The 60948-nt window shown below is 42.0% G+C and overlaps 2 protein-coding genes across 4 annotated transcripts in view; one reads left to right on the plus strand and one right to left on the minus strand.

Moving 5' to 3' along the window:
* LOC127204798 (GREB1-like protein) overlaps window positions 1-10763 on the plus strand; it is a 294756-nt gene extending 283993 nt beyond the window's left edge. The window contains 6 exon segments of the mRNA XM_051164015.1: window positions 738-903; window positions 1859-2086; window positions 3430-3571; window positions 5534-5734; window positions 7921-8059; window positions 10527-10763. Of these exon segments, the coding sequence (XP_051019972.1) occupies window positions 738-903; window positions 1859-2086; window positions 3430-3571; window positions 5534-5734; window positions 7921-8059; window positions 10527-10690 (1040 nt within the window). The 3' untranslated portion in view covers window positions 10691-10763.
* Window positions 10764-16009: 5246 nt separating this feature from the next.
* Esco1 (establishment of sister chromatid cohesion N-acetyltransferase 1) lies at window positions 16010-60043 on the minus strand. 3 transcript variants are annotated; one of them, XM_051164022.1, is made up of 11 exons: window positions 59923-60043; window positions 54776-54878; window positions 52201-54335; window positions 47817-47928; window positions 44131-44194; window positions 41541-41655; window positions 39727-39858; window positions 27318-27407; window positions 25024-25167; window positions 22393-22580; window positions 16010-16647 (listed from the first exon to the last, which is right to left on the minus strand). In XM_051164022.1, exons 3-11 carry the CDS (start codon window positions 53734-53736, stop codon window positions 16500-16502), a joined length of 2529 nt encoding a protein of 842 aa, XP_051019979.1. In that variant the 5' UTR covers window positions 53737-54335; window positions 54776-54878; window positions 59923-60043; the 3' UTR covers window positions 16010-16499. The 3 variants fall into 3 exon arrangements, 2 of the variants coding, with proteins under 2 accessions (XP_051019979.1, XP_051019978.1); XM_051164021.1 differs by lacking the exon at window positions 59923-60043 and adding an exon at window positions 59756-59901; XR_007832503.1 differs by lacking the exons at window positions 16010-16647; window positions 22393-22580; window positions 59923-60043 and adding exons at window positions 27936-28055; window positions 59756-59901 and having other exon boundaries at window positions 25115-25167.
* Between the last annotated feature and the right edge of the window lie 905 nt (window positions 60044-60948).

The raw sequence follows: 60948 nt of genomic DNA on the forward strand, positions 1-60948 counted from the left end.
GGCCACCATATAATTCCGCCATCACTTCTTAGAGGTAAGGAAACCAAAGCTCAATGGAATGGACCCATTCAGTCACAAGCCTGGAAAGTAGCAGGACTGACTCAGGCAGCCTGTCTCTGGGCTGTTCTCTGGCTCTGTATGTGTCTACTATACTATCCTGTCTTTTGCAAAATGCAGACCTAGGTAGGACGGGTGCCTGATTCCAGAATCTTCACAGGTGCTTTTGCCATTCTCCACAGCCCTGCTGTGGACGCGAGTGGCTGCCACTCAGAGCAAGCTCCTTGTCCTGTTCTAAAGCACTACTCTCCATTTCACCTGCTGCATGAAGTGGCCTCTGTAATATCATGGAAATAGAGTTCTTGACGTATATTCCTCTGAGTGCAGTTCAGGCACCAGATTTGTTTCTGGCCCCTCAGTACTCAAGTAAATCTCTAGTAATGGGTTCCAAGATTCAGCATTTCCCAGGAATCTTCTTTTTGGAAATTAAAAAAAATATATGTGTCTGTGCACAAGTGCACGTGCCCATGAAGGCTAAAAGCATCAGATCCCACTAGAGCTGCCTGACATAGGTTCTAGGAACCAAGCCAGGGTCCTCTGTATCTTCTCTCCCCCATCCCCCATCCCTGTGACTATCTGCTCCCATGGGCACACAGGGTCCCCATGTGCACAGGATTCCAGGGGAGGTAACGTGCCTGGGCTGGGTGAAGATGTAAAGCTGCGTGTGTACTGCCTTCCAGGTGCTGCTCGGTTTCTCATTAAGGAGCTGTCATATCACAACCTAGAACTGGAACGGAATCGCCTGGAGGAGCTGGGAGTCAAGCGGCAGTGTGTCTGGCCTTTCATCGTTGTGATGGACGACTCCTGTGTCCTGTGGAACATTCACAGTGTTCAGGAGCAAACCAGGTAGTGATATGTCCTAGAAGTCAGGGGCGGGCCCAGGATGACACAGTGATCTAGACAAGATGGTTTTAGCAGCAGTTACACTTAGAAGTAAGGAAGAGATGGTTTCCCTGAACAGAGTGGATTATGAGACCACCCTCACTAGCTCACTGGGTACTTGGGGATTTGGGGGATTTTTTTTTTTTTTTTTTTTTTTTTTTTTTTTTTTTTTAAGGACAAATGGGTCATTTCCACATCCTGGTGTTGGTTATCTGCAAAAATCTGTTCTGGGCCAGGTATAGTGGTAGACATTTTTTAGTCCCAGCATTTAGGAGGCAAAGGCAGAATTTGAGACCAGCTTGGTCTACACAGCAACTTCTAGAGCAGCCAGCATACATAGTAAGACCCCAAAAGACAACAACAAAACTGTTCTGATACTGTGACTCCTTTATACGGACACGTGAATGAGACCAAGCTCTCTCAACTACTGAGGTGAAGAGAGAGACCTCTGTCACCTCTAAGCCCATCTCCAAAACCAGTGCTTGCCCTGGAGCAGAGCCCACTCCTAGGGGCCGTACACGTGCTAGGAGGTGGTAGTCAGGGGACATACTAAGTAGTCAAAGTTTGTGAAGCTCCCCCTATAATTCAGCAGCACTCCCAATGAAACACTGCTTTCCCATTATTTCTTCTGTGGACTCGAAATCAGTGACGAGCACATATTATTCTTTACTGTGTGTAATTACCAGAACAGTCTGGTCTCATGTTCACTATTCACACTGGATAAAACGTGAGATGAATTATTTTCTTTTTTGCCTTAAAGGTGATAAGATCCATCACCAAGGCCAGCTTCCGAGTCAGTTGTGCCAGGCAGCGTGACTGGGCTTATTAGAAACCATCTTATGTATATGACCTACATATGGTAGTGTTGGTTTTTCAGTAACCGTGATTGACGTCTCATTACTAACTTTACATTTTATAGCCAGCCCGTGGATGCAGGAATTTCCAGTAAGAATGTGTCCTTGAAGAGTGTCTTGCAGCATATTGAAGCCACACCAAAAATTGTCCACTACGCAATCCTGGGCATCCAGAAATGGAGCAGCAAGCTGACTTCGCAGAGCCTAAAGGCCCCGTTCTCAAGATGCCACGTGCATGATTTCATTCTCCTCAATATAGACCTGACTCAGAATGTGCAGTATGACTTCAACAGGTAGGGCAGGCCTCACAGACGTGGGTCACCTGGCATCTCCTGGAGAATGTGGGCCACTTCAGCCTCTCCAGTGTTTACATTCTGCCTCGGAACGTAAGCCCCTTCCACCCTGAACTCATGTGGCCCAGGCTGGCTTTCCACTTGTGATCCTCCTGGGATTGCAGGTGTGTGCCACCACAGCTAGCGCAACCTAGACTCTTGATACTGTGATGTAAAATGATCAGAAAACACAGGTTAGCCATCTGATTATTTAATTCGAATAGAAACAAAAACTGTTATATCAATACTGGCCAGCCGGGCATGGTGGCGCACACCTTTAATCCCAGCACTTGGGAGGCAGAAGCAGGCAAATCGCTGCGAGTTCGAGGCCAGCCTGGTCTACAAAGTGAGTCCAGGACAGCCAATGCATAACAGAGAGACCCTGTCTTGAAAAACCAAAATAACAACAACAACAATAATAATAATAATAATAAATAGAAGAAGAAGAAGAAATCAATACTGGCTAACATGTGGGCCTGTGAATGACCAATATTAACTCCATAAATTACTCCCTCCAGTGTTATAAGACCCACAGCTCTTCCTATAATAGGAAGAAGGCAGCAGCCAGGCCCTTTTAATTAGTCATACCCACATTCCTGAGAAACCTGAAATGGCCAAGTAACAGTATTAGAGACCATAAAGTCACCTTTAATGTCCACCCCAAACCTGTACCTATTAGAATACCCACTGCTGTATCAACCAAGGACAGTGCATGCAGTAAACCTAGACCCCCTACTTGGATCTAGCCAATGGACAGTTCATTCTCCATGCTTGTGTGGAGAGCCTGGACTGACTCTGACATGAACTCTAGTGCCCCCTGTTTGACCAGTTCCCTTGGTGGGGAGGCCTGGTGGCACTCAGAGGAAGGGTAAGCAGGTTATCTGGATAAGATCTGATAGGCTATGATCATATGGTGGGGGAGGAGGTCCCCTTCTGTCACAGGTCTAGGGGAGGGGACTAGGGTGAAAGAGAAGGGAGGGGGTAATAGGAAGATTCAAGTGAGGGGATAACAATTGGGATATAATCTGAATAAATTATTAAAAAAAAAAAAGAAGAAGAAGAACATCCACTGCTTCTGTGCTTTACCCAGTATGTGACTGGAATTCTAAAACCACAAGACCTCTAGCGTCCTGCTGTCTCTGACAGGAGTAACATAAAACCCCGTGGCATAACAGACAAAACCTTCCCTCCTTCCTTTAAAGCTCAAGTCAGTAGCGTGTGGGCCACTCCGAGGCCGAGTCCATGTTCTGGGCCCTCCCCTCACGCCTGTCGCACACTTCTCTATCGCTGTGGTTGTGATTTAGGTATTTCTGCGAGGATGTTGACTTTAACCTGAGAACAAACAGCAGTGGCCTGCTCATCTGCCGCTTTAATAACTTCAGCCTCATGAAGAAACACGTCCAGGTTGGAGGGCAAAGGGACTTCATCATTAAACCCAAGATCATGGTAAGTTTTGTGAAGTTTGAGTCTCTTGTTGAAAACAAGCTTTCTTATAAACAGCCTTGTCACTGATGTGCTGGGACATGTAAGTACTTTTCTGCTTGATTAGAAAGAGACGTACCCTAGGGATCCTTAGTGGCAGCTCTGCACCTTCATGTCTGTCGGGAGCCCAGCCAGAAAACAAGCTTCACTTATGACAACTCAACAAGATCATTCCAGAGTTAAGCCTATTGATTCCACCAAAGCTTGCCTGCTTATTTATTTATTTATTTATTTAGGGAGGTTTTTGTTTGCTTGGTTCTGTCTTTTGTTTTGTTTTGTTTTGTTTAGACAGGGCCTACAGTGTAGCCTTGCTGTCCTGGAACTCATTATGTAGCCCAGGCTGGCCTCCAACTCAGAGATCTGCCTGCTTCTGCCTCCTGAGTGCTGGGATTAAAGGCGTGCATCCAGCTGCAAAGCTTTACTTTCAAGACCGCAATCTTTATATTGCAATAAGCCTTTATATAACACAGGAGATAATACAAATAAAAGTGCTTAGTGGTCCTTAGTGAATGTTTTTAAAAGAGAACATTACAGCTCAAAGCTCATAAAAAGTACTCCTTATATCCTGCTAGCTGAGGACTAGCTTGTCAACTCCTTCTCACGAGAACTGAGAAATTTCTGCCTTTTTGTTGTTAAATAGAATAGGATCCAGCCCATATACCCAGAATCACTGTAAATGACTTCCCTTTGGCTGGAGAGATGGCTCAGAGGTTAGGGGCACTATCTGCTCTTCCAGAGCTCCTGAGTTCAATTCCCAGCAACCACATGGGGGCTCACAACCATCTGTAATGACATCTGACGCCCTCATCTGGCCTGCAGGTGTACATGCAGGCAGAACATTCTATACATACATACATACATAAATCTTTAAATAAAAAAAAAAAGACGACGACGACTTCCCTTTGGACCTAACAATGTACTGATTAAATACAGTAATATCCCCCTATGTCTCCCTGCAGCTTGCATAACCCTGACTACTCTTGACGTGGGAGAAGCGGGAAATGCAGAACAAAGAGACATTTGGCCTGTCAGGCAGCTGCTGCTAACACAGAGCCCTGTGTAGTTGTGGGTTTTATAAGATGCATTTTTTTGTTCTGTATGTACAAACCTACTGCCTACGTGTGCATCGTGTGTGTGCGTGTGTGTGTGTGTGCGTGCGTGCGTGCGTGCGCGTGTGTGTGTGTGTGTGTGTGCGTGTGTGTGTGTGTGTGTGTGCGTGTGTGTGTGTGTGTGTGCGTGCGTGTGTGTGTGTGTGTGTGTGTGCGTGCGTGTGTGTGTGTGTGTGCGTGTGCGTGTGTGTGTGTGTGTGTGTGTGCGTGTGTGTGCGTGCGTGCGTGCGTGTGTGTGTGTGTGTGTGCGTGTGTGTGTGTGTGTGTGTGTGTGCGTGTGTGTGCATCGTGTGTGTGTGTGTGTGTGTGTGCGTGTGTGTGTGTGTGTGTGTGTGTGTGTGTGTGTGTGTGTGTGCGTGTGTGTGCATCGTGTGTGTGTGTGTGTGTGTGTGTGTGTGTGTGTGTGTGTGCGCGCGCGCGTGCGCCTGGTGCCTGTGGAGGCCTAAAGAGGGTGCTGGATGCCCTGGATCTGGGGTTATGATGTTTATGCTTTCTGGGAGCCTAACCTTGAGGTGCAAGAGGCTAACGCTTTCTCCCCAGCCCATGGCAGTCCTCCTCCATCTGGAGTTTATCATCATCAGTAAGGCCTGGCAGTACCATGCCTCAGCTCCCGAGAGACCACACTCCCTCTTTTGTGCCTACTTTAGAGATTACAGTGTGTTTGTGTGTGTAAACATGCATGCAGGGTTCAGTGCTGTGTAATTTCAGGATTCCTTTGGGAGTGCTGTAATGGAAGTTATTAGGGTGCAATCAATCCATGTAATCTTAGACGGTTCATCCACTGACGGGCACATTTCTCACGATCATATGGTTTCAGGTTTCGGAGAACTTAGCCGCCATCTCGCCCCTTCAGTACGTCTGTGCTCCTGACAGCGAGCATACGCTACTGGCCGCCCCCGCACAGTTCCTCCTGGAGAAGTTCCTTCAACACGCCTCATATAAACTCTTCCCCAAAGCCATCCATAACTTCAAGAGTCCTGTGCTGGCCATTGACTGCTATCTTAACATTGGACAGGAGGTAAAGGCGGGACCACTAGTCCTGTGGGCCACATCCTTTTCTTCCCCATTTCAGGTCTACTGAAAACTTAGGTAATAACGAGAGCCAATGACAATAGGATTCAAAGGGACCCATGGGAATAGAACCAGCCATTTCTCATGGTGGCCTCAGATGTCGGCAGCTCTGAAGAGCCTGCCTTGATGACCTGGACAGAAGCAGCTGCTTGCTCTACTTGCTGACATTGATCAGAACACGTGTGATTATGTGAATTTTCTCCTTAAGATTCCGCTCTTAGCCGGGCATGGTGGCGCACGCCTTTAATCTCAGCACTTGGGAGGCAGAGGCAGGAGAACTGCTGTGAGTTCAAGGCCAGCCTGAGAAACCCTGTCTTGAAAAAACTAAAAATAAAAATAAATAAAAATAGATTCGGTTCTTAGCTGGGCGTGGTGGCGCACACCTGTAATTCCAGCACTCAGGAGGCAGAGGCAGGGAGATCTCTGTGAGTTCGAGGCCAGCCTGGCCTACAAAAGCTAGTCCAGGACAGCCAGGGCTACACAACAAACAAACAAACAAAGGAGCTCCAGACCTCCAGAATTCGTTCGGTCCTTGACACAATATTTAACCCAGGTTAAACAATAATTACTGAACAAATAAGCACCAAGCTAATGTGAGGCCTTTATAGCTGTCATCTTTCTTTTTCCATTCTTCGAGTTCTTTACCAGGCCTAGGCTAATATTTTAACCACCACTTGCACCTCCCTGTTTCTGCCATTAAGCTTTTCCTTGGGATTATCATGAGAGTCTATTTTATTATCTTCAATAATGTAGTAGATCCTTATAATGAATTCCTTTTAAAATGAAAAATATATATTAGACTTGGCAAGATGGATGGATGGCTCAGTGGGTAGAGGAACTTGCTGCCAATCCTGACACCTAAATTCACTTCCTGGAACCCAAATGGTAGAGCGAGCTCCTGTAAGTTGTCCTCTGAGTTTCACACGTGCACCATGGCATATGCATGACCAAAATTAAGGGGAAAAACTAAAAAACAAACTAACCTACCCCAGTCTTGAGCAAGACATTTCCTCTCCTTGATGGTCTTTACAGCCTTTTTCTTGGGACATACTGACAAACACGCATTTATCTGTACAGAAACTCTAAGTCCTACTGCATTCAATTTTGGAAACTAGATTTAATGTAATGTTAATAATCATGCTGTGGGTTATGGCATTCATTGCATAAGTAAAAATGTTAAAAGGATATGATGGCTGAGCAGAAGTACATGTGTGTAATCCCAGCATTCTAGACGCTGGCTTGGGCTAGAGTGACTGTCCATGTATGAATACAATCTGAACAACGACTAAGAATTCTGAATACTGAGTAATTCAAGGCTGCCTCATCCCACAGACTTTTGACTATGCAGCCAGGAGCAGTGCCCTGGAACTACTAGCTGAAGAGACCAGTGTTTGAATTCCAGCCAAGTTCAGCAGCTCCACTATCCTATAGCCCACCGCCTTCCTGTAATCTTTGTGGTTATACAAAAGCCATGTGGACCCAAAAAACTAGCCTGTGCTGCTCTAAGCTTCTTTCGAAGTGAACCATGCACTCTTTGTTAAGCATGCCTTTTCTTATCTGCATGGGCCCATGGAGGTCAGAAAAGGACATCAGACTGAAATCACAGATGATTGTGAGCTGCCAAGTGGATTCTGGGAATCAAACCTGGGGCCTCTGAAAAACAGCCAGTGCTCAAAACCACTGAGCAAACTCGCTAACCTCAGGATTTAAAAAAATTTTTACACAAAATTTTTTGGGGGGTGGGGCAGTTTGGAGACACGGTTTCTGTGTGCAGCCTTGGCTATCCAAGAATCGCTTTGTAGACCAGGCTGGCCTCGAACTCAGCGATCCGCCTGCCTCTGCCTCCCGAGTGCTGGGATTAAAGGCATATGCCACCACGCCCGGCACAAATTTGTTTCTTAATCAAAATAATCATTTACTATAATAAATTAATGAGACATTTAAAGCTATGGAAACTTGGATACTAAACAGTAAGCACAAACCTTGACTAACCAACTCACTTAATATTGAGAAAGACTCGGCTCCTCCACCTTGCATCCCAAACTGAAGAGGAAGGCACTGACAGCATTCCTTGGCAGAAGTGCGGCCCCTTATGTGCTTTAAATGCCTGTTTTTTCTGCTTACTACTTTCAGGTAGCCATATGCTATGTCAGCTCCAGACCCCACTCCAGCAACGCCAATTGTGAAGGGGTGTTTTTCAGTGGACTTCTCTTGTACCTCTGTGACTCTTTTGTAGGTGCTGATCTTCTCAAGAAATTCAAGTTTCTAAAAGGTAAGTCAAATTTCGTACCTTGAATGTGAATGCTGTTCTCAAATAATCAAGAGTTGAATGGTAAGCTGGGCATGGTGGCACACACCTGTAGTCCCAGCACTCAGGGAGGCAGAGGCAAGTGGATCTCTGTGAGTTCAAAGCCAGCCTAGTTCTCAGAGTGGACAGCCAAACTACAAGGAGAAACCCTGTCTCAAAAAAAAGCAACCCGCCCCCCAAAAAAAGAGTTGAATGGCACAGAAGCAAGCAGAGCTTTGGCCATCGTCTGGATACTTTGACTCTAAACCAGGGCTACTAATATTACTGGGGAAGATCATGCTGTGTTATCTTAAGACTAAATTAAGTACAGCTGAATAGTAAGATCTACGACTTAAAAAGACTTTTTAAAAATATGTGTGTATGTGTGCCAAGTCCTTGCAGAGGCCACAGAATATCAGATACCCTGGAACTGAAGGTGTGAACCATCTGGGTGCTAGGAACTGAACTTGATTTCTCTGCAAGAAGCAGTAAGGCTCTTAACCACTGACCCATCTCTCCAGACCCTGTGACTTCTTTGTTTTGTTTTTCGAGACAGGGTTTCTCTGTGTAGCCTGGACTGTCCTGGACTTGCTTTGTAGACCAAACTGGCCTTGGACTCACAGTGATCTGCCTGCCTCTGCCTCCCAAGTGCTAAGATTAAATGAATTCATCACCACACCTATCTCCCTGTGACTTCTTTAATTTTATTTACTTAGTAACACCTGCACACCAGAAGAGGGAACCAAATCTCCTTATAGATGGTTATGAGCTATCGTGTGGTTGCTGGGAATTGAACTCAGGACCTTTGCAAGAGCAGCCAATGCTCCTCACCACTGAGCCATCTCTCCAGGCCTCCCTGTGACTTTTTAGACCAGGCTGGCCCTGAACTCAGAGATCCGCCTGCCTCTGCCTCCCGAGTGCTGGGATTAAAGGCATGCTCTACCACCGCCCGGCTCTTGTGACTTTTTTAAAAAGATATTTTTCATATAGGCAGATTTATATTGCTGCATGCCAGAAATGGCCACCAGATCTCATTATAGATGCTTGTGAGCCACCATGTAGTTGCTGGGAATTGAACTCAGAGACCTTCGGAAGAACAGACGGTGCTCTTAACCTCTGAGCCATCTCTCCAGCCCCACCTTGTGACTTCTTAGACAACCTTTTACCTTTATTTATTCTAAAAATATATGCTTCTGATACCAAGTTAAGACAGAAACTAGGTTGGTTCTATGTATGCATATTTATAACCAGTATATACACTCTAAATTTGATTGGATCAGAAACCAACTGCAGAAAAAATGCATAATTGCACCCAAAGACATACTCTGAGTTATGACTGTGGTACAGAAACTAGTTGTCTTAATAGGTATGTATCATAAGAAGGTTCAGCTTAACTAATAACCTAAAAATCAGGTATCATAAATAATCCTGACAAGATGAACTGAGGCCAGTGATAAAAATGACACTCAGAACACTGTATGTATCATGAAAACAGGGAGAACTGTGTGTGTATCTGTAGCACAGTGACTATCAAGGAGAAGGGGATGTGCCTCAAGAGTTTTGGTTGTCACAGTATGTGTATGGGGGGGAGGGTGTTATCTAGCAAACAATGGGCAGCAAGCTAGGGATACCGCTAAATGTTACATAAGGCACAAAATAGCACCCAACACATAACAAAGTGCTAAGGTTGAGAAACCCTGTTCTAAAGAAATACACAAGAAAACACTTGTTTCAACAGTCGTTACAGGAGGAGAGGGCTGTAGTTGAAAGAAACCTCCACCATTTTTTTTTCATGCCCCTTGAGTCTTTTACAAAACTACCTAGGATAAAATGAATTATCTATAGGCTGGAGAGATGGCTCTTCCAGAGTTCCTGAATTCAATTCCCAGCACCCACATGGCAGTTCACAACCATCTCTAATAGGATCTGATGTCTTCTTCTGGCATGAGACCATATATAAAATACATAAATAAACTGAAAAATTAATTATCTACTTGTATGTTGTTTTTCTTTAAATCTCTTTAAAAACCCTCCCTTTAAAAAAAAAAAAAAAGTTGAGCCAGGTAGTGGTAGCCCATGCCTTTAATCCCAGCACTCAGGAGGCAGAGGCAGGCAGATCTCTTTGAGTTCGAGGCCAGCCTGGTCTACAAAGGGAGTCTAGGACAGCCAAGACTACAACAGAGAAAATCTGTCTTGAAAAGCCAAAAAAAGAAAAAAGTAAAGTATTATGTACGAGTGCTCTATCTGCACATACACTTTCACACCAGAAGAGGGCACTAGTACGGCATAGTATAGATGGTTGTGAGCCAGCATGTGGTTGCTGGGAATTGAACTCGGAACTTCTGGAAGAGCAGATAGTGCTCTTGACCATTGAGCCATCTCTCCAGACCCTGTATGTTGTTTTTCAGAGGTGGTAATGTTCTTATCAATTTAATCCACTTTCTTCCTGAAGGTGCTACCCTGTGCGTCATCTGCCAAGACAGAAGCTCCTTGCGCCAAACAATTGTTCGCTTAGAGTTAGAGGATGAGTGGCAGTTCCGCCTCCGGGATGAGTTTCAAACTGCTAACAGCAGTGAAGACAAGCCTCTCTACTTTCTTACTGGACGCCATGTATGAGTTTTTGAAGAAACCAAAAACAACAAAACAGACCCCTAGATGGGGTGGACAATTACTGGCTTTTTTTTTTTTTTCCTTTAAAGTACAATCACTGTGGAGCAAAGTGCAACATATTTATCTCTTCTCCAAAGAACTCCCCAAATGTGACCAAGGTGTTTGGGGGCACGGTCCTCCTTCATTTCCGCTGACAGGACCCAGGTTCAGCTGCCTATGGGGACCTGAGGGTATGTTCTGGAAGCACATATGGAGTCTGCATTGCGTTTTCTACTACAGCATGTGGGTGGCAGGGACCAGCTGTCAGCATTAGCCAGCTTGAATGTGTTACGGGAGAACCCACACTGCTGGTGTGGAGTCAATTGAAGATTAACACTTGAGGCTTGAACCCTCAGTTTCTCTTCAGATCTGTACTTTGGTACAGTATTACTCAGGGGTCTGAAATGATAGAATGTAGAAGATATTTGTATTTAAAAAGAAGTAGCTTTGTCTTTCTCTGTGCAGTGTTAGTTTAAGATTTATAATCTTATATGTATCGAAACCTTTGGCAAAATTTCCACAGGAGTTAAAAGTTTACTATTTAAACTGAACAAAGAGGGGAAAAAGTAAATGCAGAGCAGGCACTGTGCGTTTATGAAGGTTCCTGTGCTTTTCCCACTTCCAGTCTCTAAGCACACCAAGCCCATGAGAGGCTGACATACGCAGGCTGGGATTCTATTGTGGAGTCTACCTAGTTGGTTTCAGTGGCTCAGGCTTAACATCCCTTAGACAGCTTAACAGGTAACAGCTGTCTTGCACAGGCACATAGACATAGGCGGGCTGGGAAACAGAAGCACCGCCATTTTCTGAGGAGTAAGGAAGACTCCATGAATTGTGGACTTATTGAAACTAGCATGTAGTATGATTACACAAACAGCAAGCAGGAGGCAGAAGGGTCTTATGTATTTCTCACCAAATACTTTAATTAGGAACATTTTGAGAAAATACTCTAATCTATAGGAAGTTTACACTTAAAATTACTGTAGTTCATGGTATCTTTTCAGATTTTCCTCAGCCCATGTGTGTAATTTTTATCTCCAGGCAAAATGGTCATTTTTACTTGAACCTGTCTTAGGACCTGAGACTACTGAGAGCCGTAGTGAGCCTGCATTACTGTGTTAACAGATGGGCTTGGTTGTCCAGGACAATGAGTTTACAGCTTGTGAGAAGATGGAGTGTACTAGACGGAAGTGGTTGGCGTATCCCTTGGTTTTAATATCGCTACTTATGGTGTTTTAAATGTATTTTAATGGATAATTCTTTTTAACCCCATTTTTAATTGTCCTTCGAAGAGGACCTTGCCTTATTATTTCCTTACTCCTTAGCTTTAGTACAGTAGATTTTCATCAAGAGGTGCGTTCTAGGGCAGTCTGACTTAGGTACGAATGTATCTAATTTGTTCCTGTTTTGCTGAAAGGGTCCAAAGCAGGTAATATCAAGAAAGCCACTGTTTGTGCAATATTCCAATAACACTATGTAGGGTAAGTAAAATACTTGAAATAATTCCATAACGACTGTGTGAGGGGCAGAGGCCTCTTATGAGTTCTTATTGTCTTTTTCTTTTGGGACTAAGTTACTTTACAACAGATACTCCAAGTTAGTTAGGGCTACACTCTGGAAATTCAAGTGATCATGAACTGTAAATACTACTCAACTCTTGTTCAAGAGAAGTGCCAGAATAAAACCAAAAGGCCAACACTCCAATAATTGAGAAAGCTCAATTTACCTGCCTAACTTAATTAAGGATTGGATCTTCTGAAATTACCCAAATCGGTATAATTCTTTAGTGAATGCTAGGTCCTCTTTAAGGATGAAATTGCACAAGCCCAGGCCACCATGATGTTAGCTCATGTCTTGGTGTGTTTGATTTTACCCTCTTCCATCCCTGAGGACACTGAGGTAGGGCCAACAGACTCACTGTCACACGGTAACTTACCTGCAGGCCTGCTGGACCTTGGCCCATGGAGACCCACTGAACGCTGGCACGGTCCACACAGGTTAATACTGATGTAAACTGAAAACTTGGAGAAGCTGCGGTCAGATTTCGCCTATAGCTCGTGCAACTGCTGCTTGTGGTTTTTAGAAAGGTGGCACCTGTGTTACTTTTTTTACTATAAAATTTTCTTAACCAAAATTTGGTGAATTTCACTCACTAGTCAGTCTACCTCACATTGTTTATGGCTTAAAGTTGTATCTACAGTATGTTCTTGTCCTTTCATTTGGTGAATGTATTAAAGTTCCCTCCCACTCCTCAGCCACTAAAGTGTTTGCTTTCTTTAAACCAATTGTCTATATGTCAAAAGGGGAAATGAGCTCCGTGATTCTGTCAATGTCCAGCAAAGTCTGGGAAGTCTGGTCTCGTACCCTGGATGGCTCAAGATTCTTTTATTTTGGCACAACAATCCAAGAAAATACTAATAGCTGAATGAAAGCTATAATTCATCGAAAGCAGCTATAGACACCAAAACCTCTACTGGAAAAATTGCAGAGCACTACATTAATTACAGATGACAGACCTATATAAAAGGCGACTATATTCACTTTGGTATCTTCAAACAATTCCGAGTTTCATTATTAATTTTGGATGTATTTCTAAATTCCACCTAATTTTACTAACTCTTGGGGGGGGGAAGCCTTCTAATTCTAATGTAATAAAGAGCATGTATAATAATGGAATTTAAAACAAAGCCACTCATTTAGGCCAGCGGCAACCAGAGCAATAAATACTTTCAGGCATAGTAACAGACAGGGAAGCAGGCTCCACTACCTGTGCCAAAGTCCCTGCCCTGGGAAGTCTAACAGCATGCCGCCTGTTAGCCGTGGAAGCCCTGAGGAGGATGAACGTGTGTATAACTACTGTGGGAGTTGACTCAACAATCTTTACTTTCGGTACATGAAGCTGTTTCCACGTAACTAGGCAGCCAGGCCAACAAGAACCCCTAATATCACAGTAGGTCTGAGCCTTTGTGTTCACGCACACATACCATCAAGGATGATTATCAATACTACCTTCTTCAGTTACTGCTTTTAGTCCTCTCAGATGGCGTTCCTCACCAATGTCTAGTTTTCCTTTCACTACCCTGTGATAGTCTCATCAAAACCTTAAGTCCAAACCTCTCTCAAAATCTCGATCCATGTGTACAACTGGAAAGGTGCTGATTTCACGTGAGGTTCTGTAACTACCTTAAACTTGGATCAAGATTGAACCTGCTCTTCCCATCAAATCTTCCCATTTCCTGGTTTTCACTCTTAGCTTTCAACCTGTCTACTGAAAGCTAGACCAGAATTCCTTGCCCCAGGTTCTTTGCCATGGCTCACCTCTGGTGGTTAGGAATGCCTGTCAATGTTTTAACTCTCTCCTCCATGCGCATCCAGCTCTTTGCCTCATCCCTATATTAGAGTTTAGTTCAGTGTTTCAACATCTTTTACAGGTTGCCTGTATAGTCCCTTTTAAACTCCAAAACCTTTTCTTATAAACTCTATTTGGGGCTGGAGAGATGTCTCAGTGGTTAAGAGGACAGGCTGCTCTTCCAGAGGACCCGGATTCAATTCCCAACACCCATATGGCGGCTCACAACTGTCTGTTGCTCCAGTTCCAGAGGATCTGGCACCATAACACAGATGTACATGCATGTAAAAACATTCATGCACATAAAAAAAAAATAAGTAAATCTTTAAATAAAAATAAACAAAAAAGAAATAAGCCTGATTTTATAGAACGCAACATTCAACACAGGGTCTGAGACACTCAAATGGTAGGTACTATTTTCAGATTACTATTCTTAGAGAAATATCTAGATTATAAAATTTGAGAGGCTGAGTTTTTATTATTATTAACATGTAAAGTACCTGTTATTTTCCCTCCCAGTAATGACAACATTTAAAGCAACCAATCAATACTTACCCTGCTCTCCCTTTAGGTCTTCATCAAGCATGGCCTGATAACACAAGTAGTAAGTCAAGGCTCCCGGCACTCAGGGGGCAGAAACAGGCAGATCTCCGAGTCCACAGCCAGCCAAGGCTACCTACTGAGACCCTGTCTCCAAACAAAGACAAAACACCGGCAGTAGTAGTGCAAGCCTTTAATACCATCACTCTGGAGGCAGAGGCAGGTGGATCTCTATGAGTTTTTCGAGACAGTTCTTTACGTGTCTCTGGCTGTCCTGGACTTGCTTTGTAGACACCTCAAACTCACAGAGATCCACCTGTCTTTGCCTCCCAAGTGCTGGGATTAAAGGCATGCGCCACCAAGCCCACCTCTAAATTTTAGTAGGTTTTCAGTGGAGATATGATCATTTCAGTTCATAAAGATAATCTAACTGGGCCGGTGGTGGTGGCACACACCTTTAATCCCAGTACTCAGGAGGTAGAGGCAGGTGATCTGTGAGTTTGAGGCCAGCCAAGACAGTCAAGGCTACACAGAGAAACCCTATCTTTAAAAAAAAAAAAAAAAAAAAAAAAAAAAAAAAGATAATCTAACTGAAATCACACTGTGATTTCTTTTTAAAAAAAAAAAAAAAAAAAAAAAGATAATCTAACTGAAATCACAGTGTGATTCCTGGACTATGGTTTCGGTTGGGTTTTTGTTGTTGTTTTGTTTTTTTGAGACAGGGTTTCTCTATGTTACTTTGGCTGTCCTGGACTCCCTTTGTAGACCAGGCTGGCCTCAAGCTCACCTGCCTCTGCCTCTGAGTGCTGGGATTACATGCGTGCGCCACTGTGCCTGGCTCTGGTCGTGGTTATTTCTTTGGAAGTTAATTAAGTACCATGTTATAAAATATTCAGGAAGAATTGACAAGCTGGGGAAAACTACCTTTCAGAAGTCTGTATGTTAATCCTATTTCAGTGTCAAACCTAAGAAACACCCTGAAAGGGTGTAAACATTCAACACAACATTGTCTCAGCACATTTATCACTTAGAAAAAGCTATCAAGTATTTTATTATTTTATTCTACATTATATACAGGTCATAAAAGGCCACAGCAGTTTTTCAACATATAAACCCTTTAAAAGTAGAGGGCACTATGAAGGACAGACAAGTATCAAGATGAAGCCCAGTAATGAGGGTGTATACTCAGTGCAGTACTTCTGAGGGATAACAACGCAGATGCCAAGCCACCCACACTTAGTTTGTAACTACTCTCTAGTTCTGAGCCTCTAGTCATCTGTGGCTCCACATCAGAGAGAGGTTCCTACGCACCACCAGTGACAGAGACACTCGCTATTGCACGTTCCTTCACTTGGAGCTCTCCTCTCCTCTTCTGTGGGGTTACCTTACGGCTTCAGTGGCTTCAGGCTCTCAAGTATGTGATACTCCTTGAATACTAACTCAAAAACGCTGTCTTCCACTCTGAAAATACAATCTTTAAACTATAACTGGCATCAGCAGATCAATATAAAAAAATACAGTACCAAGCTACACTGGTATATTTCCATATTAAGAACTTCAAAATATACTTATCACTGAGACCATAGTCCTTGCATTAATTTTCAGTCCACTATGAACAATTATCTGCTGCATGTAAACATGTCTAAATAACTATAGATAAAATACAATCATAAATTTCTGTAAAAGATAATAAAATATCTTCTTTAAAAAACAAAACAATAATAAGCTATTACTGCATTGTTTCCAATTTTATGAAAATGGAACAACCATATGGTTGTTACCAGTCCTGAGTTCACTGTAGTAAAAATGGCCCTAGTTCCTGGTTAAAGTCAGCAACCAATGCTTTCTCTTCAAAGACGTCTTCTGGTACAGTAGGCAAGATTGGTGTTAGGTGGTGTTCTGTCCATTAATGAAGTTGTAGACCAGAAACTGACCGGTGCCACAGTACTGTGTCGCAAACAGCTTTCCATCAGGAGTGGGATCTGAGAAAGCTATTTCTTCTTTACTCAAATATGAGCCATAAATAAAGTTACTCCTATTTAAAAAAAAAAAAAAAAAAAAAAAAAAAGGAAGGATGGGGAAAATAGGAAAGATTGGAAAATTAATCTTTGTTAACTGAAACTGAACAACCTATACATCCATTTAAACATGAAAGACAAGTAATACTGTGTTATTCTAAAAATTAAAATACCTGTTTATCTAAAATATTAAAGTTTGAAGTAGGGAGATGTTTTGAAAAACAAGAATTATAAAAACATTTGCCCAACACCTTGTTATAAAGTACTCAACAACTAAGAGTTGAAGAATTTCTCAGTCAATCAAGGCCCCACAGTGAAAGGCTGAGCTGCTTCTCAGAGATGATGAAAAAGGTTAAGTCTGTTCTCACTACTCAGTAACGTCATTGACACTTCTAACCACTGGAGCGGATGAAGAAGCACTCTCTCTTTGATAGATGATGTGATCTACTATGTAGGAAATTCTGTGAGCTTTACCAAAAGCAAAGCAGACTGCTCTTCAGGGATCAAGTGCATTAGCCATACACTGGAAATGACCAGTCCAAACAGGAACCTAGAGAACCACCAGCCTACAGCACTAAGATGAGCACACGCTTAGGAAAAGAACTACCAAACCACTATAAGCTAAAAACTGTAACATTTTGTTTAAACTAGCTGGGCAAGGTGACACACTCCTTTAATCCCAGCACTTGGGAAGCAGAGGCAGGTGGATGTCTATGACTTCGAGGCCAGCCTGGTCTACAAAGTAAGTCTAGCTGTTACACAGAGAAACCCTGTCTCCAACCCCCCTCCCCCCCCCCTGCCCAAATTGTTTAAATATAAACCTAATAAAGACAGACACCTGGTGATTAAAAATCAGAAAACTAGCCAGTGGACAGGACATTCTCCACAGTTGAGTGGACAGCGGGGACATGAACTCTGGTGCCCCATATTTGACCACTTCCCCTTGGTGGGGAGGCCTGGTGGCACTCAGAGAAAGAATAAGCAGGCTACCAAGATGAGACTTGATAGGCTATGACCATATAGTGGAGGAGGACGTCCTCTGAGGTCACAGACCTAGGGGAGGGGAATAGGGTGAAAGCAGGAGGGAGGGAGGAATGGGAGGATACAATTTAGTTGTAATCTGAATAAATTAATTAAATTATAAAAATAAACAAACAAAAATCAGAACACTCAACATTATGAAAATGTTAAAAATTGTTAAAATGTTATTACTGTGCACATAGCTGTCTTACTTGGAGGAACTGGCAAGCTGATCTTAAAATTCACAAGGAAATAAAAAATACAGAAGAGGGGCTGGAGAGATGGCTCAGAGGTTAAGAGCACTGTCTGCTCTTCCAGAGGTCCTGAGTTCAATTCCCAGCAACCACATAGTGGCTCACAACCATCTATAATGTGATCTGATGCCCTCCTCTGCCTGCAGATGTATATGCACTCGATACATGATAATAAATAAATCCTAAAAAAAAAAATACAGAAGAGTCAAAACAATTTTTTAAAGAAAAAAAAAGGAGAAGAAGAGGAGGAGGAGGAGCAGCAGCAAAGCTGAAGGACTTATACATCCTTACTTCCAAGTATGTCACACAAAGTGACAATATTCCAGATGTGTGATACTGACATAAGCATAGACACAAAATAATGAAACAAACACAAGTCCAGACAGAAACCTCTGCAAGCATGCCAAGGCCAACAACTATTCAGAGGGAAGAACAGTCCTTGTAACAAATGATGGGACAAAAGTGTATCTGTATGTAGTTATTTCTCAGACATTAATAAAACCCAATAGCACCAAAACCCAAGTGTAAAAACTAAACTATGAACTCTTAGAAAGATAAGCATGAATCTTTGGGTACATGTATTAGACAATGGCTTTTACAATATGACAGCAAGCCAGCTGAGCAAGGTGGCACACGCCTGTAATCCCAGCAGAGGCAGGAGTATCTCTGTGAGTTCAAGGCCAACCTCATCTACAAATCAAGTCTAGGACTGCCAAGACTATACAGAGAAACCCTGTCTTGGGAGAGAAAAAAAAAAAAAACCAAACCTAAAATATGACAACATGAGAGACAAAAAAGAAAAAAACAAAAAACAAAAAACAACAACAAAAACCATGAAGTTGATTTTATCAAAATAAAAAGTATATGTCGTCAAAGGATAGCCCAGGCATGGTGTATAATCCTATCATCTGCAAAGTGTGGCAAAGGATCAAAACTTTAAGACTGTAGCTGAGATCAAAGGCTTACTTAGTTAGGGCCTTCCTAGCATGTGGAAGGCAAACGGATCTCTGAGTTCAAAGGTAGCCTGATTACACAGCAAGTTCCAGGCCAGGCAGGGCTATATAGTAAGATACTGTCCCAATGAAAAAAAAGAAAGAGGCTGAGCTTGGTGGTACACGCCTTTAATCCCAGCACTCAGGAGGGAGAGGCAGGCAGACTGCTGTGAGTTCAAGGCCAGCCTGGTCTACAAAGCGAGTCCAAGACAGCCAGGGCTACACAGAGAAACCCTGTCTTGAAAAACAAGACAAACAAAAAACAGAAAGCCTAGACTTTATTGTGGCCCTTTATCAAGAAAATGAAAAGACAAACACAAAATAGCAGAAAATATCTATAATCACACATATGAAGAGACTTGTATTCACAATACAAAAATGATTGTACTTTGACAAAAATGTAAATAAGCCAATTTAAAAGCTGACACAGGTTTCTTTATGTTTGTCTGCCAGAGAGAAAAAGACACACAGAGAGACGTAGGCACAAGCCAATGTGTGTGGGGGGGAAGGCTATCAGTTAGCATAAGATGCCATTTTCCATTTTTGTTGTTGTTTCCAGATAGGGACTCTAACTCTGGCTGTCCTGGAACTCACAGAGATCCGCCGGCCTCTGCCTCGCAAGCGCTGGGAATAAAGGTGTGTGCCTCCATGCTCAGCTTTCCATCTTATTTTGAGCTACGGTCTCTCACTGAGCCTGGAGCCTGCTGTTTTGCCTAGAATGGCTTGCTAAGAGCTCCTGGGATCAGTGTGTCTCTAGCCCCTAATACTGGAATTATAGGTACATGCCACCATATCCAGCTTTTACACCGGGGCTGGGAAGTTGAACTTAGACAAAAAGAACTCTACTGAGACATCTTCCCGGCCTCAGTATGTTTTGTCCTAAAGATAATGAAGTGAAGGACGTGGAGCCTTCATATAGTATGTAAGATTGTAGAGAAGAGTTTGGCAGTTCCTCAAGACATTAAACTTATCAGTACTGCAACGTCCCCAAAATTGTACAGAAACACTTGTGTCATAGAAATGCTCAACTAATGAAAGGACAAGCAATTGTTCTCTACTATTTGGCAATCATTAAAAACAAATTTTTAAAAAATATTTTAAAATTATGGTTAGGAAGACAGCTTAGTTGGTTATGCGCAAGCACAGGGACCTCCTGAGCTCAATGACCTGAATGCACATTTTTAGAAGCCAGGTGTGGTGGTCCATGTACCTGTGGCCCCGGTGTCACATGGTGGGGACAGTAGAGCCCTAAAGCTCACTGGTTATCCAGCCTTGCCTTCCTGAGCTCTAGGCCAGTGAGAGATCATGTCTCAAACACCAAGACAGACAGCACCGAATCAACACCACCTGAGATTGTCCTCTGGTCTCCACATACATGTGCACACACAAAAATACATATACATATACACACAAACACACACAAAAGCAGACTGTTAAGTGCTACCACTTTGACGATGCTTGAAAGTATTACACTATACAAAAGAAACCACTGACAAAGGTCAAATACTATAATTCTGTTTATATGAAATGTTCAGAATAGAGAAACACACTGGTACAGAGAGCAGGCTGGTGGCTGCCAGCAGCTAGAGGTGACAGCACGAATTGCTGCATGAGTTGGTTCTGGGGTGGAGAGGGTGGGGGTAGAAATGCTCTAAGATTAGAGCACGTGATAACTATGTGTGTTCTGAGTATGTTCAAACCCGCAGAGTGGCAAAGGGACGGAGTTAGAGTGCTGGCAGCATTTCCACCCTGTAATCTGCAGAGTGCTGTGCACCGGCAGTGAGAAGATCTGGTGAGAGGATGCTAAGTGGAAAGGCAGGGGGCTCTTAGCAGGGAGCTCGTCCACTATCATAGGGTAATTATCTCTATGTTTTATCTCTAGTTTTTATCAACGAGAGCCACAGTAAGACTTAAGGGGGGAAGTAAATACTCTCAGTCCCTTAGGACTATTTTTATTTCATTAGCTTAATCAATTCAATCAGTTCCCAGGCTTAGCACTCAGAGAACTAGAGCAGGGTTCTGGTCATGAAGAGCATGTGAGCTGTTATCCACCAACACAGACAGCAGGGAGCCGAGGCCTTGAATCCTTAGGCTTTCACCCGAATTAACAAAAAACAAAATAAACTAACCTAAAACAATGTTTTAAGCACTATAGATTGAACCTGGGGCTTGGTACTTGGGGGGCAAGTGTTCTACCATCTACCTACCCACTCTGGCCCAATGCTCTTATGGATAATTGATTTTAACCTTCTTCACGTTATGTTTTATCTAAGGGACTTTATTGGATGAAACAAGTGTGATTCTTTTCTCTGTTTTTTGATAAACCCTATGATAACAGAAAAACATGATATTGAGAAGAACATAATAGTACTTAAACACTTTTTAAAATGTATTATGAGTGTGTGTATGTGTTTGTGTGTGTGAATGTTCATGCTACAGTGTATGCATGGAGGTCATACAACTCTGGGGCTTGGTTCTCTCCTTCTACCTTTATGTGCTTTGGGGGTTGAACTCAGGTCACCAGGCTTCTTCAATCAGCACCTTTACCTGCAGAGCCATGTCATCAGCCCCCAAAATAAGTTGGGTTTTTTGTTTTGTTTTGTTTTGTTTTGTTTTTGAAATGGGATTTTTTTTTCTTGGAATCTTGGTTATCTTGGAATTCACTCTGTAGATCAGGCTGGCCTTGAAATCAAAGAGCCGCCTGACTTGAACTCAGAAATCCACCTGCCTCTGCCTCCCGAGTACTGGGATTAAAGGTGTGTGTCACCACTACCCAGGCAAAAATAATATTCTTAAGACAAAATTCTCCAAAAGGTGACTTCCCAAAACACTGTCCACATTTCTGTGGTTTTGTTTAAAATTTTTCAATAGGCCGGGCTTGGTGGCGCATGCCTTTAATCCCAGCACTCAGGAGGCAGAGGCAGGTGGATTGCTATGAGTTTGAGGACAGCCTGGTCTACAAAGTGAGTCCAGGACAGCCAAGGCTACACAGAGAGATCCTGTCTTGAAAACAACAACAACAACAACATCTTCAATAGTAGCCAGGTGGTGGCAGCACATACCTTTCATCCACAGGCAGAGGCAGGTGGATCTCTGAGTTCAAGGCCAGCCTGGTCCACAGAGTGAGACAGAAAAACAACTCTGTCTCGAAAAATGAAAGAAAAAAAGAAAGAAAAAAAGAGCAAAGAAAGGAAGGAAGGAAGGAAGGAAGGAAGAAGAAGGAAGAAGAAAGGAAAGAAATCACCAACAGTGAACACAGGTTGAAATGTTATATTGGCCTAATGTCACAGTTATAAATAACTAAAATTGAAGAGGTTTAATATTGTTTCTCTATTGTGAAACTTTTTTCCTCTTCAGATAAATAAACAAAATAACCTCACAGACCTAGTGTATTTATAGAAAACTTAGAATTAATACGAATAAAAGTTAGGCAGTTACCAATCTTTATACTGAACTCTAAACTACTGCAAGTGACCTGAAGAATTAGATGAGTTACCTCAGACATTCAATCATGCGAGAAGCTATCTTCTTCCGCCGCATCATGCTGAACACCCATATTCGACTGATCCCACATATCGCAGGCTCTGGTGAGGTTGAGCAGCACCAGGCCTTTTGCCTTTCAAACCGGACTTTTTCTTCTTCTGACCTGATAACTGGAAGCTTCTCTTCTATAACTCGATAGCCCTATAAATGTCAAAAATGGGCAGAGATAAAGGTGGTAGTTGTCTAGTATAAATCTTGCTGAGGAGTCAAGTATATTAGTCTGGTTGCTTAACAAACCTACCAAACCACTTACTAATCTGTGACTGCTTCCTTTCTGACTTTACTAATTATGTGTCCATACACACACACACACACACACACACACACACACACACACAATTATATGTATCATCAAGCATATGTATCATTAATAATTTTGAGAGATTGAACAGCGAACGTACATGTTCAGAGCTCAGCAGTCAGCGACTATTCTCACAGTGCACAACCCATGAGCTCACCACCACACAAGAACTAAGAATAGGGAGAGAAATTAAGAAAGCCTTTTCCTCGGGAGGCAGAGGCAGGCGGATCGCTGTGAGTTCGAGGCCAGCCTGGTCTACAAAGCGAGTCTAGGACAGCCAAGACTACAAAGAGAAACCCTGCCTGGAAAAACAAAAAAAAGAAAGCCTTTCCCACCATTCTTTGATGTCAATAAACAACGTAAACTAAGTACACATTCTTGTACCAACATAGTCGAAAAGAACATGACTAGTCAGTCTCCTAGTCATAGACAAAGCACAAAACTTAAAATAAATGAGAAAACCAAAATTAAGAGTGATACATGCTAGGGGGCTGGAGAGATGGCTTAGTGGTTAAGAGTTCAATTCCCAGGACCACATGGTAGCTCACAACCATTTATAATGTGATCTAATGTCCTCTTCTGGAGGGTGTACATGCAGATATACAGAATAAATAAATCTTTTTTTAAAAAATTAACATTCTCCACAGTTGAGTGGAGAGTGTGATATGACTTTCTCACTTTCTCACGTGCCTCACATTTGACCATGTCCCCTGGAGGGGGAGACCTGGTGGCACTCAGAGGAAGGACAGCAGGTTACCAAGAAGAGACTTGATACCCTATGAGCATATACAGGGGAGGTAATCCCCCTCAGGAACAGTCATAGGGGAGGAGAATAAGGGGAAAATGGGAGGGAGGGAAGAATGGGAGGATACAAGGGATGGGATAACCATTGAAATGTAACAAGAATAAATTAATAAAAAAAAAATAAGTAGAAAAAAAAAGTTCTAAAAAAAGAGCACTGCTGCTCTTCCACAGGAGCCAGGTCCCATTACCAGCACCACTTGGCAGCTTACAACCATCTGTAATGCCCTCTTCTGGCTTGCACAAGCACCAGGCACACACACTGACACACAAACATACATGGAGGAAAACATTCATACACATAAATTTCTAATAAAGAGTATACATTTATTTGTACACTTATTAATGTGGTAAAATCTACACATCAGTAGTTAGTTATTCACAAAGTCCAGCTGAAGGCATGAGCAAGAACTTGGCTGAACTAAGACAGATTTCAGTGAGACTAATTAAGAGTCCAGAACCTTCTCTTCTCTGAGGCTGGCCTTCAGCACTATGTAAAACTCACTATGTGGCTGGACATGGTGGTGCACGCCTTTAATCCCAGCACTTGGGAGGCAGAGGCAGGTGGATCTCTGTGAGTTTGAGGCCAGCCTGGTCTAAAGAGCAAGTTCCAGGACAGCCAGAGCTGTTATACAGAGAAACCCTGTCTCGAAAAACCAAAACAAAAACCTCACCAGGTGAACACATCACTGACTCCAGTTTGCTTTTTATATAGTTTGCCACCTAAACACAAATCAACTGCTCACTTAGAGCTTAACTGAAAACTGGATCTATTCCGGGAAGACAAACCTCCTGCAAAGGCACAGAAGCAACTATTTCAGGCACCTCAACAACCACTCTTTCAGCCTTTTTAGTATGAAAGCAGCTGTATAAAAATATGAGAACAAATGAGTGTGGTGGGATTACAATAAAATTTTATTTACAAAAACAGCCAGGCATGGTAGCACATGCTTTTGACCTCAACACCAGGGAGACAGAGGTAGGAGGTTCTCTATGAGACCAACCTGGTCTACATAGTGAATTCCAGAATAGCCATGGCTACAGAGTGAGACCCTGTCTCAAAAACAGTAAGTACTATTAATTACATAGCTTTATCTTACTAATCTGAAAAACTAATTCCTGCCCAGTATGGGAGTGCATGCCTTTAATCCCAGTACTCGGGAAACAGAGAAAGGAGAACCTCTAAATTCAAGCCAACCAGGGTTACATACTGAGATCAAGGGAGGAAGGGAGGGAGGGATGGAAGGAAGGAGGATGGGCGGGCAGGTGGGCAGGCTAATTCTGGCCAGGGGTGGTGATGCACACCTACAACCTAGCACTCGGGAGGGCTCCAAGTTTGAGGACTGTAGTGCAGCACTAATATAATAATTCTTGCATTTATACCCTGATCTAGAATGCAGACAGACTTACGAGGACACTGCTTAGGATCACACAGTAACACGCGAACCCTGAGATCCACGAGCACTCCTCAGAGTCACTTACCCACTGGATATGCTCTGCTATCAGGCAGCCGACTACTTTTTTGTCATTAGAAATGAAGAGAAGTGTTTTAGTTCTGGAGTAGCACATTAATGGCGCCTGCTGGAAACCCAGATCGTTGTCAACCATCTCTCTAATCTCATCAACCTGCCAAGTAAAGAGCAATACCTTTTTAAAACAAAGAAAAGTATATGGGTAAAAACCATTCAATAAGCTGGAAAAAAATATATATATATATTCTCTATAGAGCTTTATGTTTGGGGTATTACTTTTTGATTTTGAGACAGAATCTTGCTATTTTACTACGTACCTCTGGCTGGCCCAGGCTGACCTTGAACTAGTGGCAATTTTTCTGCCTTCTGAGTGCTAAAATCCACAGGGTGTACCACCACACCTGGCTTGAAGAGCTCTTTTAGCTATCTGTATTAGAAAGGCTTTTAAGCACTAGTAGCAGCTTGGCAGAAAGGTGGGTGGGGGTGCTGCCAACCCAGCAGTCTAGGTAGTGAGAAGAGTGACAGGGCAGCACTAAGCACATAGGAACAGGAAGATTCCCTTGGTGGGAGCACCAGGGTCTGAAATGCTTCGAACATACTGGTATCTTAGTCAGCAAGACACTTTCTTCCCAAGCCTTAGTCATTAGACCTCTCAACAGTAAAATTACTGAGACAGAGGAAAGAAATTCATATTTACTTTCTAGCAAGCATCCAAAAGTGAGACAAATCAAGAACTCCCTATACACATTTCAACCCAAAATCCCTTGGAATATTAATAGTTCTTCATTTTTTTTTTTTAATGTGGAAAAAAAACTCAAATGTGACAATTTTCTGTTAAACATTAACATTTAGAAAATCAGAGCAGAGGTTTGAGCCTCAATATTAACATGGCACCAAACTGCTTCTTCCAAGCCAAAAAAAAAAAAAAAAAAAAAAATCACAGCTCTATAGGGACCAGCACACTAATTCTCTCCACAGTTAAAATAACATAAATTGCCAGAGTGGGGGCACATCCCTTTAGTCCCAGCACTGATAAGACAAGAGACAGGCAGATTTCTGCTGTCTGAGGCAGTTTGCTCTAAACAGCAAGTTCCAGGCCAACCAGGCTGCACAGTGAGACCTGGTCTTATGGGGGTGTACGGAACAGGGACGCACAAGTTACAAACGTCTCATCTAATGCCCATTCATGTCACTAAAACCACGGTGCAAATAACCTCAAGTGTGCTTCCACACTCTTGCCTCTGTAATACGCATCACAAAGTGCGTCTCATAGTCAGTGATGAAAGTTAACCCTCTCATAATTTGATTGGACCCTAGAACTAGGTTGCTCACAATTCCTTTTAATTTTAATATTATTACGGGTTACTAACTAGTAATATAATCAATTGTAGGCTTTCCTGAGAAGTTTACTAGAAGAAATCAGCAGCTATTGAGACAATTCTTAGTAAGCAAAGTCAGGTACTGTTGTAAAGTTCCTACTGTGCACCCAAGTGGAAGTTGGAGATGTTCCATACTTGGATTTCCATTACTCACTTAGTGACTCCGTAAGCTTTGTCTTTACTCAAAGCTCAGTGTTTTCAACATAAGGCAAGCCGCACCTGCTCCATGGCATTCTGTGTCACTAGGGCCAATGTGGTGTCTGCAGTTGCCTCACCCGTGAAGTGACCTAAGGCATAAGGCGCCGCAGAACATGTCTCATCAGGGAAGATGTGAGCTGTGTCTTCAGCTAATAAGTGCTTTGTTAGCTTCCTTTCAAGGGACATAGTCCTACACTGAAGATGTGCAATTGTAAGCCTAAAGAAAATACAGCAATAAATGTTTCCCTTGTGGCTGTGGACACTTTGGACACACACTAGAGTATAACCAGGCTGTTAGATAAGTGACAACCCTTCATGGAAGAGAAAGTAATCTGGAAGGCAAGAAATGCATACTACGTGTACATACTAAGTGTAAATGTGATTAATGCTGTTGTCCTTTTTCATCGGGTGTAGGCCAGGGTCCCTTTCAAAACCCTCTGGATAACACCACAGCGCCATGCTTCGCTAACTCATTTTTCAGTGACGTGAATGTTAGGAGCCACTCAACGCAGATTACACTTCCCATGTGATGCACTGGTGATATTCAGTCCGCTTCATTTATTTTGTATGTAGTAAGGTTTAGCATAATTTCTCACATGAGCTGTATTAATTTTTTTCTTTGGGTGGGTTCCATTCTTTAAATGTTTGTTTTCAGAACTGCTATTTAATGCTCAAAGCCTGCAATGTAAGACCAAGTTTTCTGTATGAAATTTCACTGAAAGGTTACCTTTTTCAGTGCATACTTTGGGTCTTCAGGAAGAACCATTATTATCCTACCATCAGGATATTCAGCCAGAATCCTTTCTTTTTTCCAGCCCTAGACATAAAAGAATGGATTTAACAAGACAAAAAGTACATCCACTTATCTAAAAGTTGCAAACATAAAAAATGCCGCTTATTAATACTTAACTATAAGAAGGTGTGATAAATCGTCTGTTTTGTTAAGTTTACAACAGATTGAACAAGGTAATTTCTAGTTCTCATTCACAGATATGTTATACCACAGAAGTTCTAATTTATTATTTCCCATCTTAACAAAATTTGGAAAAATCACACACCAAAAACAGTAATTAAAAAAAAAAAAAAGTCAAGCCCCTTAAAGTCAGTGATCCCAGAATTGAAAGAGTAACTCTGCAGATTCTGTATAAAAGAATTCAGCTCAGGTTCCTTTGAAACACGGTAACCTCCACAGTACTCATATTTATGTCTGGCATGCCAAAGCCCTCCAGGAGGTTTCGGGGGAACTGATTCGCATGCAGTAGCCCAGTATGAAAGGAACAGCTTTTACTCTTATTGTTCACAACTATCAAAGCCACAAGAAGGAGACTATAAAAAATATAACTACCTTCTAAGAATCTAATAGGGAAGGAGGCTACGTTGTGTGTATCTGAAGTTAGACATACTCAAAAAAAGAGGTAATAAACTCTTCTTCAGATCCACACTCGTGGTGATTAATGAGCAGAACCTGCATGAAAAAAACAAAACAAAACAAAAGCCACTTAAATCTAGTAAGATGGGACTGAACCAGAGGTTAAAACTAGGAACTTTGAAGTTCAAAATAATTACAGAAGGATGAGCTTTAACTAGTTGTTCCATTTATCTTACCCAACCAATGTTATGTTAAAAGGCCTTTTTAAAAAACAATTTGTATTTCTATTTAGAGAAAAATTCTTTTCTACCATCACTTTAAAAATTTTTAAAGCTCAATAAAGAAAAAAAGCAGCTAATTTTTTGATATATTACGACAAGTCTGGAAGGATGTCTGGTTTTCTAAGTTATCTTTTTGTTTTGTTTTTGTTTTTTTGATGAAATGGGAGCAGGATCTTAGTTGAAGACAAAAATGTCCAGGAACAAAGATCAGCAAACATAACGAAATATTTAAAATTGAAAATCTGCCTTAAAAAGTAAATATTCAAGGATAAGTAAAATTCAAATAACTAAAATGAACTAGAGATGGGAAAACTATCTCAGGATTAAAAAATCAGGCTTGAGAAGTGGCTCAGCAGTTACGAGCACTTGTTCTTATAAAAGACCCAGGTTCGATTCCCAGCCCCCACATGGTGGCTCACAACCATCTGTAACCTCAGTTCCAGGAGCTCCAGCAGGCAGGCACACACTGCACATGCATACATACAAGCAACACATTCATACACATAAAGTAAGATAAATAAATCTAAATTGTTTAGAGATTAAGAAATCAGAATAAAAAGCTCCATCAGAATCACATACAAATTTAAATATAGATAAACAGTTTTTAAAGGCACAAAAGGTAACACCTGTCTAAAAAAAAATTTTACATTAACATCATTAATACTTGGAAAGCCACTGAAACCAGCCCATTTTCTACAAAATGAAAGGGAAGTTACTGGCTTGTCTTTTAAAAAATCAAACCACAGAGTAAAGGAGGAGGAAATCAAACTACAAATTCAATAAAGAACTGTAGATTTAAGTAACTTCAAACTATACATACTTCTAAACTGAATTATCGAAAGATAGAGGATTCTTATTAATTGCCTTAAAAAATAACAAAACTGGTACAATTATTTTTTTTTTCAAAACTGGTACAATTAAATCACACACCACAGAAATTAAATTATTGTTTTACTAACACTTTAGTATAAAATGTTCTTGTAAAATAACTTGAAATGTGCATGTTTGTATATGAAAACCATCATAATTAGACTGTTTTTCGGGACCTTGGCTGTCTTGGACTCACTTTGTAAACCAGGCTGGCCTCGAGCTCACATCAATCCTCCTGCCTCTGTCTCCCGAGTGCTGAGATTAAAGGCATGCGCCACCACACCCGGCAATTTATTTTAAATATTATTGTTTTGACATGTACCAAAATAGCCTTTGCATATAAGAAGAGAACTGTGAAAGACAATATTACTATTATTTAAATTTCATTGATCTTCATGAGGGCGTAACTCAGTGGAATCTTTCTAAGGGTTCTGTAGTAAAAGCTTACTTTTTTAATATTTTTGTTTATTTTATGTGTTTAAGTGTTTTGCTCACACAGCTTGAGTGCCTGGTGCCCACAGAGGTCAGAAGAGGGTGTTAGATCCTCTGAAACTACAGTTATGGATGACTGTGAGCTACCACATGGGCTCTGGAACCAAGGCTGGTTACTCTGAAAGAGCAACAGCCCTTAACCATTAAGCCATCTCTCCAACTCCAAGTTTGGGTTCTTGGAACTAACAGATACAGTATTTTGTTAGCTTTGAACAAATTACTACGACTCTGGAACTGTTTCCTAATCTTAAAAAAATCTATAAAATGGCTGTCACCAGAGGGCTACATTAAAGACAAATGGTAGCACAGAGTGGCCACTCAGGTGCTTCCATTCTCTCTTATTGATACATACAAATAAAACGAATCAACAAAATTTCCCCAAAGTACAATAATAAGTATGTCATGGACAAAGACAAAAATAACCACATTAACTAAGGTATTAAAAATATTTATGTGACTCAAGTGCAGTCACTTTGCCAGCATTACTGATAACTTGATTTTTGTTTTGTTTTGTTTTGTTTTTGTTTTGGAGACAGAGTTTCTCTGTGTATCCTTGGCTATCCTAGAACACACTCTGTAGACCAGGCTGGCCTTGAACTCAGAGATCCACCTGCCTCTACCTCCCAAGCACTGGGATTAAAGGCATGCACCATCGCTGCCTGGCTGATAACTTGCTTTTTGTAAAGAAGTTTTAAGAGCTGAAATTTGCAGAGGGAGGGGCATCACTGTGAGTTCGAGGCCAGCCTAGTCTACAGTCAAGGCTATACATAGAAACCCTGTTTCAAAAAACAAAAACAAAACAAAACAAAAAAGAAAGAAAGAAAAAGAAGAGTCGAAATTTGTCTACTAGTTGAAAATAAGTAGAGGGAAAGGATGTACAATTTTAAGAAATCTACCCAATAGCCACACCATTTTTGCACTAAGTCTATTCCAGTTTAGTGCATTTATACTTCCCACTTTTAATTCTAAGCACATGATATATAACCCTCTGTGAAGAAATGTTTTCCAAACCCTAAATTTCCTTCATCTAGCCATCTGGATGCTATAAAACATTTATATGCGGCTTCACCCCTAGTATACTAGTTTGAATTCTTTTTTGTTTTCTTTTGATTTTGAGACAGGGTTATTTTCTCTGTGTAGCCCTGGCTGCCCTAGAACTCACTCTGTAGACCAGGCTGGCCTTGAACTCAAGAGATCCCTCTGCCTCCCAAGAGCTGATATTATAAAGGTGTGTGCCACCGCCTGGCTTGGTTAGGATTTCCAATAACAACTAATCATCAATTTGTCTTTGTTTTCGTTGCTTAAATATTCTACTCTAAAGAGTAGAAATGAGGGTGGTTTTTTTTTTCATGTGATAAAAAACAGTGGGTGATAGTTCAAAACAACTATGAAAATTTATCGATGCCAGGCATGGTGGTGCACACCTTTAATCCCAGCACTCAGAAGGAAGAGCCAGGAAGACTTAGTGAGTTTGAAGTCATCCTGGTCTACAGAGTGAGCCCAGGACAGGTAGGGCTACGGAGAGATCCTGTCTCAATAAATGAACAAGTAAATTCACCCAGAAACATGATGTACACAAGTAATTATATGTATAAACTGTACTTCAATTTAAAAGTTTATACTAAACATGTATAATAAATGTCACTTTACAAAAAAAAGTTGAACTCTTGTCACATGTTTGAAAAAAACACATAGAAAATAAGTGACAACTACCTCAAATGAAACTCATCAACAAATATTGCAATGGAGAGGAAAAAAAAAACAGAAATAAGAAAACCGTCAGATTAAGAGAAACTTACATACATATCCATCAATGCAATAAATGAACCTTAAATAAAATAAAGTAGATTATTTGTGAAGCACTAAACCAAGAAAGAACACTTGAAATTAAGGGACTTCAACCATGCCTTTGCTTTATAAAGGCACAGTTGCATTCATTAAACCATTTCTGTTTAAAAAGAATAATATTTGGTGCCAGGCACAGTGGGGCACACCTATAAACCCAGCACTCAGGCAGATCTCTGTGAGTTCTCAGACAGCCTGGTCTACAAAGCGAGTCCAGGACAGGCAAGGCTACAGAGAAACCCAGTCTCAGGGGGAAAAATACAAATCAAACTTAGCCCCCCCCCCCCAAAAAAGGCAACATCATACACTTGTAATTCCAGCACTTAGGAAATTGACTATGGAAGGTTTTTTGTTGTTGTTGTTGTTTGAGACAAGGTTTCTCTGTGTAGCCTTGGCCATCCTGGACTCACTTTGTAGACCAGGCTGGCCTCGAACTCACAGCGATCCGCCTGCCTCTGCCTCCCGAGTGCTGGGATTAAAGGCATGTGCCACCACGCCCGGCCTTGACTATGGAAGTTTAAACCACATACCAAGACCCTATCTCACTCAGGAAACAGAGGAAGGGAGATTCCAGGATCAAGAGGCACAAACAGGATCCATGAGGCATGCTAGCCAGCCAGTCTAGCCAATCAGCAAGCTTCAAGTACAGTGAGAAAAAAATAATTAAAAGTGGAATACTATGGAGGAGGCAGCCTGACATCAACCTCTAGTCTCCACAAGCATTTGCACACATATGCATGTACACATGTGCAGCATGTAGATACACACACACATATATATATGTGGATTTATTTAAATATCATTTATTTAGAAAAGGAAGTAGGGGCCAGAGACATGGCTCAGCAGTTAAGAGCTCTTGCAGAGGACCCAGGTACAATTCTCAGAACCCATGTGCTGCTCCACAGATGCTCCAGATCCATAAGACCCAATGCATATGGTGGTGCACAGATACACGCAGGGAAAACACTCCTAAACATAAAGCAAAAACAAAACTGACTTAGTCAAGACAGTGATTAGGAGACCTAAAGTAGAGTCCAGAAAAAGGGATGCACACCTTTAATCCCAGCACTTGTGAGGCAGAGGCAGGAGGATCACTTTTGAGTTCGAGGCCAGGCCAGCCTGGTCTACAGAGTGAGTCCAGGACAGCTAGGACTACACAGGGAAACCCTATCTCAAAAAAAAAAAAAAAAAAAAAAAAAAAAAAATTAAGCCGGGGGTGGTGGCACACGCCTTTAATCCCACCACTTGGGAGGCAGAGGCAGGTGGACCACTGTGAGTTCGAGGCCAGCCTGGTCTACAAAGTGAGTCCAGGACAGCCAAGGCTAAAACAGAGAAACCCTGTCTCGAAAGCCCCCCGCCCCAAAAATTAATTTTTATGTGTATGGGTGTTTTGCCTACAAGCATGTATGGGTTCCTGTGTGCCTGGTGACTGTAGTCAGATCCTCTAAAACTGGAGTTACAGACAGCTGTCAGCCCTCATATTTGTTCTGGGACCTGAGACTATAGTCTAAGAACAAGTGCTCTTAACTACTGAGCCATCTCTCCAAACTGTCAACTTGACTCACATTTTTTAAAACAATGACTTATTTATTTTACAGTATTCTGCCAACAGGCCAGAAGAGGGCGCCAGATTTCATTATAGATGGTTGTGAGTCAGCATGTGGTTGGTCGGAATTGAACTCAGGACTTTGGAACAGCCAATGCTCTTAACTTCTGAACCATCTTTCCAGCTCCTTGATTGATCACCATTTTTAAAAGGCCACGGAGAACAGCCATAGGAAAATAACCACAACAACAAAATGAAAGCAGTGAGGTGGGTTAGAAGAAAACTGCAAAAGAAACCACAGCAGCACTGGGCGTGGTGGCGCACGCCTTTAATCTCAGCACTTGGGAGGCAGAGGCAGGCGGATCGCTGTGAGTTCAAGGCCAGCCTGGTCTACAAAGTGAGTCCAGGATGACCAAGGCTACACAGAGAAACCCTGTCTCGAAAAACCAAAAAAAAAGAAAAGAAAAGAAAAGAAAAGAAACCACAGCAGCTTGCTGTGATGGTAGAGTTGGAGTTAATGCAAACAGAAGCACCTGGGATCTATTTAGAAGGTGATGTTTCCTAAGAGGTGACCTAAAGGAATGCAATAAAAATAAATAAAGCCTTTCTGCCACTGCCATGCCATCCAGACTGAGGAAGACCTGGAAACTCCAGGGCTGGTAAGCCACAGCCTCACCAGGAAGCACCCTGGAGAAAGCAGGAAATCTGGAGGCATCACCACAGGATAAACTTCAACAAGGATCATTCAGGTTACTTTGGGGAAGCAGTACAAGGAGGAGCCAGAGCTTCTGCCCAGCGTCAACCTAGATAAGTTGTGGGCACTGGTCAGTGAGCAGCCATAGTCAGTGCTGCAAAACCAAGACTGAACACGCTCCTGTCACTGATGCTGTGCCATCCGGCTACTGCCAAGTTCTGGGGAAGGACAAGTTCCCTAAGCAGCCAGTCATTGTGAGGCCGAATTCTTCAGAAGAGTGGAAGGCAAGACTAAGGGTGTTAGAAGTGCCTGTGCCCTGGTGGCTTAAAGCTACCCAAGGAGGGGCTGGAGAGATGGCTCAGAGGTTAAGGGCACTGACTGCTCTTCCGGGGGTCCTGAGTTCAATTCCCAGCAACCACATGGTGGCTCACAACCATCTGTGATGTGATCTGATGCCCTCTTCTGGCCTGCAGGTGTACATGCAGACAGAGCACTAAATACACAATAATAAATCCTAAAAAAAAACAAAAACAAAAGCAACCCAAGGGGGTTAAATTAAATGCTAACATTTATAATTAACTAACTAATTAGTTAAAGTAAAATTTAAATGGGGCTAGAGAAGACTCAACAATTAAGAGCCCTTGTTCTTGCAGAGGACCTGGGTGTGGTTCCCTGCACCTACATGGTGGCTCACAACTGTATGTAACTGAAGCTCGAGGGGAACCAATGCTTTCTTCTGACACCCATGAGCTTCACAGCACGGGTATTGTTCACATCCATTCATGTAGGCAAAACATTCAGACATGTAAAATAAATAAAAATTTAAATTTAAAATAACAGAATATAAAAATATATTTATTAAGAAATAAAACTTGGGGCTGGAGAGATGGTTCAGAGGTTAAGAGCATTCATTGGCTGTTCTTCCAAAGGTCCTGAGTTCAACTTCCAGCAACCACATGGTGTCTTACAACCATCTATACTGGGATCTGATGCCCTCTTCTGGCCTCAGGAGTAAATGTAGATAAAATACTCTATATTAAATAAACAAATCTTAAAAAAAAAAAAGAAAGAAAGAAAGGAAAAGAAATAAAACTCAGAAGGGGAGGCTGCAAGGGTGGAAAACAGATACAAAGATGTAAGGAGAAGAGTGGGATTGGGGTACATAATGTGAAATTCACAAAGAATCAATAAAAAAAACCAAAACGCACAAATATTTCACAATATTAAAAAAAATGATGTTTTTTAGCTTAGGAAAATAAACAGAGTGGTATCATTTCTACTATAGAGGAAACATGGCAAGAACATGTTGGAGAATCTTATTTGGCATTAAATTAGCTCAATTTGCTACTACATAAAATCTGTCTGGTATGATGGTTAATTCATCCCTGAGGGACAAAGGACAGCTGCAGGGTCAAAGACAGGCCTAGGCTATTCAGTGAGATCCTGTCTCACACAAGCAATAATATATAAATTTGCTGCACATAATATTCACACTGAACATACACTGTTCTTTGCCATATTGCCCCTATTCTGAAACAAAACTTCTTTATAATATTTAGCAGTGTTAATCACATCCCATAGTCATATACACAATGTTCTAAAGCTGCTGGGTGTGGTGGCGCACGCCTTTAATCCCAGCACTCGGGAGGCAGAGGCAGGCGGATCGCTGTGAGTTCGAGGCCAGCCTGATCTACAAAGTGAGTCCAGGACAGCCAAGGCTACACAGAAAGACCCTGTCTCAAAAAACCAAAAAAAATGTTCTAAAGCTACAAGTACAATGAAATAAAGCTAGAAACAAGAAGCGGCAAAGGACATATAAGCCTGAGATATATAAATTTTGGTAATCTTTATTCAAAATCTAAAGTTATTATGCTGGATAGCTTTATTTCAACTTGGCACTGCTAGAGTTATCTGAAAGGAAGAAACCTCAATTAATAAAAATGCTTCCAGCCAGAAGGCAGTGACATGCACCTTCAATCCCAGTACTCAAGAGGCAGAGGCAGGTGTATCTTTGTGAGTTCAAGGCCAGCCTGGTCTACAGAGTGAGTTCTAGGACAGCCAGAACTACACAGAGAAACCCTGTTTTAAACACCCTCCATGTTCTCTACGGCGCAGATGCACACGCATACAAAAGATTCCATAACATTTGACTATATGGCTGGGGAGGGCTCAGCCTATTGTGGCGGGATGCGCAGGCTACGGGGAGAGATCCACTACGCAGCACCCTTCTATGGCCTCTGCACCAGATCCTGCCTCCAGGTTCCTGCCCTGTGTGAGTTTCGGCGCTCACTGCTTTGGATGAACTGGTTGTTATCGGAACTGTAAGGGAAATAAACCCTTTCCTCCCCAAGCTGCTTTGGTCGTGGTGTTTCATCACTGCAATAGTAACTCTAAGACAGTTACTTTGCTTCAGATTCCTTTTTCATTCCCCCAAACCATTAGATTTGTTTTTCTGGGCTGCAGATGGCTCAGTGAGTCCTGAGCTTGCTACTGCAGAGGACCAGAGTTCAGTTCCCAGTACTCACAATGGGTGGCTCACTACCACCTGTAACTCCAGGTCCAGGAGATCCAGTCCCTCTGTCTGCACACACATGTGTATGCACACCAACACATACACATAATTACAAATAATAAAAGTAAATTTTGAAAATAACTCCTGACTTCTGCTCTATTCAGTTCTCTTTTGCCTAACATCCATTCATCTTTTTCCTAGTCATCTTTTAGAACAGTGAACACAAAGTACAAACAAGTCAGATTTCATATATATTCAAGTTCCAAGTTAAAATTAAGTCTAACTAGATCATGATTTCCCTGCGCTATACATTTAGTCATCTGTAACTACTCAACTTTCAGTGATAGTGCTCTCTAAAATAATTTTTGTGATGATAGAAACAGTCTGCATGCCAAGCATGGCAGCTTCTAGCAATGTGTGCCTACTAAACCCTGGCAACTGTGATTGAGGTCAGCATTTTCAGTTCCACATGGCTTACTGGCTACCATGCTGGACAGCATAATACTATAGTCATTTGGAAATCTGTCAAATTTTTTAAAATATATTTTTATTTAATTTTAATTTATGTGCATTGGTGTGAGGGTGTCAGATCTTGGAGCTACAGACAGCCGTGAGCTGCCATATGGATGCTGGGAATTGAACCCGGGTTCTTTGGAAGAGCAGTCAGTGCTCTTAACCACTGAGCCAACTCTCCAGCCCCAGGAAATCTGTCAAATTTTGTTCAGTTTCTCCACTCCTATATCCATTGATGCCATCTTAATTCAGCACAACGCACATCTTCTACCTATCTATTTCTGCCCTCACCTCACAATGAAATATTTTTTTCCCTATGTATCAACATTGTTTTTTGATATGGGGTTTCTTTGTGTAACAGAGGCCTGGCTCTGTCCTGGACTCTCTTTGTAGACCAGGCTGACCTCAAATTCACTGCGATCCACCTGCCTCTGCCTCCCAAGTGCCAGATTAAAGGCGTGTGCCACCACTGCCCAGCATATCTCCAAATTTTTATTATAAGATTATATCACTTATGGAACTCAAAATTATTCAGCATCTGAAAGAATGGAAAGAATTCTAAATAGTATTCAAAATCAAAATATCACAATCTCACCTCTGTTGGGGGTTAGCCTGGTGCCGTGTATTCTGATGCTAATCTCTGGCCCCCAAGATCTGGTTGCCACCCAGAGAGCATTTTCTCCTGCACACCTGTGCTTGTTGTGTAAACCTTGCCCTACCTACTCACAGTTGATTGGTTAGTAACAAATACTGAAGCTTGGGATTTGGCAGGAGAGAGATGAAGTTTGAGGTTTGGAGGCCTGGGAACGGGGTGGGGGGTGGGGGGAACCACAAAGCAGAATGAGAAAGAAAAGGCAGGTACAGGAGGAAGAAGAGGAGGTCATGATGGGTTAGCACATGGCCAGGTCGCCATGGATGGAGGGACGCACCCAGATAAGAATGGTTTTGACTGAATTTGGACTATCACTACAGTTCAAATTTATTGCTTTCTACAACCAAGAGTTATAATCATATGGATTTGAGATGAAATATTTGAACAGAGCAGTGGTGGCACACGCCCTTAATCCCAACACAAAGGAGACAGAAACAGGCTGATCTCTGTAAATTCTAGACCAGCATGGTCTACACAATAAGTCAGGGCAGAGACCCCTGCTGAAAAGGCCACTAACAACAGCAGTCTAGGATTCAAAACGACAGAAGTTTCTTTAAAGTTACTATGATAATTTTTTCTTAATAATAGATAATAATATCCTTTCTGATCTAGAGGATGGATACACATCAATCTTGGGTTTATGTAAGGAGAGAACAGTGTTACACTGTCCTAAAAAAGCCAGCCAGTTTCCTTAGAAAGTGGAGTTCCCATGGGAAAATGGCTGCCAATAAATACTTTGGCCTAAAAGGGATATCCTGTTAATCAATATAAGAAGCCAAAATTAGGCCGGGAGATGAACATGCAAGCTGCACAACTCCCACAGCCAAAAGCCATTAAATACTGACTGAGTATATAGGGAAGACAGAACAAAAAGTAGATTAGTGAATCTACTCCTCAACTTGATGCCTAATTGTCACTCACAAGGTTATTTCTAACTCTCTGGTATAGAATTTGGTATAAAGATGCAAAGTAAGTTTAACTTTAGATAGAGTGGTATAGATTTCAATATTATTCTTCACACACATTACATATATTTCTACTCTAATATGAGGTATTGTGCCCATGTAACTCAATTATAATATAAGGTTTACTTCCAATAGTACCAACAAGTGCTATTACAGGCTGTTTAGGATAAATAAGATATACAAGTTAACTGTTCGCTAATCAAATCATGATTGTAAGATTCTAGGTGGCCTGAGCTCAGCCACCTTAACAACTGCATTGTAGGCTGATAGCAAGAATAAACAGAGCAAGTTAGCATTGTTAGCCAGGCAGAGGCCTCCACCTCACCTTGCCTGCTCGGAATTTACTGCCCCACCTCACCCTGCTTGGAAGCCTCCAAAAAAAGGCCACATCCACATATCTTACCTCAAACATCTGTCAGAATCAACTGCCCCCAACCCCAAAAAGGTCATCTTTGTTAGCCCATCAGTTGTTAACTAACCACTATTGACCACTGTTGCTGAGTTCTGCTTCTGTAAAGGTTATTTAAACCCTCAGCTTTTGCAGGACAGGGTCCTCAACTCTTCTGAGGTTGATGGACCCCAACGAGTCAGATCAGTAAAATTCCTTTGCTTTTGCACCGACTCTGGACTCTGACTCTCTCTCACTGGGCTTCCAGGGATAGACTCTGATGATCTGAGTCTGATCATATCAAATACTAATCTATTTTTATCAAGAATACACATCTTAGGAACAACAGATAGATATGATTGTATAGAAAGATAAGGTAAAACAATTAGGTAAGGTCTTCAAAAACCTCGGAGACACACAGAATATGGCATTTAGAAATGTTTTTATTTTAAAGATTCACTGACAATGAGACAGGTTAACTCCTGGCAACACCCAACCTACCTCACTAAACCATATTTACTTTATGGCATTTTTTCAAAAATGTGCTAAAATTCTTTTTTTAACTTCATAAAGACTAACTCTAAAAACAGCAAAGAGTCCCCAAATCACCTATTTGATAAAATATATACTATCAATCCCCAAATGTAAATTACACTAAGCCACATGGATATTTAATAGATTCACCACAATAATTACTAAAAATAAAGGAAATTTTTTAAGAACTATACACAAGCCAAATAACATAGTCAGAAAGGTACAATAACTTAAAAAAAAAAAAAACAATTACACTGAAAAACAACCTAAATTAAAAATTCCACAGTATCATCTTGTTAGGATAAATTCCCTGGTTTTTATATTTGGGTTTCTTTTACAGGGAGCCAGTATCTATGCATGCTATGTTTGCTTTGTACATATTATTCATTTCTAAAAACATAAAATTACTCAGTAATTCATTAGGAACTGGCCCAATTGCCTATCACACATGCTTTCACTCACAAGGTCTACTCACCACATACTTTACAGCACTTATGAACTGGTTGTGGAAAAGCAGGTGCTGGGTCTCATCTTCTGGATTTGAAGCCGTATAAAGCATTCCACAGATATTACAGGACACTGCTCCAAATCTTTTGTGTCCTACATCCTATTTATAAAACAACAAAAAGTTTTCTTCCTTGCCAGAGTAACTATTTCTGACATAGCCTCCCAAACTATAATGTGACCATAAAGTGAGATTTGCTTAAATTAAGATACTGAAGTCTAAATCCGGGTGACCTCCACATGAACAAAGTGGTGTGTGTGCACATTTGTGTGCTCAAACAAGTATGTATTCTCTCTCATTCTGTCTCTGTCTGTCTCTGTGTCTGTCTGTCTGTCTGTCTCTCTCTCTCTCTCTCTCTCACACACACACACACACACACACCCCACACAATAATATTAAAATTTATCTTAAAAGGCTAGTGCATGGGTACAAGTCTCAAATTCCAGCCCTGGAGTTTGCTGGCCAGACAGCCTAGTGAAACTGATGAGCTCCATGTTCAATGAAAGACCCTGTCTCAAAAAATAAGACTGAGTGTCACTAAAGACACTTTTGTTGACTCTGTCCCTCACACACAGGCACTCATAATGCAACACATAAAAATTTTCCATTTATAAATTTATTTTCTCTCTTCTGCAATTGTGCAATTAAACTAAAAGAGGTACTCAAAGTTTCAGCAGGATCTTAGCAACATCACTAGTGCGTTATATACACCCAGGGTCAAACAGTAAACAGAAATCAACTGCAAATAAAAGACTGCATAAAACTCAGGGGAAATTCATTCTAAAGGACTCAAACTATCAGCAAATATTATCTGGAATTTATTTCAGGAATTCTCCTTCTCCTTCTCCTTCTTCTTTTTGAAACGGGTTCTCACGATATATCCCTGGGCTAGCCTTGAACTCACTATATAGCCTTAGCTGGACTGGAACTGAGTAAACCAGGCAGGCCTTCAAGTCCCAGAAATCTGCCTACTTCTGTCTCCTGAGTGCTGGGATTCAAGGGTGTACCGCCATGCCTGGCATTTTTAATTAATTAATTTACTTATTTATTTATTTATTGTCTAACAAAACTCTAAGCCAAATTTAAGCAAATATACATAAAAAATGATTACCTTAAGCATATTTAAGTACACAGTTTGGTAGTATCTGTTTTTATTCACTGTTGTTCAAACAAATCTCTTAAATTTTTTTCATTGCAAAACTGAACTCTGCATTCATCAACAAAGCTCCCTACTCCCCATCCCTCCAAATCTGCAGCAGTCACCGTTCTACTTTCTTGGCCTTTTACATAAAGACATGGTCTTTGTGTTTTTGTGATTCACTTCACTCAACATACTGTTCTCAAAGCTTATCCATGCTGTACCAAGTGCAAGGACCACCTTTGTAAGGCTGGTCCTAACACTGTGATTTCACACTCATCTATCAGGGGACAGTCAACCTGCCTCCTCCCTTTGCACTGTAACAGACATGACACATAAATATTGTTATTTGTACTAACTTTCATGTCATTTTAATATTTGTATAAACTTCTGGGAAAAGGTAATCAAATGACTCATATAAGAAACAAATAGATGTAAAAAAAAAAAGTATAATAATTTGTTACGAATAAAACTAGAAACAAGGAAACTGAAGTATTATTTATTTTTGGAAGAGACTATAATAATACCAGGAATGTTTTCTATAAAGAAGACTTACAATGACCAGAAAGAATTAACTTGTATTTTAAGAATCTTATGTGAATCCTTCACTTACAACACTTTACCAATAGAGAAGTTGTACACTTACTATGACCAGCTGTTTTTCATCCACTTTCTCTGATTCTTTCAGTTTCAAGGCCTTTGGAATTGTTATCTCCAAATGAGAATTACATTTAAGCTGAGAATGATTTGGTGGTATATATCTTAGGAAAGAAAAAGAAACTATTAGATATTATACATGCATATAATGTCAAATCATTGAAGACAAGAACATATTTTCTACACAACAATTTTCAATTTCATGGAGGAAAAAGATAACCACTTAAGAATCAAAGTGAGATTTTTTTTGGACATTTAGTCAGTGACAGAATACATGCACAAGGACCTAAGGTACAGTCAATGCCTCGTATCAAATTTAAAAAGGAAATTATAGCCAGGCGGCAGTCTTTAATTGCAGTATTCAGGAGGCAGATGCCAGCTTGGTCTACAGAGCAAGTTCTAGGGGTCTAGGACAGCTAGGGCTACACAGAAAAACCTTGTCTTGAAAAACAAAAACAAAAGAAAAGGAAGTTAAATCAAAAAAAACTAGAAAAAGCATAGACTTGACTTATACCTTATCAACAGATTGTAAATATGTCATATTTGACTATTATGTGTGAGCATAGGCACACATGGCTTCTCGATGCATGGGCAGACCCTATTGGTCTGCATCAACCCCACAGAGTTCATCAGCCCTGACTTTGTGGCAGCAATGATCCCTAAGAGAAGTGGGTGGTGCTTATGTGGGCAGCAAACACACTAAATCTGTCTCAGGTACCCAAACACCAGCTGAGGGCTAGGAACATGATGAGATTTTGAGGAAGATGTACCACGCGTTGCTGGAGGTACACTGCTGGTCCCAGAGTCTGTCTTTCCCCTATCAGACATGAGATCCCCAAAATGCTGCTGGATGACAAGGAAAGCCACCAATAACCTTGCTGCAGCAACCATTCTGGCATTCTTGGACTGTCTGTGTCTATGGTGACATAGTCTGTTAACTAGTTATGCCATGGACTCAGACCTCCTCCAATGGCACAGAGCTCAGTGATCTTGAGCCCAATAGGTTTTGTTTTCCTCATTAAAGATTCTAAACCAAAAAAGAAAAAGAAAAGAAAGAAAGAAATCTTGTCATTTGTAGCAACACAGATGAGCCTAAAGGATATTATGAAATTTATCAAGGATAGAAAAGCAAGTATTTTATGGTCTCACATAGGGAAGCCAAAAAAGTTAACCTCATAGAAACAGTAACTGCCAAAGCTAGGAAGTGAAAGGGGAGTCTGAAGGATGGGAAAAGGATGACTGAGCGGTGGGGAGGCTATAGCTGAAACATGCGTATAGCACATTGGGCAACTGTGCACTTCAAAATAGCTATGAGTGCTTCCTACACAAAGAAATGACAGGTGTTTGAGGTGATCTATGTCAGTTACTCTTATTCAACCATTATCCTTCCACGTCTATACTGAAAGATCAGTGTATCTCAAAAGTAGGTATTATTCAGTTAAAAATTTAAAAAAAATAATTTATTTAATTTTCCTTTATACGCATTGGTGTGAGGGTGTCAGATCCCCTGGATCTAGAGTTACAGATAGTTGTGAGCTCCCATGTGGGTGCTGGGCATTGAACCCGGGTCCTCAGGAAGAGCAGCCAGTGCTCTTAACCACTGAGCCATCTCCTCAGCTCAATTAAAATTTTTTAAGTCAGGAGGAAAAGAAAGCTATGAATTAATAAACAAAACTACAAGGTCTGTTTTTTGAATGCCTTAGATTTTGTAGTTTTAGCCACCAAAATCACTTCAGTTTAAACTAAAGACTATTTGGTCATGAGGCAAATAGGTCAGATTCACTTACCATTGGCATTAAAGAGAGAATACCTTTTTATTTACTTAAAACATTTTCACATATCTATAATATATATTATTTCAAGGAGTTGAGAGGAAATAGCATTGTTTTTTTTTAAGTTCCTTCTACTTCTACACAATGTCTTAAGATGTATGCATGTATGTATGTATGTACACAATGTTGTGTCTGTACATACAACTACATGCCAGTAGAGGGCACCAGGTATCATTAAAGATGATTGTGAGCCACAATGTGGTTGCTGGGAACTGAACTCAGCTCTCCAACCCCGAAAACAGCATTCTTAAAATACTGGCAGCATAAGTCATAAAAATTGGGAAAAGAATAAGGAAATGAAGACTAAGTCCTCCAATTAGAAACTGATCCCAAATACTCATATACTCATACAAGTGGGCAAAGACACTAACTATGTCTTCACCAAATAATCTGTAACTGGTGTTAACAGAAAACGCTGCAAACAAGCACAATGTCCACTAAGCAGATCCCTACTGAAGAGATCAAAGCGATTACATGACAAACATAGAAAAGGTTCAGTGATGCGGTGGTGGCTTCTGCCTTTAGTCCTAGCACTAGGGAGGCAGAGGAAGGCAGATCCCTGAGTTGAGGCCAGCCTGGCCTATAGAGCAAGTTCAAAGACAGCCAGGGCTACCCAGAGAACCCCTGTCTTGAAAACAAAACAAAGGCAAAGAATGCATTCAACAACAACAAAACAATGTGAGTAAATGATGTCTCCCAGCATTAACTTCTATTACAGTCTGGTGTCCTAAGTTACTAATCCCTTACCTGTGCTTGCTGCTTATTGATGCTTCATGGCTGAGTGCACTGTGCTGCTGCTTAGGAGCCGAACCTGTGGTGTAATAAAGGACATGGTTGTATAGTAAACAGTTCTTAAGGATTTCTTTAAGTGAGTGAGCATTTCATGCCTACATGTATACCTATGCCTTCAAAGGCCAGAAAAGGGTATCAGATCCCATGGGACTGGAGGTAGATAGTTGTGAACCATCATGTGGGTGTGAGGAATTGAACCTGGGTCCTCTAAAAAGAACCACCAGTACTCTTAACTGTTGAGCTATCTCCCCAGTACAATATCTTAAAACATTCTAATAGCCCTCAATCTACTGGAAGAAATCACACACTCTCTTCTCTCTCCCTCTTCCTTCCCTCCCTGACTGGCCTGGAACTCAGAGATCTGGCCACCTCTGCTTTCCAAGTGCTAGGACTAAAGGCATGCATCATGCATAACACCTTGCAAAATATTCTTTTTTTTTTCCCCTCCCCAGACAGGGCTTCTCTGTGTAGCCTTGTTTGTCCTGGACTTCCTTTGTAGATCAGGTTGGCCTCAAAGTCAGAGATCTGCCTACCTCTGCCTCCCAAGTGCTGGGATTAAAGGTGTGTGCTACTACTGCCTAGCAAGAAGTCATTTTTTATGGCTGTCCTGGACTCACTTTTTTGGCCTTGAACTCACAGCGATCCTCCTGCCTCTGCCTCCCGAGTGCTGGGATTAAAGGCGTGCACCACCATGCCCGGCTTTAAGATTCATTTTTGTTTGTGTACATATGAGTGCATGGATACATGTACATGCACCACACACATGAAGACAAAAGAGAGTGTTGGACTTCCTTGAGCTAGAGTTACAGATAGCTGCCTGGTTGTGAGCCACCATGTGGGTGCTAGGAACCAAACCTAGGTTCTCTGAAAATGCTCTTAACCACTGAGCCATCTCTTCAGCACCAAGAAGTTATTTTATTTTAATAAGAGAGCATGAACATAAATACAGAAGGGTTGGAGAGAAGAAAAGGAAAGGGGAAATGATATAATTAAAATCTCGAAAATAACTGAAAATATAAAATAAATATTTAATAAAATTAGAACCTCCCTTTTAGATACTACCTTTCAAAAAGAGGAAGAAGTGTAAAAAAAAAAAAGTTCTGTACTATACAGAAATCAGACTAAGGAGCTGCAAAGAGATCTAGTAGATTCAGCTCATCTCTCTTTTTTTTTTTAAAGACTTATTTATTATTTATACCTATTCTGCCCGCATGTGTACCTGCCCGCCAGAAGAGGGCACCAGATTTCATTGTAGGTGGTTGTGAGCCACCACGTGGTTGCTGGGAATTGAACTCAGGACCTCGGAAGTACAGAGAGTGCTCTTAACCTCTGAGCCATCTCTCCAGTCCTTAGCTTATCTCTTAATTGCAGAAATCATTAACAAATATTGAATAAAAGAAATTGGCTCAAGCTGGGCGTGAAAGTACACACCTTTAATCCCAGCACTCAGGAGGCAGAGGCTGGTGGGTCGATGTGAGTTTGAGGCCAGCCTAGTCTACAAAAGCAAGCCCAGAACAGCCAAGGCTACACAGAGAAACCCTGTCTCAAAAAAACAAAACAAAACAAAACCAAAAAAAGGAAGAAAGAAATTGGCCCAATACCTGCATGATTAAATTCTATATGGAAGTTAAAAAAACATTTTGCTTAAAATGTTCTATTTTTGCCAGGCATGGTGGTGCATGCCTTTAGTCCCAGCACTCAGGGGGCAGAGGTAGGTGGATGGATCTCTGTGAGTTCGAGGCCTGCTTGGTCTACAAAGAGAGTTGCAGGATAACCAGAACTATTATACAGAGAAACCCTGTCTCCAACCTTGCCAAAAAAAAAAAAAATTTTGTTTTATACAATCTTAATTATATAAAAACCTAAATTCAATAAAGATACTTTTTTTTCAGTAAATATATTTCTCATGATTGTATTATATTTACTTCTCCCTACTTGAGTAAATTTAGGCACTCAAGAACAGCTGGAATTCCCTGACCTCAGCATCTTACTTCAAGTATACCTTTTCTTTACAGGGAATAATACAATTAGAGAGTTCTGGATCCATAGCTGCTTCATTAGACAAAGGTGAGCAAATATCTATCCAGCAGTTCAACGAATATTAAAAATCATGAGGTTATAAAAATAAAGCTTTTGAACAGTTTAAGTGGAAAACTTGAAACATAGTTAAAGCCTTAACTCAAACATGGACTCACTGAGTACTGAAGGGTAAAGAGAAAACACACAAACACACACACACACACACACACACGTAAAGCACAGATAACAGATAAAGTCTGAGAAATAAGTTGCTATCCTCAACTTAAGCAATTCATTACAAAGCACTCAAAATAGGAGCTAGAGAAACAAAAGAACCTATGGTAGGCTGGCAAAAGATAGTATTTAGGCACTGCCACAAACCAGTCAACAGAAGCAACTCTCAGCCGAGTGTGGGGATACACACCTGTAATCCTAGCACTCTGGAAGGCAGAGGGAGGCAAATCTCTGTGAGTTCAAGGCCAGTCTGGTTTACAAAGTGAGTCCAGAATAGCTAAGGTTACACAGAAAAGCCCTGTCTCAAAAAACCAAACTCTCCCCCACAAAAAAAAAAAAAAAAGAAAGAAAAGAAAGAAGAAAGAAAGAGAACAGCAGTTTTCCTGAAAGAATTAATGACAACCACAAATTTAAAAACCATAGCAAGGGCTATAGATGCCTCAGTGGCTAAGAACACCTGCTGTGCTTGCAGAAGATGCAATTTTAGTTCCCAGCACTCACAATCCAAGGACCTGCAACCACCTCTAACTCTAGTTCAGGGGATCTGCTATACTCTTCTGCACTCCAAGGTGTCTCTCACACACACACACACACACACACACACACACACACACACACACACACACATACATGCACACACACAAGTAAAAGGAAAATAAACCTATTTTTAAAAACATAGCAGGCCGGGCATGGTGGCACACAGCTGTAATCCCAGTGGAAGCAAGTGGATCTCTGTGAGTTCAAGGCCAGCCTGGAAGGTGGTGAGTCCAGGAGAGCCAAGGCTACCCAGAGAAACCCTATCTCAAGAGAAAAAGAGAGGAAAAAAAAAAAAAAAACCATGGCCGGGGGTGGGGGGGGGGGGGCCGGCGGGCTGAAGAGATGGCTCAGTGGTTAAGGGCACTGGCTGCTCTTCCAAAGGACCCAGGTCCAAATTTCAGTACCCACATGGCAGTTCATAACTGTCTGTAATTCCAGTTGCAGGTATTTGACACCCTTGCACAGACATACATGGAGCGTGAGGCACACATGTAATCCCAGCACTGAGGGAGGCAGAGGCAGGTAAATCTCAGTCCAGGACAGCCAGGCCTACACAGAGAAACCTCATCTTAAAAAAGAAAAACTAAAAAGAAAATAAAAAAACATAGATGCAGGCACGATGGCGCATGCTTATAATACCAGCACTCGGGAGGCAGGGGCAGGTGGATCTCTTGGAGTGAGTCCAGGACAGCCAAGGCTACACAGAGAAGCCCTGTCTCAAAAAACCAAAAAACAAAACAACAAAAACACAGAAATGGCCAACAGGCCTATTTCTCAATAATATTTTCTCTAATAGTAACAAATATGGCACAGAACACTGTAAAATTCAAATAAAAATTTCAAAGTATTACCTGGAAATTTTCTGTCTCCATCAATCTTTGCTTGACTGGGAAGAGTTGAGGCAGCAGCAGTGTTTTCTAATGGGCTATTCTCTACTTTAGACGCCGAACATAAACTGAAATTCTGAACACATAGAATTCCAACATTCTTAAGTCAACCTCTGAGACTTATCCTACTAAGACTGTTTTGAAGATAATACTTTGTAATTGGAGTAATCCCCATGCTACGCCTTCATGACCTGGCCACAGGTTACCATTTTAGCTCCAGTCAGTCACCCCAGGCTAAATTTAAAGCATTTCACAGCATCTGTAATCCCAGCACTCAGGAGGCAAAGAGGTAGGCAGGTCACTATTGGTTCAGGGCCATCCCAGTCTACATAGGGAATTCCAGGACAACAAGGGTTACAATTAAATATCTTCTATATTCACCTAGTTCTATGCTTTTCCTCAAAGTTCATGTCTGTACTATCTGTACTACCCAGTATGGTATTCTACATCCACACCCGGACAAGCATGTTAAAATGACAGTATTTTTATATAACAGACTAAGTAAAATACATTAAAATCGATTTTGCCTGTTTCATATTCAATTTCTATACAGTGCTAAACAGACTAGAGTTTTCTTTTCCTTTATAAAATTTCAACTTATCACTTAAGAATTAACTTTTTTTTTCTTTCAAATAGAATGTGTGTGTGTGTGCGTTAGGAAGGTTCACATTTGAGGGCTGGGTCTAATGGAGTGCAGAAAAGGGTGTGTCAGGCTGCCTGCTGTGAGCATCCTCATGTGGGGGCTGGAACCAAACTCAGTTCTTCTCCACAAGCACTATGCATTCTTAGCCACTCATCTCTTCAGCCCATAACACTACTTTAAAACATGGGGGGGGGGGGGTGTTTCTGAAATAACATTCAAAATGAAAGCCAAGTGTGGTGGCACATGACTATAATTCTAGCACACCCAGGAGGCTCAAACAGGAGGATTCTGATGAGTTCAAGGCTGGTGTGGGCTCCATGGCAGGACCCTATCTCAAGTCACCATCATGCTTTTCCCTCCCCAAAATTAATTATACTGAAAAATTTTTAAATTATGTTTTTAAAAGATTTACTTATTACGTATACAGTGTTCTGCCTGCATGTGTGCTTGCAGGCCAGAAGAGGGCACCAGATCTCATCATAGATGGTTGTAAGCCACCATGTGGTTGCTGGACCTTTGGAAGCCACTGAGCTTTAACATTCTTATCTGGAAGTGAGGAAATGGCTCTGGTTAAAGTCCTTATTGAGGAAATTTAAGAACCAAATTTAAGCTGAGTGTGGTAGGGTACGCCTTTAATCCCAGCACTTGGGAGGCAGAGGCGGATTGTTTTGAGTTTGAGGCTAGCCTGGTCTACAAAGGGAATCTAGGACAGCCAAGGCTACACAGAGACCCTGTCTCAAATAACCAAAACGAACATAAGAATTATCAGAGCCTTGCCGGGCGTGGTGGCACACGCTTTTAATCTCAACACTTGGGAGGTAGAGGCAGGTTGATCTTTGTGAGTTCGAGGCCACCCTGGTCTACAAATTGAGTCCAGGACTGCCAAGGCTATACAGAGAAACCCTGTCTCGAAAAAACAAAACAAAAACAAAAACAAGAATTACCAGAGCCTCTTAAAAGCCACAAGATATGGCAGACCCCCTATAATTCTGAGCTCAGAATGCACGAGACAGGAGGTAGATTTCCCAGAGCACATATATGCAAACATGCATATACACACATAAAGTGGAAAGGGGGCTGGAGAGAGAACGCAACAGTTTTAGAGCACTTGCTGCTCATCTAGAGAATCTGAGTCTAGTTTCTACAAGCCATGTCCTGTGGCTCACAGCTGACTCCATCTCATAGGAGGCACTTGCACACACAATAGCATTCACTTACAAAGTCACACACACATACACATAAATAAAATAAATATTTTTTAAAATGGAAAAGGAGCTAAAGAGATGGCTCGCTTTGGAGTACAGGCCAGCCTCGAACTCACAGCGATCCACCTGCCTCTGCCTCCTCAGTGCTGGGATTAAAGGCGTACGGCACCACCGCCCAGCATATTCAAGAATTTCAAAGCATACAAATTTTAACAGAAAAGCTGGGCGTGGTGGCGCACGCCTTTAATCCCAGCACTGGGGAGGCAGAGGCAGGCGGATCGCTTTGAGTTCGATGCCAGCCTGGTCTACATAGTGAGTCCAGGACGGCCAAGGCTACACGGTGAAACCCTGTCTCAAAAAAAATTTTTTTAACAGCTCAAGACACTTCTAGGATTGTTTCTTATAATGAAGAACTGCATAAACTCAAGGACTTCTCACTAAAAATGGTGTTAGGCATAGGCAAACAATGTATAAACACTGCTGCCCTATCCTGTGAAGACAGGAGCCTTTCTGACTGAGGCCCTATCCCAATGGCCACGGGCTTCCTCTACCCACGGGCCACCCAGCGCACGCCCCAGTTACCCACTGCCCTGATCATGAAGCCACTGCTGTGTGTGCTGCACATGTGCCACCATGCCCTTCCTGATGGACACCCTGAATGAAGTCACCCAGCTGTTTCTCAGTCCCCGGGCTAGTGGTTGGTTTTGATTTGTGTTAACTGTTGATACTTATTTACTGTATAAACATAATTTGTCATTTGTATCATGAAGAAAAAAATTATTGTTCTAGTCCAGCTTGGTCCCAAAGAGCGGATTTGGTTTCTTGTCGTTCTCTTAAGCACCTCTTGAGCTTAGAAAAGTTAGAAGATACATTTGGAGTCACAGCCCTAAATGAAAAGCCACACCTCTCAAAAAGCCACATTTCCCTCACTGGATCTGGAACTAGACCTAATGCATCAGTTAAGCAAGCAGCACACCACTACACTACACTCCCAGCCGCACAACTTGTTCATAATACGATTTGCTGCTGACTTCTCATTGCTGCCATTATCTATTAAACATTTGAAAGATCATCTTTTAGTTGATGCTTTCATTTTCATTCAGACAGAAAATTTAATCTAAAAGCACCAACTGGTGTTTGTTCTCTTTAGGTTCACTTGGTTTTCTTCTCTTTTTTCTTTTTCTTTTTTTTAATTCTATGTGTAGCACTATCGTGGACTCTCACTTTGGTTTTCAATCCAGGAACAACGGACACTGATTTTCACAGCTTTTGTATGAATCCAATCTCACTTAGGACTGTTGCCTACACTAGTGTCTCTATAAAGAATTTTAACCATTCTGGAAACTTTGGAGTGATTTATGTCTATTAGCAATGACCACTTTGCTCCTGAGTTTTCAAGTGTTAAGGAGATCAGGCTGTGGCTTATGAGGAACTCTGTGCTAAGTTAGAACACTTGTCTTCTAGCTCTGAAACCCATCACCAAACATGACTTACTTCATGTTCTGCTCTCAGTTTTCTCATAAAATTAAATAATTAGTGTACATTCACCTATATTGTAGAGAGCACCCAAGTTGTACACATTTAACTGGCATCCCACAGGTAATTTACAAAGAAAAGCTCCATCCACTTTTATAAATATTGAAAATAACTTTTCAAGGTACACATTATATATTACAGATATGGCGCTCTGGCTCTCAATATTTTTTTTTTTTTTTTTAATTTGGTAGGTGTAGTAAGGACTGCCAAGCTTACTGAAGACTCACTTCGGTTTGACCCTCAGCACCACTAAGGAAAAATAACACTACAATTCTTCTCTTAAAATAACGACTGATACCTTTAGAAATCCCCTTGCCCACTGTCCAAAACTGCTATACAAATCAACACAAAGATACTCTTTTAAAGATAATTTAACTTTTATGCTTCTTCAAATAAACCAGAAAAATCACTTTTGCTTTCCCCAGGGGGGTTGGAATGGGGAGGACTCACAAATGCCAAACAAGCATCTTCTGTTAGGCCGCATCTCCAACCCACACCTTAGTATCTCAGAAATGGGCACAAGGTTAAACTTTGAGGTTTTATTATGTGTTTGTTTGGCTTTTCGAGACAGGGTTTTTCTGTGTAGCCACCTGCCTTTGCCTTCTGAGTGCTAGGATTAAAGGTGTGTGCCACCACCCCACTGCCTAAGTTCTAGGTTTTAAATCACTAAGAGATGTGCTTTCTGTTGCTATAATTAATTTAAAAATAAAAGGAACTACTACATCCATGTGTTGAATTTAAAGGCTAGAATTTCAGTTATGCATCCCATAAAATAAAAATAGTTAAAAACAAGGAGACATGAGAAGCGTACACATAAAGGGGAAACATTCTGAGTTGTTCAGTTTCATCACTGTAAGACTGGGTTAGCAATTTTGTCAATTATTGAGGGAAAGTGTGTTTCAAATACTTAGTAAGTATGCAGAACGTGCTCAGGCCCTCTACTACACATAACAAAGATGGTTACCTGATCTGGTGCTGACTCATAAGAATGTTTCGTCTGATTATCCAATGTTGAGTCAGGAGAGGGTGTAATATGATTATCCAAATGACAATTTCCAGGAGCCCTTTCTGTGGCTTTATTAATTTCACTTGCAATATTATTTATTGTAACTTCTTCGGATTTAATTTCTTTCACTTTATCCTGTTGGCAAGTTACACCACCACGTGGCTTCATCTCTACAAATGCACTCTGAGACACTGGACGCGGCATTTCTAAAACTGGTGGTGAAAAGCCAGTTTGTAATAAGCCCAACTTAGGAGATCCTTGAGAGTCCAATTTCTGTTGTTGCACAGAGTTAACTTTTGAGAGTTTAATCTTCGTCCAGCTGGAGTTCTTCTTAGTTGAGCTACTTATTCCATTTAGTACACACTTGACAGGTTTTGTCTTCCGACTGGGAAAGAAACGATTGCACTGCACGTCCTGGCCTGGTTCCTTGTGAGGGAGTGTTTGTCCTTCAGCGTCAGTCCCTTCCCGCGCTTGTTCCACAGGCTTCTCCTCCTTCACCCCTTCCATGTGTGACGACTCCTTTTTTACCTCTACAGTATCTGATTCAATCTCACCAGCAATTTCTTCACATAGCTGGAGAATGCTACCTCGTTTGCTCTTTCCAGCTTGCTCCAATTCATGATCAGTACTTTGTTCAGGCACTAACGGCAGTGGAATTTGGGGGAATTTTGTGCTAATATTCACTTGTGTATGAGCTAATTTCCTCAGTTCATTCTTTTTAGAGACCACTGAAGTAGCTGCTTTTAGTTTCCTAATCTCACAAGTTAGAGGCACAGGTTTTATTCCTTCTTTTTCGACAGTGCTGTTCTGGAGGCCTTCTTCAGAGGCGGGGGCGCACTGAGGGCTGCAAGCATAAGCTGTCTGATGCTGCACTTTGCGCTTTTTTCCTTTGGGAGAATTTATCACTTCATTCATAACTGAATTTCTGTCCTCCTTACAATCAGACTTTACTTCAAGCACCTTTCTTTTCACATGCTTCTGACTACCTTTAACTTTATTAGATTTACTTTGAGAACTGCTACACTGTTCTCGTCTTGCCAGTTGCAAGCTCTGTTTAACTGCTTGGATTTGACCCTGAATCTCTCTACTGCGCAAAGACCTGGTTGAACACTCTGCTAACTGTTGTAGTCTCTGTGATCTCCGATTAAGCTGTTCATTTCCTTTGAAGGTTCCAAGCGCTGACTCCTGACATGATTTCTTCTTTTTTGTAGAGTCTTGTGATGGTCCCTTCAGAGCTACCACGTTTTTACTAACGGATTTAGTTGCATTTCTGTCAGCTGCTGACGTTGACCTTGTGCTCATTCGTGTTCCCAGCTCAGACGCATGTGTTTTGCTTTTGTTGGAAGATCTAACTGGTGCCTTTACAGCTTCCTTGGAGCCTGATTTCTTTGCTAGACTGTTTTGAGAACTTTGATTTGCTAGTTCTAAATTCTCATCTTCATTTTCTTTAGTAACTTTGGAAGAATTTTCTTTTGATTTCTCCTGAATGGACATTATTCCTGAGTAATGTCTTCCTTTCTGAGGAGTTTTTGAGGACTATGTCCAGGTAAGGTGCAGATGCTAAGTACTTAGTATTATTACTAAGGAGTAGATCTTAAAAATCAACTTTAACTTTAACTGATGGACATTTCCAACAAAAATACCAGGTTGTTTCAGGTAAGGATACTCTCTGCAATTCCTAAGACATGAGAAAAGCTGGCATAAATGCTGAAAGAAATTTGCTCTCTGCTGGATACGGAAATGGAAATCTGAAGAAAATTCTAATTTAATATTTTCAGAAGTCTTTATTTTTTTAATGAAAATAAACTTCATTCAGATCCAATTTGTTTTAATTACTTTTAGTTTGGGGCTTAATTACTAACCCTATTACTAGAGGAGTTATTTATCACTGACCTGTCTGCTTTGACAAAATTTCTGAGAACGTTTTTCTTCTGAAGTCTACAGCTACTGGACGTTGCTGCATTTGTGACATGTCTTATGGCTAACAGGTTTCTTTCCTTGTTTGCCAACTTTGCTGGTCTGTGGCTTCTAGATAATCTCCTTCGCTTAGTAAAGTACTCTATTGATATAGATTTCTTTGTGTGCTGCCATTTCTGAAAAATTAAAAGACAGACATTAAGTTTTATAAAATGTAAGAAACTGGTAATAATACCATGCAGGAAAACACCTCAATTTAAATAAAATTTAATTCCTTCTTTTAAACTATATAAGAATAACAAGGAAGTCTCCCAAATACATGTTTCAGGCTTACTTTAAGTGTGTAAATACTCTGCCTGAACGTATGTGCACCACATGCATGCCTGGTGCCCACCGAGGGCAAAAAGGGACGCTGGGTCCCCGGGACGGGCTGTGCTGATGACCTGGGTGATTGGAAGCCAACGTGAGCGCCAGGCACTGAACCCAAGTCCTCCGCAAGAGCAAGTGTTCTAAACCACTGAGCCATCGCTCTAGCCCCTTCCAAATATATTCTTCAATAACTTATCTTATTAAAAAGAGATACTTAAAACTTAATTTACCCCTGTAATTTACTTACAGTTTTTTTCCCACAAGATAGAACTGATGTTTCAGCCACCATAACTCAAGAAAATCTGATAAAACCATTCCTTAAGACCGCTTCTTAACACATTACACAGCACCTAAACGGGAATTAATTAAAACATTTAAAATGATGACGATGTAATCATCCACTTACTTCTTATCAAATAACATCCTACAATTCTAATTCTACCCTGACCATCTGACTAACAGTCACCAAAGCTCATTTTATACTATCTATACCCTGAAGTACTGTCTGGTGCATGCATCCATTGGAACAGTGTACATCCATTATATACTGTGGGGAAAAGTTTTAAAATACAGAAAACAATTCACAATGTAAACATTAAATCAATTAAACAAAACTGTATGAAGAAAAACTACACACAAATGTAGAAAAATGAAGCACATAACTAAAGCTGACTTCATTAAAAATATTAAGTAGGTAAAAGGTAAGAAAATCTATGAACTAGAAAAATATGAAATAACAGATCTGAAGTACAGAAGACTTTAGGCCGGGCGTGATGATGCATGTCCTCGGTCTCAGTGCTTCTGGAGTGAGTTCCAGGCCAGCCTGCTCTATAAAGCCAACCCAGGACAGCCATGGCCTTGGTACACAGTGAAACCTGGCTGAATAAAACAAAACAAAAGATATTAAGAGCTAGAAATGTAGCTCACTTGGTGGAGTGATTTCCTGGAATGTACAAAGCCTTGCAGGACTTTGATTCCCAGAACCATAACATCAGGCATGGCGGTACAAGTCTGTAATCCCAGCACTGGGAAATAAAGGCAAGATAATGGGAAGTTCAAGGCCATCCTCAGGCTACAGGAAACCCTGTCTCAACTAATAAACAAACAAACAAACAGAAATATGATATTAAAACTAAAGAACTAAAGGCCCAATGGTTACGAGCACTTATTGTTCTGGCAAAGAACAAAGGTTTGGTTCCCAGCACCCACACCAGGCAGCTCACAACCATCTTGACTCCAGTTTGAGAGGATCTAATTTTCTCTGGCCTCTGTGTGCTGGGTTTAAGATCACATAGGTGGGCTGCAGAGATGGCTCAGAGGTTAAGAGCACTGGCTGCTCTTCCAAAGGTCCTGAGTTCAATTCCCAGCACCCACATCGTGGCTCACAACCATCTATAATCTGGTGCCTTCTTCTGACCTGTAGGCATAGACATAAAAATAAATCTTAAAAAAAAAAAAAAGAAGAGGTGTGGTAGCGGAGCACTCCTTTAATGCCAGCACTTGTGAGGCAGAGGCAGGCGGATCGCTGTAAGTTCAAGGCGGCTTGATAGAAATTATTAGAAGCAGATGGCATGGGATTGGGGCAGGTATCCTATGCAAAGTAGTTTAGGGGATTAATATGTGCCCTGCCCCAGGTTAACTAAGGCTATTTTAAAATATAGCAGGTGTCTGTGCCTTGACTGACTGCTAGCGGGGTAGAGAACACTGCCATAATAATTATAGGCCTAATAATAAACATTATTAAGCCATACTGATAAACTAGCCACATTATCCAGGGCACCCGGAATTACATAGTGAAATCCTGTCTTGAAAAATAAACAAAAAACAATCAGAATCACAATAAACTGTCTTTTTTTTTTTTTCACAATAAACTGTCTTGATGTCAACATTACAAGCAAGAAAATTCAAAATCCTGAAGAAAAGTTTTGCTCTAAGTTTTTATAAAACAAAGATGTTTTCAGCTATGTCAGTATGTTCTAGCACTTAGAAGAAGCAGGTGAGATCTCAAGGCCAGCCTGGTCTACATATGCATCGCTAGTTCCAGGACAGCCAAGACTACCTACCTGGAGACCTCGACTCTACATAAGTAAGAAAAATAAGGAGAGTAAGACAACCTCCAGAATCTACATGTCATTCCCATGCACACATATAAACAGGTAAACACATAACTACACTCACAAAGACAAATTAAAAATTATAAATACCAGATTTCAAAGATTTTTTTTTCCAAGACAGCATTTCTCTGCATAGCCTTGGCTGTCCTGGAACTCACTCTGTAGACTCAGAGACCTGCCTGCCTCTGCCTCCCCATCACAGCCACCACCCAGTAATTTCAAAGAATTTTATTTCTAGGACTTTACAGAGATACTCACATAAATGCATAGATACATAAAATCACAAAATTCATTTCAATATCATATCAATAAAAACTAACTACCCCAACAAATAAGTATCATTCTAACACTGTTGGTATCATTGATGAAAATTATACAATAGACTATCATGCAACTGTGTCAAAGAAGGACAAAATTCAGCTTAATTCTCAGCAAATACAAGCTTTTCATATACCAAGCCACAGCCTGATTTTAAATTTATTTATTTTAGACAGTCTTACCATGTTCTTAGTTACTATTCTAGTGCTGTGAAGAGATACATAAACAAGGCAACTCTTATCAAACAAAGTGTTTATATTGGAGGCTTGCTTACATTGTCAGAGGCTTAGTCCATTATCCTCATGCTAGGAATATGGCTGCACACAGGCAGGTGCTGGAGCAGCAGCTGAGAGCTAACATCCTGACTGGCAGGCAAAGAAGAGGGACAGACTCTGCCTTAGTATAAGCCCTTAAAACCTCAAATTCCACCCCCAGGGACACACTTCCTCTAACAAGGACTCCTCCTAATCCTATCAAAGACCACTCCCTGATCTATGGGGGTCCTTATTCAAACCACCACACCACTTAATTTTGGCTGACTAAACAGAGATCTGCCTCAGGAGTGCTGGGTTTAAAGCTGTGTACCACCGGCTGGGAGTGGTGGTGCACACCTTTAATCCCAGCACTAGGGAGGCAGAGGCAGGTGGATCTCTGTGAGTTCGAGAAAGTCTCAGAAAAACAAAAAACCAAAACAACACCAACAATCCCAGCGATTGCTGGGCGTGGTGGCACACACATTAAATCCCAGCCCTTGGGAGGCAGAGACAGATGGATCACTGTGAGTTCCAGGCCAGCCTGGTCTACAAAGTGAGTCCAGGACAGCCAGAGCTGTTATACAGAGAAACCCCGTCTCGGGGAGGGGGAGGGGGAAAAACCCCAGCAATTGAGAGGCAGAAACAGGATGTTCAAAAGTCAAGGTCAGGCTATGCTAAAGACTCGGTCCCAAAAGAAAAAACAATTCTATAGACATGTACAAAAGCCAAAGGACAACTCCCAGGTGTGGTGGCACATGTCTCTACTCTCAGCACTCAGGAGTCAGAGGCAGATCACTATAACTTCAAGGCCAGCCTGCTCTATAAATGGAGTCCAGGCCAGCTAAGGCTACACAGAAAAATCCTGTCTTGAAGAAAGAAAGAAAAAAAAAGAAAGAAAGAAATTAGACACTGAGAGACAAACAGACAAAAAGAAAATCAGGCCACGTGTGCTAGACTCTTTCAATCCCAGCATTCATGTGTGTCCATACCCCATGTAAAACACAGAGAAGCTAAACATAGCTTAGTTCACTGAAACCCTGATCACATCAAATAAAGCCGTATTTCACCAAGTTTCTTATTTTTGGTCCTAGAGACTGAACTTAGAGCATTGCGCATGTTGAGCTATACACACAGAACCAACCCCCTAGTCCGTTCCTGTATTTAGTTATTTATGTGTGTATATAGATTGTGGACAGCCGAGCCTTCGAGTCGGTTCTCTGCTTCCACGATATCAGAGATTAAACTCAGCTTACCAACCTTTTTTAGAAGCAACTCTTTTTTTTTTTTGGTCTTTTGAGACAGGGTTTCTCTGTGTAGTCTTGGCTGTCCTGGACTCACTTTGTAGACCAGGTTGGCCTTGAACTCACCAAGATCCACCTGCCTCTGCCTCCCAAGTGCTGGGATTCAAGGCTTGTACCACAACTCCAAGGTAGCAGCAACCTTTTTTACCAAATGAATCATCTCAGCTCATCATTCCTACTTTGTAAGAATTATTTAGATGGGAAGAGGGGTGGGAAGGGGGGGGGTGAGAAGGAGAGGTCACAGCTTATTTTTTCACCAAGTAAGATACAGTTTTGTGCTGAGCGTACTAGTGCTCGCCTTTAACCCCAGCTCTGAGGAGGCGGAGGCAGGTGGATCAGTGTTCGAGGCCAGCCTGGACTATATGGTGAGTCTCTGAAAAAGGAAAAGGGGGGAAAAGGCTGTTTTGTAATTTGTAATGCCACTTAGATACAATATGCTGCCACTGGTTCACTGGTTCCTGCTACAAGAAGCCGATTTCAGCTGACTTAAATCTTCCTGCACTTACCCTCCTACTCCCGCTCCCACGGCCACCACTATAAAATTCTGTACCTGTCGGATTTCACGAGGCACCATTTAGTGGCAGTGTGCGGGGACCCGATTTCTGGCCTTTGGGCGATCCAGACAGGTTACCCTGCCTATCCAAAAATAAACCCTCGCTAGAATCTCACGAACAGAGATCAAAATCTAAGACCCATTCACTTCCGCTCTCGTCTCCGTACCGACACAAAACTTCTCCGGGGCCCTCAGGGGACCTATTTCTACCTGTGCTCCGGCCCCATCTCCAGCCCGCGTTATTTCCCAAGGCTGGGAACCGGGCCGTCGCTCCCCTCCAAGGTGAGGAGAAGGCGCCGGCGCCGGGATCCCCGACATCCCGCCCGCTGGCTGCAGGGCCTCGGGGCTCAGGAGCCGCAGAGCCGCAGCCCCGAGCCCCGCAGCCGCAGGACGACGGCGAGCAGCGGCGGAAGGAAGGAGGGCGGCCGGGGGCGGGGACCAGGCCCGGGCCACCTGCGGGTCGCAGCGCAGGCTGTCCGCGGTCGCCATGGCCGCACGCCGCCTCCCGCCGTCCGAGCCGCCCAGGTCCTCCCTAGCTCTGACAGCCGGCCAGCGGCGGCGGCAGGTGACGCGCGGGCCGCCCACCCCAGGCACCGGCGGCGGCGGCGCGACACCGAGGACGGGACGGCCGTCCGCGGTCCGCGGGGGCTGGCGGAGGGCGGCGCGGCCGCGGGGATGCCCACGTACCTTCCCGCCGCGCGGCCGCCGTTCCGCGGAGCCCGCAGGCTGCTCACATCCGGGTACCCCGCGACACTCAGCTGCTCCTGCCGCGGCCGTCGCCGCCCCGCGGCACAAACACCAAACTTCCGGCGGCGGCGGCGGCGGCGACGCCTCTCCCGTCAGATGGGAGTTACCTGGGGCCGCCGTGGGTGCGCTTGCGCGGCGCTTCTCCTCGGGCCCCAGACAGCTCAGCTGACTCGCCCGGAAGACGAAGATGGCCGCCACGCTCTCTGCGTGTCACGCAGTTTTGTTTTTCACTCGGGCCGAGACAGCTGGGCGTCGGGGAAGGGGAAAGGCAAGCGGGCGTCCACACTCAGCGCAGGCGCGGTGGGAGGCCTCGCGTGCGCGCCTCCGCGGGTGGGCGGGTGGCGGGGCGGTCGCAGCGCCCCCTGTGCGCGGCGGCTCGTCCTTGCGGTCGGCTCCGGCCATGCTCCCGCTTTGGGGCCCGTTTGATGGCTCTGAGGGAGAGAGCGCTTGCGGTCCATTATACACCTGAGTTGGACCCGGGTGAGCCACGTGGTGGAAGAAGAGAACTGACTCGGGCAAATTGTCAGCCATGGCGTATGCTCCCACTCACATAAATAAGATATCTAATAATTATGAAAACCCTTTTTAAGTAAACTTGCTCAGGCCCCAAAAGTTGATGATTTGCTACATGGTTCCATCACTTTCTGTAGGATCTATTCCAAGAGCCTTATCCTCTGTGTTGGTTGGTTGGTTGGTTGGTTGGTTGGTTTTCCGAGACAGGGTTTCTCTGTGTAGCCTTGGCTGTCCTAGACTCACTTTGTAGACCAGGCTGGCCTCGAACTCACAATGATATGCCTGCCTCTGTCTCCTGAGCGCTGGGATAAAAGGCTGGCGCCACCACACCTGGCTACCCTAAAAAGGGGGGGAGGGGCAGAAGCGGGGGTATTAAATGGCCATTCTCCTTTCCTCCAAACTACACTACAGCTCACAAGGACTCATCGTTTTTTTTTTTTTTTTTTTTTTTTTTTTTTTTTTTTTTTTTGGACTCATCCTTTACCAATGTTCTTTTTTTCTTTTTTGATTTTGATTTTTCAAGACAGGGTTTCTGTGTGTAACCTTGTTAGTGATGACACACACCTTTGTATTTTTAATTAATTTATTCAGATTACAACTCAATTGTTATCCCATCTGGT

Source organism: Acomys russatus, chromosome 20, assembly GCF_903995435.1.
Source record: "Acomys russatus chromosome 20, mAcoRus1.1, whole genome shotgun sequence".
Classification (NCBI taxonomy): domain Eukaryota; kingdom Metazoa; phylum Chordata; class Mammalia; order Rodentia; family Muridae; genus Acomys; species Acomys russatus.

Coding starts and splice junctions, on each gene's coding strand:
- Esco1 (XM_051164022.1), bottom strand. CDS start 53,736: ATGTCCATTCAGGAGAAATCAAAAGAAAATTCTTCCAAAGTTACTAAA. Junction 44,195..47,816: donor TGGAGACAGAAAATTTCCAG/GTAATACTTTGA, acceptor ATTACACCACAG/GTTCGGCTCCTAAGCAGCAG. Junction 41,656..44,130: donor TCAATAAGCAGCAAGCACAG/GTAAGGGATTAG, acceptor TTCTTTCCTAAG/ATATATACCACCAAATCATT.